Source organism: Acartia tonsa, chromosome 3 (assembly GCF_053477335.1).
Source record: "Acartia tonsa isolate MP-2025a chromosome 3, ASM5347733v1, whole genome shotgun sequence".
NCBI classification, from domain to species: domain Eukaryota; kingdom Metazoa; phylum Arthropoda; class Copepoda; order Calanoida; family Acartiidae; genus Acartia; species Acartia tonsa.
The window spans coordinates 25,776,782-25,848,870 of NC_137262.1; the positions used below are offsets into that span (position 1 = coordinate 25,776,782).

General features: G+C 32.2%; 1 protein-coding gene and 1 long non-coding RNA gene across 3 annotated transcripts; both read right to left on the minus strand.

Moving 5' to 3' along the window:
• Positions 1–10,097: 10,097 nt before the first annotated feature.
• Positions 10,098–16,896, minus strand: LOC145315171 (uncharacterized). The gene is made up of 3 exons (XR_013877970.1): positions 16,838–16,896; positions 11,150–11,274; positions 10,098–10,751 (listed from the first exon to the last, which is right to left on the minus strand). It is a non-coding gene; the product is annotated as an uncharacterized LOC145315171 (long non-coding RNA).
• A 187-nt stretch (positions 16,897–17,083) lies between these two features.
• LOC145313736 (neural cell adhesion molecule 2-like) lies at positions 17,084–58,998 on the minus strand. 2 transcript variants are annotated; one of them, XM_080153300.1, is made up of 10 exons: positions 58,808–58,998; positions 56,230–56,312; positions 55,998–56,039; positions 36,339–36,468; positions 35,687–35,793; positions 33,240–33,334; positions 32,896–32,993; positions 22,869–23,008; positions 18,241–19,356; positions 17,084–17,972 (listed from the first exon to the last, which is right to left on the minus strand). In XM_080153300.1, the coding sequence occupies exons 2-10, from the start codon at positions 56,305–56,307 to the stop codon at positions 17,112–17,114; spliced, it is 2,667 nt and encodes an 888-aa protein (XP_080009426.1). In that variant the 5' UTR covers positions 56,308–56,312; positions 58,808–58,998; the 3' UTR covers positions 17,084–17,111. The 2 variants fall into 2 exon arrangements, with proteins under 2 accessions (XP_080009426.1, XP_080009427.1); XM_080153301.1 differs by lacking the exon at positions 55,998–56,039.
• Between the last annotated feature and the right edge of the window lie 13,091 nt (positions 58,999–72,089).

Sequence of the window (72,089 nt, forward strand, 5' to 3'; positions counted from 1 at the left end):
GAGAGGCCACTAGAAATTTTACCATTGCATTGGTCAATTACAGTGTATACTGAGCTGGATCTTTAAATCATTTTAGTGTTGAGCCAGATCGGGGTGAGCCAACTTTCCACCAATAAGAGCACAGACTTTTTTTGAAATGCCGCGCCGTGATTGGCTGAAATTCGGCTCACCCCGATCTGGCTCACCACTAAAATGATTTAAAGATCCATCTCAGGCCTCTCATTGGCTACTTGTTTTACGTCATGATCAGGGTGAGACACTTTTACTAGGTTCATTATTGGTTAAAAAGTTTTATACAACCAATTAAGCTTTAATAAAAGTACCCAAAGTTAGTAAATAAGAGAATGTGGTATTACAATTTTGGGCATCACAATGAGTCCATTGTTTTATTCCTTAAGATATCTGGTTTTAAAGTAATATTTATTTTGGTGTTCAAAATGTTCTTTTCTATTAATAGAAATACTGAAATCAGAGGATAACGTTATATATTAGCTGCGATACTTACACTTGTACAGCCAAAAGCAAATGTACATGGACAACTAAATAGTAGATTCTTATTTAGTTTATAAATATTTTTAATCTGTAGGAATCTTCAAAAAATTGCAAGTTAAGGAAATCCTAAGTTAAAGCACCATATAAACTAACACACAAACTGAAATCCAAATTTTAAAGGATCTTCGCTGACAAAATCGAAATATTATCACTTGGATGTTGGACTGGATTTTCATGTAGTTTGATAAAGTAATACTCGTAGCTGGCTATAATAACAATACTACTCATCCACCACCTTTACCACATCTCCTCCCCTCCTAATAAATAAACGAACTGACCAATAAATGAGGTCCATATTAGCCAGCTAAATTGACAACAATATATCCACATATATCCTATATCCATTGCTTACAATGACTTAAATATCTTTTGTAAAGGGGCTAGGTTGTTATCGTGCGTGTATCCATTTAGTTTACTTTATTTAGTATTAATAGCTTCTTTACAATTTATAAGAAAAAAAGATAATTGCAACATGCAATAATATTCAGTAGAATGTTTAAGCAAAGCAACTCTAAAATCAAATATAAAAATGCATATTTGTACTTTTATTAAAACATGATTAAGTTATACAAACTATTAATGTCAAAATTCTACCAAAAATTTACAGAAAGGAAACTTATAATTGTCATGCCTATAGTCTCATCACTTGAGATTCCTTATCCCTTGTTAAAAGCGAAGCTTTTCTATAATTAGGGTCGGTCCGTCCGTCCGTCCGTAACGGATAGCTTTTTTCGTTCATTTAGGCATGTTAGAATTGTCCTATCAATTTCAAACTTTGCATGGTGATTCCTGCAGTAGTTAGGTACGATTTAAAAAGCGTAGCAACTCTATAATCATTACCAAAATGTCTGTACGTCCATTTTAAACATGTTGATTTTTTTACTTTTTAACAAAAAAATTTTATATGATCTAATTATCCGATTGATCTGATTTTTTGTACACTGATTCCTGGGGCTACAAAGTACAATATTATAAGCGAAGCAACTCTATAATTAAGTCCTAAAAATGTAAGTATGTCCATAAACATTATTCTGAATCAAGCAGTTTTTCAACAAATTTACTTACAATTTTGCATCGACTCTCATACATTTATATTCAGTTCTGACACTATACAAGTGTAAATGTCCGTTTGTCCTACCGTTTCAGCGCTTCGCTGTTATGGATGTTGTCATCCTTGTTATATCCTGATTTACTGCAATTAAATAGATTTTAAACATGGTTGGTTTATCATTTTCAAAATTTTGATTTTGATTTTTTTGTACTGTACTTTTAATAGGATGAAAGGTAAAATAAGAGTAAATTTAATTTGTGACATATACCAAGAAGTCTGAAAACGTATGCAATTTTAAAAAGTACACGGGCAAATACTTACTTTAAACCTGCTGCTGTAAGTTAAAATAATAATTGTTGGTCAAAGGCAAATTTAAAGTCCGATTTTGATTTGTAAATATTGGTTTTCTTGAATTTTAAGATTTAGATACAAATGTTTATTTACTAAAATATACCAAATAAAGAAATTTAAAAAACAAAACTAAAAGACGCAATATTTTAATGGTAATTGCCCTTGTACTTTTCAAACCTGCGTACATTCTAGAACTGCATTATGGCTATCACCCCAATGTTATAAAGAAAATGCAAAAAAAAGTTTATGTTTCACTCATTCTCCATATACTTGTATAAGCGTATTATTTTCAAGACTCGGCAACAGCTGCAGCTAAACTTACAATTTAGCCTGCGACGGCTAGCTGCCTGAATAGATAATTGAAATTTATTGGCGCCCTCACACAAAGTACCAAGTTATGCGCTGATAACCCCTTCCCCCCATATTTATTAATGAAAGTATAGAGGGTTAGTTGTTTTTTACTCTACTAGCGGCTTCGCCCCTAGCCTCTAGGGGCTTTGCCCCAAGAGGTGATCAAAAAAAGGACCAAGGAAATCTTCAGCAAAAAAAAAAAAAAAATGGGGGGGGATTTTTTTTGGTTTTTGGGGAGGTTAGGGGTGTCCCACCATCCAAGAAAATGGCCTAAAACCACCACAGGACCAGTAGGTATATTCCCTGAAGAGTAGAATCCAATCGGTTCAGTGGTTACCGAGATCTTAAGGGACGGACAGACGGACAGACAGGCGGACAGACAGACGGACAGATAGACGGACAGACAGACGGACAGACAGACGGACAGACAGACGGACAGACAGACGGACAGACATCATTCTACTTTGTATTACAGATTACGAGGCATATAAATAAAAACTACTTCATTTCTCTTACTCTAAATCTATTTAAAAAATAAAGGGAGGGGGGGGGGGTGGTCAATGCTTAACAAGCACTTTATGTGAAAGCATTGATTTAATTTTTTGGTAGCAATTACATAAATTTTCTTGGCCCAATAATATATAATATAATTACGGCTGATATAATTTATAAAGGCAATAGGTAGCCATGCACTTTAATTAGTAGCTGCGGAAGTGGAATCAGATAAAAGGCAGCTAAATGCAACTGCGGCTAGAGAGCCCTGGTTATTTTGACAAGTTAAAGAAATTCTCTCGGGTGTTTAATTGTTTTGGATTCAATTGTGTAACCATAGTTAGACAGAATGTTTTTAATTGTTTATTTCTTTATGTTTGATGTTTTTGTCCAGGTTGTGTAACATTTATTTTTTAGCGGAATCTGTAAAATAAAAATCTTGTGAATATGACATATAAAAAGATATGATTGCAACTATTTCAACGGACTGATGTTTTTTTTTATAGAACAAGTATGACAACATTAATTATAGAAGGAATGACAGAAATTGTAATTGAGCAGAAAAAATATGAACATAATAACTCAGAGCCATCTAACTTAAATAGAAACTCAACCGTTTGTTTGTTTGATTAGCCATAGTTTCTTAGAGTTTGGACCTAAGACTCCTGGAGTATGTTGAGACACTTCTGTATAGCTACCAGGGCCAGTTTAAGCTCTACTTTCATGTATGACTTTAAACGCTGTCTCATGAGAGCTCATCGTTATTACCTTACCCTCGCCGATTTTGAGTATGGCAGGTGTCCCAGATTAAGTCACCGTAATAAATGACACTCTCTTTAGAGGAGCATGGGATTAAGAAATGTGTTGGTATTATACGCTTGAATCCAAACTACCTAACAATCTCCCATCTAACGCAACTGTCTATAGAGTTGCTCTAGACCATTACCTACAGACCGATGGACAAAATAAGTTAAAGAGAAGAATCTTTACAAAAAATTTCAGACATCTAACCGTGACAGCCCGAGTAAAGTAATTGTTTCTTAGAATGAATTGACTCGCATAGGATTAACGATGTACTGACGGACAAATTTAATTATAGACTATATGCTCATTTGGGATATGCTCGCATAGCCGTACGGACGAAAATATAGACAAGTGAGTTATGAGTAGCTGCACTATAAAAAAAACAAAGAGAGGGGACAATTGGCTGTTTATCACACTTGTCCCCAAAGATTTATAATAACGTTTTCTAATTCGTTGACTTTACAACTTGGGGACTTTAGTGAATTTCCCCTGGTTGATTCATTAAGTTCAAACGTTTCAACCACTAATTTTAATCTAAAGAAAAGGTAATTTTATGTATCTTAATTGGGGGTGTAATATATTTGTCTGCCATTATCTTATCCCTTTAGATCCCTGAAAAAAACATTAGTATTTACAAAACAATACTAAAGTGATTATACTGGTTAACTCTTTTTTTCCGTGTATACTCAATACAGGGAGGGAGGGGATATTGAACTGTACATTATGATGGTAACTATAGTTTTAATAAACACGTTCTTTCATTCATTGGTTAATAAACTTTGGGGACTTTTGATAAATCTAGATTGGGTTCTACATGCTAACAGTGTAGAAACTTTTTAACAATGTTATCTGCAGAGGTGGTAATTTTGTTTCTTGTCCATTGTCTTACCCCTGAATATCCCTAAAACATTACACATATACCCAATTTTACTGCATTAATATATAATTAGAGTAGACTAGTGTAGACCAAGTAATCAGAAAGAAACACACAGCATATGTCTATTCTAACATGCTTAAAATTAAACTGTACAAGCTACACTGATGTCTAATGTATTTCATTATAAAAAAAGAAAGAATACTCCTGCGAAGAAAATAATATATATATGTAGCGCTGCTACGCTGTTAGAAGGCTAAATACTCTTTCTTGTTAGAACATGGTCTCTTGTTTACTTGTATATTAGCAGGGATCTTAGGGGATAAGACGATAGAGATTACTCCCTTTGTAGATTGAAATTTGATGAAACGTTTGACACTACTAGTTTTGAACTAAGCAATCAAAATTTTGTAAAAGTACCCAAAGTTTTAGAGTCAACGAATAAAGTAACGAGGTAATTAAACTTTGGGTACTGAAATTTGATGAAACGTTTGATACTACTAGTTTTAAACTAACCAATAAATTTTTTGTAAAAGTACCCAAAGTTTTTGGGCCGACGAATAAAGTAACAAGGTAATTAAACTTTGGGTACTAGTGGAATTTACTCACCCATTAACCCAATGACCCCTTCCACCCTGTGTATTCGCTATTGTGTAAAAGAAAGAGTATTGGTTTCAAATATTTCACATGGTTTTACAAATGGATATAGAAAACGTGGATGTATAAACAGGGGAAAATTTGTCGTCAATTTAGGTTGCTTCATTAGTTCTCATTTATTGGTCAGTTTGTTCATCCCTTAGGAGGGGAGGTATGGGTTATTGTTATCTAAGCAAGCTTTGAGCATCAATTTATTAGAGTACATCCAAGTAATAATACATCGATTGTTTTACCTGTCTAGTCTGTAAATAAAGTTAAAGAATATAGGGGGCAGAAGTTAAATTGCTATAACCCGCTCGAGCATTGACCCTCAAATGCAACTACATTGGTTCTATGATTTGTCAGCTTGCACTTTTTACAGGTTTTTTTAAAACAATGCCCAATATATGAAGTATGTATTTGCTTTTTTCGTGCATAAAAAAAACTTTCATGTATAATTTAACATAGCTCAGGTGTAAATCTATAAGAAAATGGTTACATTAACAGACAGAAAAAAATAATTTTTAAAGATGTGCATAAGGTAAGAACACTTTCCAATGAAATTTTTGGAATTATACTTAGATATCATAAAAATGAGAGTTGTCAATAAAAAACAAATAACGAATTATATATAGTGCAAAATAGAAAATGTAAAATATTATAATCATGTCTGATACCTTATTTATTGCATGCATGAAAGGATTATATTGCACTTAATTTTGATAAAAGTGTATTGCTTATTGTTCTATTGAAATCACTTCATAATCAACTAATACTTAGTCCTTCTCCTCATAGTGTTTAGTCGAGCGAATCTCTTCTCATTTGAATAACCTTTAAAATAAGTGGAAATGATAGTTTTTCATTTGTGTGTTTATTGTTTTTGGTCAGGTGCAGCCCCGTAGGATTAGATAACCCAACACGGCTCCAATATTTTCCATTTTTTTCCTTCAAATTCATGGAAGGGGGTCGATTCGAAGCTAAATATCAATACGGGGCTCCAATATTTTCGATTTTTTATCCAAAATTAAGGGGTGGTGTCGTTTCGAAGCTAGGTAACAATACGAAGCTCCAATATTTTCGATTAAAACAAAATTAAGTTCGTTTCGAAGTGCCTATAAAAATGACGTCATCTCAATACTATCAATGACTTCCGTAGCTGTGTCCGGTGGTATTTTTTTATCAATTCAATCAAGCCGTTATTACAAGATATTCTGATGCAAGCCACATTTACTTAATTTTAAAAATATTCTCTATTTAGTGAACAAGCCAACTCCATTTCGCTAAGCACTCTATAATTTCTTTAAATTTTGCTATTATCGATTGTTTTACTAAAGTCAAAACTACATTAATGTACCATTCGGTGATTTACATAATTTTAATTGTCTAAATTTTCCCACGAATACCTTGATAGAGTAAAGCTTTTTTTGTATATCACGGCTATGGGTTTAAATTATTTTTTAATTCATTATCCTAAAAGAAATATATTATCCTATTACAGATTAAATAGCAATATTTTTTTGTCCCCAGCTTAAGATTTCGATGACTACTGAATCGATTGAGTTCTCTTTTTTTAAGAAGCCTAAAATATATCCTAGAAAGACTTAAGGCTATCACATTTTTTAAGATAAAGTATTCGGAAGGATTTAAGCTCTTTTTCTTAATTAACATATCTGCAATTGCAATGTTCCGTAAATTTAAATGTTTGTTGGGTATTTATTTTTTATTAAAACAACGAGTTTTATGCTATTTTCTGACAACTTTATTATTTATTAATAAACAATGTTAGTAAAACAAACACAAAATATAATAATTATTTATAGAAATATATATGCAAGTTTAGTTTTATATTATGCAAGGTTTAAATAGTTTTTTAGTAAAATTTTAAAAAATAATCTAAAAACTTAAAAGATTAAAATTTTTTTATAACAAATTGACTTTAATAAGAAGCTTGACTGAAGTTTGAGTTTTTTTTAGGGGGGGGGGGGGGTTAGGATGAGGGCAGGTAAACAATTTTAAGTTTTAACTAACCCTTCCACATTTTTTTGTATTTATTTCGAAATAATAATCCATGATCTATGGGGGAAGGTCTAACCAATTATGATACGAAACTCAATAGTTTTTTTTAATTTCTCAATTTGAAAAACTTATTTGGAGGTGGTTGTAAAGCATGAATAAAATCTGAAATTCTCTTGGGAGGACCCACCATAAGCCTACATGTTTAGGCATTCCTGCCAAATCAATTGGTCAATCTTATATTTTCCAAAAGTAGAAGCTCTTTATAGTGTCTAATATTATTAAACAATGAAAAAGGCTAGTTATTTTTAGAATTACAGACCATTATAATATGACATCATTGGGACATTTTCGGACAATTTTTTAAATTTATCCCCTTTTTATAGGCACTAAAAAAAGCTTCCAAAAGTATTCTTGGATTCTCATTTTTAAGACTTCAGAAAAAATATTGTGTGCAAAATTGGATGACGGACTATTTTAGCAATATAGCTTATTCTATATAATTGATACTGCAACGTATGGAGACCTTAATCCTGTGGTAAAAACGTGGAATTTGTTTCAATTAAATTTCTGAGTATACACATTCACACTTTCTTACTGCTCTCAGATATTCAGGGAATTTTAAGGAATAAGACAATTGACAATAAATAATGATGTATTACCTTAATGATAAAGAAAATAGATTAAGATTATTGATTGAATAGTTTGGAAAATCTTAGTTTGGAACTAACCAATCAAAATTTAATAAAATTAATCAAAGTGTTTAAGCCAACGAATAAGATATTGTTGTTATAAAACTGTGGGTACTAGTGTAATTTACAGTCCAATGTCCAATTCTTACGCTATACCACAATTATTTTATAATACAAAATTTTGGGAAGAATGAATAAATTAAAAAAAGAATAAAATCCGGAAAAATTATTTTCATTCTCAAGTACAGAAGTATTTTATGGCTCCCAAGAGACAGCGGGTCATAATGTACTTGAGCGTGGAACTTGAGCTGGCCCTAGTGGCTATACAAAAGTGTCTCGTCCTTCTCCATGACTACTTAGGTCCAAACACTAAGAAATAATGGCTACGCACACACAATAGAGGTATTCGAATTTGATCTTTATATTGTTTTGGGGTAAAGGAAGAACAGCCCCCCAACAGACCCTTAACCCCCCTTTCTACTTTAAAGAAAAACATCTTGTATAACTATCCTCGGCTAATAGCAAAGCAACTTGTTACAGACAAAAAATGTTATAAAGCATCCCTTGCAAAAATATCATATTATACTTCTAGCAAAAAGTGGGTTACTGAACTTTTACATCATAGCTTGACAATAGAGCCAGATAATTTTTCAAATTATATCAATACAAATTCTTTAAAATTTGATATCAACTCTGTAAAAACTTGTATTCTATGTAGGATAATTAATGAATAGCATGGAGGAATAATGAAGAATAAACGACATGTGTTCAGGTTCTCATGATCTAAATTGGTAATATTCTTTTGATATTCAGTACTATTAGATAATTTATTTTTGTAGTAAATTTCCTATTTACTTATTTACTTTAATTTGAGTTGTTCATTCAATGAATAAATGCATTAGTATAGATGTATACTCCAGACAACTACCTTCCCCAAGTGGCAGAGACCATTTTCGTCTGCTATCAACTTGCTTTTTGTTTGATTGTAGGTTCTCATTGATTGTAATAGCGTCAGATATGTATATATATTTGACGCTATTAGCTGATTTTAAATACCCAATACAAAATCGGGACAGGGTCCTTACCATAGAGGGAGAGTTACATATAGTTCATGCCCCTTTTATTCTTTTACTTTAATATCCAAAAACTTTTTGTTTGGATGGTTTCAGTTGAGAAGGTGAAGGTATCTTCCCCTAAAATAGTCATAAACCTTCCTTGGACATATAAAAAGCATCACTGTAAGAGCTTCATTGGTTCAGCGAGATCCTCTGTTACATACAGACCTCATAACACTTTAATATAATGATTACAAGAGGCCGATTTGTTTTGAGAAAAATTAGAAGGATCCTTATTTTTAATATAAAATTCGAGAAAGAACTATCTCTCTTATTTTTTATTTTATGTAATATACATCATGAAATTCTTATTTAAATATTCTATGACAAACAGGAAAAGTTTCATTAGTTTCAGAATAGATTCAATTTTATTCCTTCCAGTGTATGGTGTTTCAAAAATGTAACGTGTTGTTAGAAAAAAAATATAAAAAAATATCTTGTATATCAATATAGTTTTTATTTAAATCTATTGACTTATAGAAAGAAGCCTTTTTTTTAGATAAAACATCGATCATATAAAAGGTTAAGTACCTACTCATAAGGGCAGCTATTATTTCCAAAAAAGCACAACATTTTTTTCGGTTGTTTCCTAAGACAGTTCAGTTGACAAATTTTGGGTTTTCTTGGAAATTTCAAAGTTTCCTTGAAATGATATAACTTAACAATACTAACTCAGATATAAATATTTAATTTTCTTAGAATTCAGATTGAGTTACTAATGGATTTTTCGTGTTAATAATCTTTAAGTAAGAGTAACAAGATGTCTGTTTGTCTCATATAGGATTCAACTTTACAGTAAAGCTTCTTATAGGTCCAGGTAAGGCATACATAATACAAATATTTTGTTGTAATGTGCCTTCACTCTCCAAAGAAAAATCGTGCCTCGAGAAAAATACTACCCCAAAAAAGATTTCTCTTTTTTTGAAAAGTAAAACATAAGTGGATTTTTGGCTTACTAACCTCCCCCCCCCCCACCCCCCCCCCCCATGAAAAGGTATCTCACAAGTGAAAATAACTAATTATAAATAACCTGCATAATATAGAATAAAACTTTTTTAACAGTACATTTACTTATCATATATTTAAAATTTAGTTTATTAAAAAATGACTTTGGAAAAAAAAGAAAACCTAAATTGGAGAAAAATCATAAAAATATCATAACAGAACAAAAGCCCTATCAAAATTTGAAAACATTTTGAAAAGCAGAACATTAAAAAAAACATTCATAAAATTTTGTATACATTGCATTTGTTTTTTTAAATAGAACCATAATATATATTTTCATTACTATAATGAATTTATTTTGGTTCAGTTCTTTTAAAGTAGCAATGTTTTAAATAATTATCACTTTATATAAATTTGTTGATATTTTATTGTCTATATTTTATTTTATACATACAATATATAAATTTGTCACATTTATGTAATTTTGTTGAGTATTTCTTTGAGAGAAAAACAGAAAATGCTTTTATTTGATAAAGCACTTTATTTCTATGAGTTCAGAAATTCACTTTTTATTGTGAAAGAGAAAGTGTTCTTTTTTGCATCACAGTTCAAATATAAGTATGAAATAAAGTTTTTTTTTGAACTGCAAACCATTATAACCCCTTAGGGGCGAGACATATTACACTCTACTCTCCATTTTGTCCTTTTTCCCATCTTTACCGCATTTCTTGTGGATCAGGGGGGTTTTCATGCTCAACTTTCCCTCCTCAAACATGGGAGGGGGTGGCACTACAATTCCCCCATGTTCATCTTGGCCTGCTGAGGTGGAAGGTGGCAGCTGCTGAGACGGCTGCGTAGGTGCTGTCAGCTGACAACTGAAAACAAACATAATTTCTTTATTAGTTAATAAAGATTTCTCTGCTGACATAATTGAAGTAAATTTTTGTAGTTGGTTCTCTATTCTCTATAGAAATAATATTGCATTGCTCAATTGACTGGCACTAACAGGTTGACAGACAAATGATTTGTACAGTATTTATCCTGTGTAATGTAAAAATGAGTTTTTCTCATGTTTTAAAAATTTTCCCTACTAATTTTTAAATGTACAAACTTTGACTATTAGATATTTGTCACCTTTTACACTTATCATTTGATAAAAATTTGTAATTAATACATTTAATAAGAACATGAGAATTGCAATATTCTAATAACCAAAGTATTTTCTCAAGATGTTATTACTATATCAGATTAAATTTCAAATATAATAATGTACCTTGCATCACGTGACCTGCGCATAGTTCCATACAGGTTGCCAACATTGGCCGCTGAATTTTGTTTCTGGGCGTCACAGGTGAACTGGAGCTGGTGTTGGATGATGTGCTCCTCTAGCAGGGTGCCCCTGTTCAGTGCAAATAGGATTTACTTTAGAAATAGGTTTTCAGTTTGAACTTTAAAAATCCGTTATTTGTTTAATAACCTAATTTTACATGAAGGAATGATAGGTGAATATTATTAAAGATATTTCCTAGGAGGAAGGAGATATTGGAATGCAAATTAAAGTTGTGCCCAGAGTTTTAAAAACACATTAACTTATTGACTGAAAATCTTTTCTCACAACTTGAATGGGTAGGTTTCAAAAGTGGTGTTCAAACTTTTTAACCATTTATCTTAATCTACCAAAGGGGTTGTTTTGTTTATAGTCCAAATGGTCAATTTATCTTTCATTGTCTTATCCATTAGGATCTCTAAACTTTCAAAATTAATCTATCATTTGACCTAATTTCTCATATAATATGTAAAATTGAGACCAGGAACTTTACATTCAAGCTTTACGATTTAGACAAAATTATAGGAAATTAAATTAACCCTAATTTTGTACTTAGAAATTTTTCTAATAAAATAATCCACTTTGAATTTCTGTGAAATCTAGTTTTGAAGTGATCTCATGAAAAGTTGGGAGAGTTAAATGTCCATACAAACAAAATTCTGACAATTCAATTTTTTGTCTTTGTGTAATGTGTTTAAAAAATTGAAAAAAGTTCTCATTAAAAAATAGTATAATTAACAAAGCTTTAAAAAAAATTATAGATTATTAATTTCGGATCATGGAAATAAAACGAAGTATCGGATTTCGTCGTAATTCACAGTAGTTTTTATGTTAGATTTAGTTATTTTAGGTTAGGTAAATGTTAGTGATTGCATCCGCAGAGTTAGAAAATTGGCACTGCAGTATTAGAGCCCCTTCCCCCGTAGGAGCTAGAAATAGGAGAAAAGCTACTGTGAAAATACAAATAAACCAGCTTTTTTTCCCATGATCCTTAGTTTTTGCTGTTATATTTTTTTGCAGTTTTATATGTTAACCATGCAGAAGAGTGATTTGCATACATCAGGAGAAGAAAAGTATCTCATTTCTGCAAGTGAGAGAAACCTCACAGATAGACATTATTTTTCATTTTTAAAATCCCTATATATCTATCTATCTATCTATCTATCTATCTATCTATCTATCTATCTATCTATCTATCTATCTATCTATCTATCTATCTATCTATCTATCTATCTATCTATCTATCTATCTATCTATCTATCTATCTATCTATCTACCTATCCATCTATCTACCTATCTATCTATTCATTTATGTATATATCTATCCATCTGCAAGAGAGAAACATGATTTTTAAATTTTTATAAATTATGCTCTTTGTCTCTTTTTGTTTATTTATGTTCATTAAATAAATTCAATTTGAAGTATTAATATGCAGGGATTGACAACCGCTACAATCGTCAAATTTAAACCTGCTCTGATGCTTAAAAAACTTACAATATTTGGGTAAGGTTTAGACTTCTATTTGATTTTTAAAATTGTAAAGATTGATTTACCTTAGGCTTACAATGACTAGCGGCTGCCGAGCCCTGGGAATATGTATGAATACTGGAAGTTTTTTTCATCACATTTATTTGAACTATGATGATATGCATTTTATACAATATCATTCTTTCACACAATTTTTACAAAAAAAAAAGAAATTGTGTGCTTGATATATTTGGTGTAAAAACCTTTTTGATAAAAAAGAACAGTATAGCAAAAAAAAATTAGCAGAACACTATTTAACCTTTATTATTCCTCAATAAGTTCTTTTAAATTCACTTATTAAAAGAAATGAGAGACGTACATACCTTAGTTATAGAGAAGCTACGCTTTAAAAAGATTTTTTTTTGTATGAAAAATATTCTTTTGTTGGTTTTAATAGTTATATTTTTCCGCCATAAATCAAATGCAATACTTTTTCTGAAGTTTTATATAGAATTTTATCCATCTACATATATTACATATTTATCGATCTTCCCATTTATTTAATAATCCATTTATCTGTTAATAAATATTAATGATTAAACCTTTTATATCTCCATCAATATATTTAACTACATACCTACTGACCTATCAATCGATTTATATATATAACTAACTATCTATCTATATTAGATCTTTTCATGAAAATACCCTTTCTCGAATTTCATTCTTCTGCTAACCTAAAAAGTTACTTTAGGGGCCTAGAAATACATGTACAAAATTTCAGCTCTCTATCTCTACTGGCGACCTAGCGCCAGGCATGTAAAATATCAACAGATAACGGCAGCACGGCGGTTTTAATAATATCTCAGTAATGTGCAGGTTTTAAGCTCTTCTGCATATTTCAATTTAAACACATAGGGCCAAAGATATTATATCCAAAAAATCTTTTGTCAAAGTCTACTCTACACCTAGCGCCAGTCAGTTTTCTAAAATCATGCATTTTATACCTGTGAAAAATGAAATCGCCAGCGCTAGGTGTAGAGTAGACTTTGACAAAAGATTTTTGGGATATCATATCTTAGGCCTTATGTGTTTAAGTTGAAATATGCAGAACACCTAAATTCACCTTCCAAGCCATTCTCTAAGCATTTTAAATTTTTTTATGAAATAACGGGATTTCAAAACTGCCTTTTGAAAAGGCATAAAAAATATCTTTTTTTGTTCCTTTTTTCACTGTTTATAGTTACAACTTATTAAGATATTATTCTCAGTTAAAAAAAAATTGGTGCTTCCAGCACCAAAACCTGCAAAAACAGGCAGTTAAACTTCTGTACCCCTACTTAACCCCCTAACAGACCCCCCCTCTATCTCGGCTCCTGTTACAGATAGAGACGTAAAACTTTTTTCTGGTGGTTCATATAATTAGAGAAAATTACTTTTTCTAGTCATAGCAGTCAGACCGCTCCTTATCCGCTTTTTTTCGGCCAAAAAACAGGCAGTTAAACTTCTGTACCCCTACTTAACCCCCTAACAGATCACCCCCCCCCCCTCTATCTCGGCTCCTGTTATAGATAGAGACGTAGAACTTGTTCATGTGTATTTTTAGAGAAAATTACTTTTACTAGTCATAGCGGTCAGATCCGCTTTTTAGAGCAGCCAATTTTAAAGCTAAGAAAACCAAATTTTACGACGAACTATTTTTTTTATAACAAAAAAAAATACCTTTTCTGACCATCGCTGAAAAAATGACAAATAATGGAATCCGCCAATTTTGATGGTAAAACTGCGGTTGGCGGCGCTAATTAATATTTTTATCTGTTTATGATCACAATAAAAGACTTCATACAAAAATTGGCTGATTAAGGTCTGGAAAGGAGCCACACAGTTAATTGTTGAAACTAATGTAACAGATTTTTATTTTAGTCAGATGCCAGACGCAGACAATTAAAAAAATTAACATTTAGAAATATTATCAATTTGTCTACAAAGGGTTAAAAACAAAATCAAAATATACAAATCTAATTATTAAAAACATCAAGATGATCTTTTCCATCCTATTACATATTATCTTTCTTATTTTCCTTTTCAAATGCAAGATGTATTTTAAAAATTTAGCTGTTGATAGAAAGATTCTGGATCATGGAAAGAAAACAAAGTTGCCGGTGATTCTTATGTGCTAGTATGCATAAAATGACTTTAGAAATGTCTTCTGATTTTTGTTGAAAGGTGGATACAATAAGTGAAGGACCTATTTTTATAGTATCTAACAAAAAAAGTTTATAATCAGTGATAGTGAGAAAAATTGTGTCTATGGTTGTCTTTATATAAACTTTTGTAAAATATTTAATATTGATATAGTGTAAAAAATAATTGTAGTAATATTACCATTCTCTTTTTCAAGGGCGTCCAATGTGTTTATTAGGCGGGGGGGGGGAGGATATTTTCATTTAGGGGGGGTAACAGGATGTCTGTTTTTGTGTCTCTCTGTTTGTACTGAAGGATCTCACTAACTGCTGAACTGATATGGTTCCCCATAACAGGGTAGCTTCTCTTAGCACTGCCATCCATTTACCCGGCAAAATTGGTGGTTTCCGTTATTTGTCGTTTTTTGGCGATGGTCAGAAAAAGTATTTTTTTTGTTATGAAAAATAATAGCTCCTCATAAAATTTGGTTTTCCTAGCTTTAAAATTGTCCGCTCTACAGCTTTTTTAATATTTAGTGGCTGGCTGCTAAAAAGTGGATAAGGAGCAGTCTGACCAGCTATGACTAGAAAAAGTAATTTTCTCTAAAAATACACATGAACCAACAGAAAAAAGTTTTACGTCTCTATCTGTAACAGGAGTCGAGATAGAGGGAGGTCTGTTAGGGGGTTAAGTAGGGGTACAGAAGTTTAACTGCCTGTTTTTGCCGGTTTTGGTGCTTGAAGCGCCAATTTTTTTTTAACTGAGAATAATATCTTAATAAGTTGTAACTATAAACAGATAAAAATATTATTTAGCGCCGCCAACCGCGATTTTACCGCCAAAATTGGCGGTTTCCGTTATTTTTCGTTTTTCGGCGATGGTCAGAAAAGGTATTTTTTTGTTATAAAAAATAATACTTCATCATAAAATTTGGTTTTCTTATCTTTAAAATTGGCTGTTCTACACCAGTTTTAATATTTAGCAACTGGCCGAAAAAAAAGCCGATAAGGAGCGGTCTGACTGCTATGACTAGAAAAAGTAATTTTCTCTAATTATATGAACCACCAGAAAAAAGTTTTACGTCTCTATCTGTAACAGGAGCTGAGATAGAGGGGGGGGTCTGTTAGAGGGTTAAGTAGGGGTACAGAAGTTTAACTGCCTGTTTTTGCCGGTTTTGGTGCTGGAGGCGCCGATTTTTTTTTAACTGAGAATAATATCTTAATAAGTTGTAACTATAAACAGGGGAAAAAGGAACAAAAAAAGATATTTTTTAGGCCTTTTCAAAAGGCAGTTTTGAAATCCCGTTATTTCATAAAAAAAAATTTAAAATGCTTAGAGAATGGCTTGGAAGGTGAATTTAGGTGTTCTGCATATTTCAACTTAAACACATAAGGCCTAAGATATGATATCCCAAAAATCTTTTGTCAAAGTCTACTCTACACCTAGCGCTGGCGATTTCATTTTTCACAGGTATAAAATGCATGATTTTAGAAAACTGACTGGCGCTAGGTGTAGAGTAGACTTTGACAAAAGATTTTTTGGATATAATATCTTTGGCCTTATGTGTTTAAATTGAAATATGCAGAAGAGCTTAAAACCTGCACATTACTGAGATATTATTAAAACCGCCGTGCTGCCGTTATCTGTTGATATTTTACATGCCTGGCGCTAGGTCGCCAGTAGAGATAGAGAGCTGAAACTTTGTACATGTATTTCTAGGCCCCTAAAGTAACTTTTTAGGTTAGCAGAAGAATGAAATTCGAGAAAGGGTATTTTCATGAAAAGATCTAATCTATATATAAGTGTCTAAGTAAGTTCTATCCTAGATTAATTCAAGTATCATTATGCAGTCTATCTAAATCTCTATTTATCCATCTATCTATCTCTAAAGTAAATCTTTTCCTAAACCATCTATCTATCTATCTATAGCTTTTTAAATATCTATCTATCTATCTATATTGTATAACTAAAGTAAATCCTTTCCTAGACCCAATATCCGAGGCACTACAGTCTATCAGCTCCGCCGTAGATGAACTCAGGTTCCTAGCGTACAGATACTTGTTAATTTTATATTTTACAAAGAAAAAGGATAATTTTGTTTATAATCAGTGCAGTGGTAACAAGCTAACAATATATAAAATGAATAGAACTTATAATAAAGAGATGGAAAAAGCAAGAGTGAAAAAAGAAAAACAGAACAGAGGGGAAAAAAGAAAAAAATAGTACAAATACATATGAAAGAGAGAGAAAAAACTATTAAGTATCTTTCCTAGAGCCTCCAATTAGATGGGGCAGGGGATTATGTTTCCGCATAGTGCAGTACTGATACTGTGAGGGATGGTGGGGCGGTGGACCACCCCCAACCCCCTCCATCCCAGGGGGATATACACACGATATGTTACTGTTATCAAACCCACCCCCACCGGGTGACCCAACCCCCAATCCGCTGCCCGACATGCTCATCTGCTGGGATCCATGCCTGCCACCTCGTGGCCGCTCAAGTGATGGCAGGTTTGATCCGTTTGGGCCATCGAAAGTATCATCCAGGTAAGTGTTGGCGGATTTTCCGCTCATAAAAGATGTGTCAGGATCCATGTCGGCATGAAGCTTATTATGACTGTTGTCCATGGCCAGTGGCATTCGATCCGAGGGTCCGTGATGATCGTCATGAAATTCAACATCTGTAATCGTTGTCACCGCCATTTTACCGTTGTCATGGCTGATCTGCGGCGGCTTTTGGGAGCAACGGATTTTTAGCGCCAACAGAATGCTTATTATAACCAACAGTATGCCGGATGCACCACCAAAAATCATTATAAGCAAGGGGTCAATATTTTCGCGGTTTTCAGGACTTTTCTCGGGATTTTCAATAACCGGTTTTGCCTCGGCATACGTCCGCACCGTGGTTCCCTGCTGGCTTTGCGGCTGTCCCAAACCTTTCATGTTGACAGGTGTAATATACACCCTATACTCGGTGGATTCATTGAGGTTGTGAACTGTAAAAACCGGTTTGTCACTGGTTTCTTTATGTACTGGCGCGTCTATGGACTCGTTGTTGACTACTTGCACTGTGAAGTTCTGTGGCAGCCCGCCATTGAAGCCAGGTACACAGGATACCTGTAAAAATAGGGCATAAATAACAAAAAATATAATTGTAGATATACTTCAAGGGTATGAAAACTTTTTAAAAATATTTTGCTAACAAATTGTCCATAATTTAAAAGTGATATCCAACATTTTTTTTGCTAGTTATCTTAATCTACAGCAGTACATTAATTTATAATTTATTAAATTCAAGATTTTTTAGTAGCCAAGCTACTCTATAAATTGACTTTCATTTGTGCTACTTGGACATAATTGTCCATGTTAACAACTTTCAATTTACCTGGAACGAACTGGAAGTGACATTTGATATTGAGCAATTTTTAACCGGATCCGGTTTGCCGGCAGCTATAATGTGAAACACACACGGCTTCGACTGCTCGCCCACAGAATTGCGTGACCAGCACATCAACGTCCCATAGTCCAGCTCTCGTTCAGGCTTATAGTGGAAGAAGCTGACCGTTCCGTTGGATGTGAACTTGTCATGGGAAACATGTTTGATTTCAGCCGAGTTGTTGAAGGTCCATCGGAAGCTTATGTTGGCGGGGTTGGCTGCAACCTGACATTGGATTCGTACATTTTCCTCTTTGGCGACCCCGTAGACTTTAACCCCTTCGGGAACACAAACCGGGTGATACTTAACATCCAGGTGAAATGGTTCACTACGAACCACATGGCCAACGGTGGGTACGCCATTGGTAGCACTACAGGTATAATTGCCATTAGCCTCTTTTTTCACATCTTGTAACACCAAATTTTCACCGTTGGAAGTCATTAAAATTCCAGCATTTTTATTTTGTTTTAGTAGTTTATCATTATGGTACCATTCAACCATACGTGTGATTGCCGGGTTCGACCGAATATTGCAGACAAAAATGACTCCACTACCTTCTGAAACTTCTCCTTGTTCCAACATTGATGACAATTTCAGGGATAGTCTTGGGGGGTATAAAATATCCAACACCCAAGATTCTTTTAGAATTCCTTGTTTTATCATTTTATTTTCAGCCCGGCAAGTTAAGGTTCTATTTGAATGCGCTTCTGTCGGTCGAATAGTGTAGATACTTGTACTTGTTGTGCCATCAACAGGCGCTGGTGAATATATATCACCATCCAGCTTCTGATTATCCAGCCACCAGGTAATCTCAGCCGGCGGTCTCGAACCATACGCTTCACATTTAAACGACCGTTTCTCCCCAACTCTTAGCTCAGTTTCCTTATTAAGAACTTCTATCTTTAGGGGCAGAAAATTCATGTCTAAACTTATGGTTTTAGTTTGTATAGAGTTGTTATAGTTAGTTGCCTCGCAGGTTATGTTGGAGTGGAGGTCAGCTCTTGATACTGAGTGTAGGGTTAGGTTGTTGTAGGTTATCAGCTGCCCGCTGTTCTCATCTCGATCCTGAAATTGAAATATATAATAATAGCATGTTTTTAATTGGTTGTTTAAAATGATTTCACCCTAGCAGCTAGTTTATTCCTGTTATGTTCCAGTAACCTTGTATTTGGTTTCCCCAAAAACCATATAATACCTCCCCCTATATCTTAAAATTATTTGAAAACAATTGGATAACTTCTTTTATTTTTGATTAGATTAGGTTAGATTATATTGGGTACTGGGAAGCCTGACTGGATTAAGGCCACCGGCAGGACATAGCCATGCCCTCCCTCCTCTTATTTTCAATTTATTTTAAAATAAGTGGGATTTTTCAGTGCACATTAGGCCTTTTTAATGAAAGCACCAGTTATATCATTTTGTGTTATGCATTACCTAGGGTTGACAAAAGTTAACAAAATTAACAGAAAAGCTGAGCTTTTCTATGTCGAAAATATAGGTCACACTAAATTAAGTTGACTGTATAAACTATTGAAAACGACAACTTTGATTTAATGAAAATGGCTAGATTGTTGTTCTTATAGAACCGAGGAATCAAGAATAAAAAGATTTACAATTACCAAAAATATTTATCTCATACAATTTTAACATTTATCAAATTTAAGTTTGTCGAAACAGATTTAATGGTATCGGGGAAGCTTCATATTAAATATCAATAAATTACAAATAAATATGCAAAAAGCTCTATTTAATATATTAATAATAACTACGAAATCCTCAATAATATACAATAACATAATATGTATATTTGTTGAATCATAGATCAATTGAAAATATTTTTTTTTAAATGAGTAAATTTTTAAACTTTTTTTCTGTTATGAGAAGTCTTTTAATTCTTGAATCTAATGCATTTTCTGATTTATTTTGGTTGTGTTTGTGCAGATGACAGACAAATTTAGGGACCGATTTTGTACAGCATGCTTATTTTCTGTACATGTAGGGTTTTCTCGAGTTTTATAAATATTTTTTTAAATAGGTTTTAAAAACTATTTGCATTATAACCTTAAGAAAAAGTATTTTAATTATAATTTGATTTTGTACTATTTTAAAAATGTATACATTCTCAGACATGTAGGTATCTGCCACCGTTTTTGCATCAACAAATAAATAAAGCAACACAATATTTTTATCAGGATATGTAAACAAAAATATTTTATAACAATAAAGAGAAATATGGGGCTGTAGCGCAGTAATAGTAACCCAACTGTGGTAGTTTTTATATATCATCGAAATCAGACTATATTTATTAATATTTGTAGCAGCAGCTACCCGATTTATTATTTTAGATTTAAAATTTTTCTTGGTGTGATTTCTCTAGGGAGGATGGTGGTACTCTCCCACAAAATAGTTATAAGCATTCAAAGGACTTATGAAAAGCTACCCTGTAAAGGATACCTATATCGGTTCAGTGGTTACCGAGATCTTAAGCTTCAGACGTACGGACGGACGGATGAACATACATACAGACATTGTTCTAGTTTGTATTATAGATTAATAGTGAATTATAGTGAATAGTTTATATAGCTATAATGTTAATAGTTTAAATTTATTAATCCTTATATAAAAAAGGGAGGCAAGTTTGTTTTTCTGTCTGTACTGAAATTTTCTTAAGGGTCCCAAGGCTGTTTTTTAATGGGCAGGGTTCTTTTAACATCCCAAAAACAATATCACACTTTACACACTTTTTCTTTTCAATACTTATATTGTTTTTAATTTCTATTAGTTCTAATATCGTTATAAGGGCTCTTTCATTTACAACTGTGAATAAACCAAAATCCCATTCTCACATATTTTTGATAAAAGACATCAATTTTACTAAATTTTGTTTTTGATCATTATGTGATATCAGCTTTGAGTATGTCATCGAAACCTTAAGTTAAGTTAAGGTAATTAAATGTTCTTTTGAATCCATTCTGTTTTTCAAAGAAAAAATCTTTAAACCAAAAAACGTTATGCAATCTATTTTGAAAATAGATTTTAATCTTATAGGGCTGACAGTATAAATTCTTTAAAATGTTAAAATAAAATGTTTAAATCCTGTTGAATCTAGTATAGAAGTCCTTATATCATTAATCTCAACATATCACCCAATAATTTTAAACTTTTCACAAATCTTTTCAAAACTTGGGGAAAATTCCTATTTATGTACTGTGCGCGCCTAGGATAGGGGTAGTTACTATACAATAGATAAAATATTCGTTTAAAAAATACAGAGCCAAAACTGTTTTTTTGCTCACAAAAAAAGTTAATTAGCGTATTTCTTTATTTAAAAGAAACATAATGTTAGTGTGTTTGTCTTCTGTCTGTCTGTGTGTGTGTGTAGCGAAGGATATGGCTAAACACATCTGATATGGTTCTTCTTTGCATTTAAATTTCTCATAGGTTTTGCAAAATGTTTTTTTGGGAGGGTACCACAAACCTCCACAGATAAGTCTCTCCTAAAATTTCCCTCCCAAAACTAAAATTGAATTTGGAGTTTGACTTCTCTTTCATCCCTTCCCTAATGTTCCTATGAGGCCTACAATAGCTGCCAGTTTGTCATTAAAGCAGCAAAAAATAATAATGACTTCTTGGCAAAAGTCGTAATATTTTTTATTCTCTGTGTAATTAAACATAATTGATTCAATATAGGCCTCTTCACTTTTTTGTTTTAAAGGAAGAAAAATAATTCTTTCTACTTTGTCTATAATCTCAAAAATAAGTGATACTTTTTTTTGTATAGTAGGCTTTTTTTTATTACAAATTTGTATGTGTCCCTAGCTATGTGCACTAAGTATTGACAGAAACACTTAATGCAAAATTCTTTTACTTTTATTTCGCAGAATATTTTTGGTGTGTGCTTTAAAGCAGTTGCGTTTCTGACATCAAGGGGCATTGTATTCGACAAAATAGCCTTAAACCATACTTAAATCTTAAAATTGTATCAGCAAAAATCTTCATGGGACCTATCTGAAGATTGCTTAAAACTAAGAACTCAATCGGTTCAGTAGTTGTTAAGATCTTAAGATTCAGACAAAAATCATTACTACTTTATGAATGAATAAATTTTAATATAACAGTAATATTTTACTAAAAATTTCTTATAACTTATTTATAAAAAAAGGATTGGCAACTTATTATGTTTTTTTTTTTTTAAATCCGCTATTCACTGAGGAAAAATCTACAAAAAGTAAGAAATGTATTTCTGACCAAAATATACTGTGTATATATATGGTCAAAGGACAACCACAAATTAGATTGATATTGAAGATATTAAATGAATTAAGATCGCTCTCCCCCCCCCCCCCCTGACTCAAAGTTGCTCACAGGGTCAAAAAGAACATAAGTCTAGATCTCCATTCCTTGAATTGTACCAATAGGAATAAGTTAATAAACAATCAGGCCATATTATTGGTTAGAAAAGTACACTATTTGCTTCAATATTTTTTAAATTTCATTCACATGATAAGTCAGCTATAAAAAGTTGATTAGATCATTGTGTCTGATGGACCATCTAGGATAACAAATCTATTGTTTACCTGTATAAATTGTTCACTAATAATCTGATGATTCTTGTACCAGACAACTCTTGGCGGTGGTTTCCCGCCAACAACACGACAAGACAGATGAACGTTGTTGCCCTCCAGGTAAGGTCCAGCAAATATGTCTCTCACAGTACCTAAAATTTTAACAAATATAACAAGGATGACAACATCCATAAGAAGCGAAGCCAAAAACATGGATGGAAATACGTACACATACGTCTAAAGAGCAGAAGTTTAGCGGTCATAAATCAAAATTAAAATAGAAAAAATTATGAAAGTTCTGACTGACCTCATAGACTGGATGCTCATTGGTATAGGAAATGTTTACAAGAATTAGGCTGTATATCTTATATATCGTCCGAGAAAATAATAGTTCCCCAAATGCGTTACAGACTGACGGACGAACGGTCAAACAAAGTAAAATATAATTCATAATATTTTTTATATTGTTGTACAAAATAGCCTTATATATTGCTCTGTATGTATGGAGGTAAATAAAGCAAAATAACGCAATAATTCTTAGTCTACAAAGTTATTTTCTACAATTATTGTTACCTTGATCTTAGTGCAACATGCGATACATTTACAAGAATTAATTTTTCCCGTATCGCTTCGAAACCGACTAATATCCAGTGGATTAGCACCGGTTCTCAGCCATACGGAAAAATTATGTCTAGTATCGTATTTTTTTTACGGACTAAAAAATGTATAATCATAAGATTAAAACCAGTTTTTTAGCCCGTGCCTTCGGCATCTAGGGGCTAAATAACTTTAATCTTATAATTGTAGATTTTATATTCGCAGAAAGCTGTTTATAATACGAGACGGGAAATATCTATTATCATCCTTTTATAAAAAAAGTAATAAGATGTCTTTATGTGTGTATGTGTAGCAAATAATCTTGCTAACTGATATGATTCTCCTTTACAGAGCTTCTTAGAGGTCCTGATAAGGTTAATCACTTTTTTGAGGGAGGGTACTACCACCCATCCAAGTAAAATCCGGGAAAAAATGACTTACCCCTCAACAGTTTTCTTTTTAAAACTTAAATTAAAAGTAGTGGGCCAATTTCTAGCCCCCCTTTCCTCTAAATTGAAGTGCCAAATGTTGCCTCTTGGGGTGAAGCCGCTATTATAATTTTAAATCTAGGTTCTTACCAATGAAAGAAGAAACTATATGTTATTTTTCATTGTATATTTTGAAGAACTTATATAAGAAAGAATAAAGTTTAATTAAAATTTAGTGCAATATTAAGTACAACGTTAATTAATAGTTTTAACAACAACGCAATAATGTTCCTTTATTAAATTATGCTTCAATCAATTTTGCTTTAGGTTTCATTTAGATAAAATATTTAGTTTTTTAATAACTTTTTTTCTATTTCTTTATAATGTAATACTATGCAATAAGTGTAATTGTGGTATTCGGCAACCGTGAGCCATGCCTATGGCAACCCTGACCTGGGTTCGGGGAAGGGCCGAGGGCCCTCCCCCGAGTCCTGGGGAAGGGGTCTGCCGACCCCCTCCCTATGCCTAAAATTAATGATAGATTCTGACAGCCTTATTATGGTTAAGCTGTATTGTTAATTCCCCCCACCCTTTCCAGGGATGGGGGATCATTATTGCCCAAACTGACTATTGTATATGTATTATATTGATCTTGTTTATGATTATTTATTCCTATCTGTGTATTTATTGTTTGTTGTATAAAACGTTAGTAACCCTTAGACCCTGAATAAAGAAACAACTGAATAGACTCTGTTTATTATTTAGTGATTGCTAGAGAAGCGTAGCTTCTCTATAGTATAGGTGTCCACGTCTGTTCACACTGCCGTAGTCATTTGAACTCTGGTGTCTGCCATTTATCCTAGGCGGATACCACAACTTTTGGTGACAGCTGTGTGAGATTATGGCAAACCACAAGTGTAGAGCAGACGCGCAGCTGAGGCTAAGGTACTCCCAGCAGTGAAACTGGCAAAACTGACACAAGCAACCTGAATTACCCACCCTGGATAGCAAGGTCTAACTCTGCATCCGGCAGTTGTGGAAGCGAAACCTAGCGAAAGACCACTAAGTGTGGCGGAACCCGAGCTGCGGAGAGTAGCGAAATCGGACGAGAGACTGCGGAGAGCAGCGAAACTTGACGGAGAACCGCGAGAAGCGCCGACATCTAACGGAGAATTGAGCGCTCAAGGGCTGAAACAGGCCTGCGGACGGGCTGAAACAGGCCAACTAAGTGTAAACGGCTGAAAATAGGCCAACATTTACTGCAAGAGATAGCAGGATTCGAACCAGCGGCGCTGCAGGAAGGGACATTCCCTGCCGCCACCAGCCGGATTAGGATACACGGCGCTGCAGGACGGGACATTCCCTGCCGCCGACAAGCTGAAACAAGCCAAATAGCTGCGAGCTGCGAGCGAACATACGAGTGTAGTGTACCAAGCAGAAGAAAACTACGTTAACTCCAAGTATCCTGAGAGGCTACAGTGCAGCCACCCATCTAGAAAAACAGATATTATATCACATTGTAGGGATTACCACCCTAGTGTGAAGGCTGAACAATAGATTTATGAGCAAGGCTTGGTAAACAAATTTGTTGTGTATTGTGATAAAACTAAAAATAGAACAGGCTTGGTAAGCAAATCTGTTGTGTATTGTGATAAAGCCAAAAATAGAACCTAGATGTAATATAACAATGCATTGATAAACAATCTAACCCCCCAAGCCTTCAGCACAACAAATACACCCCTTATCCCAACGGAAGGGGAGGGGCCCACCATCCATTGAAGAAAATACAATCAAGGTGACATAACAATAAGCTCAGGATTAAGGAAAGGGCACAATTACCTCACCACACAGTTACTTCAAACCTACAGCACCCCCCCCCTCCCCATAGGGGGGAACGGACGGTTTTACCCCGTCCCCTCACGCGCTCCCCCTTCCTACCCACACTTGAATAAGTCCGCCCACGGTGTGGAGATAGCGACCGGGAGAACAGAGCGCCATTTACGGGTCGCGCAGCAGAGCTCGGGACGCATAACAAAAATTCAACGGACGAATAAGACAAAGCGGACCAATGAGAGAGCGGGTTGAGGGATAGGTGCGCGTTTTACCTGTGTGCGCGAATCTGCCGGTGCGTAAGCGCGTTGCAAGGAAAGGATATTTCACGCACACACACACACACACAGGAGCGGAGCTACTCCATAGCATCCAACAGAGATATTTTTAGAAAAAGACTTGCAAGCTTCTCCCTCCTATCTATAGTGTGATAAGGAAAACCCAATCAGTTCCTGACAGCAGTTCAGACCCTCAACAGCTATCTACCCCTACCAGCCTACTCTACAACTCAGAAAACTAGTGACAAGTACTTTAGGTACACCTAATTTAAATCTTTGTAGTTAAACTACCAACCTAGTGATAAACAGTGTTGGCTGCTAGGCTAGAAAGCCTCAAGTGTAAACCATTTATAGTATTGACTTAAAACTTCGTGTCCCGCCGCTGAACCTTTGACCCGATGGAGCAGCAGCAAGCGCCAGGAGGCGACCAACTCCAAGGATGGCTCCAGGATGATCCCCAGCCGGCTCCAGCCGAGTACCGCAAGCTGATGCTGAGTAACCTGCCGGAGTATCGAGGACCGCCCAAGCAATCCTGGAATTCCCACATCCGGAGACTCGAGATGTCATGGGCGGCTTACCGTGTGCCTCCCCATGACACACTAAACCGCCGCAACGCCCTTTTACTATCCCTGGCGGGGCAAGCGGCGGAGATGGCCTCTCATCTGTTTGGCGAGGCAGGCCAAGCCTTGACATACGAACAAGTCAAGGCCAAGTGTGAAATGTTATTTCGTCCATCCTTTGAATCCCAGACTTTGAAGCAAGCCTTCAGGGATTATAGGCAACACTCGACAGAACCTATACAAGCATACATATCCACAAAGTGTGCCTTGTATAGGGAGGCCTATAGCCATGAGGACCTTGAATTGTTGATAGACGAATTAAATCGTAGCATTCGTAACGCTAATGTGAAACGTGAAATGATGGGTCATGAGATCGCCTCGGTACCTGAGTACACGAGGCGAGCCATGTTTACCGTCACAATGATCACCAAGCAGCTGAAGGAGGGTGTGTGCCTAGTGGACGCCACCGACGGGCTCACGGGATCAGCCAGCCTCCAGTTGCCCCAATATGATGAGTCGGAGCCAATGGAGATTGGCGCCTTGGCTCCGGGTCTCCACCAGATGGGGAAGGTCGCCCCAGATGACAAGATTCCAGGTCGCTGCTACCGCTGCCATGGGAAAGGCCACCGAGTCCGAGACTGTCCAGACTATGGAGGTCAGCCTAGAAGAGAGACGCACCCAGCCACGTCGTGACCGTCCTGCCAAATGCGACCGTTGCCACTATGCCGGCCATACGGCGGCCGAGTGCAAAGCCAACTGGGATTAGGTAGCCGGCTGGAGGCGCGCCGCTGACAAGGGCGCTCCCTCAGGAAAGCCCAGCAGAGTAGCCAACATGGAAGGGAGCGCGCCCCCAGCAACACTCCAGCAAGCAGCTGCCCCCAATGCAGCGGGCCGAGCCGACGGAATGCCACAGTTTGGAACCGTTCTAGCTAGGATCAACGTGCTGGGAGGAGCGGCCGAACCCAACCGGGTTGGTCTGGGCTTCAGCCTCAATCACCTGGGGCCGGAGTTCGTGCAGCCCACCAACATTGCAGAGCCAGAAGTCCTGAGGCCTCAACCCTTCAGCCTCAACATGATGGGGCCTGCCAGACCGAGTCTACCCAGCAAAGGTGGAGGGGCGCTACCCAGCGCCACTGAGATGGCGGCCGCTGAGCGAGAGAGGCAGGAGGCGCTAGCCAGCGCATCGGAGTCGATGTATGGGGCGCCATCCGGCGCCGCCACCTGGGAAGGACGAGAGGTGCGCCCCCGCACCCCCAAGCTGATGTCTGGGGTGGCAACCGCCGCCGCCACCTGCGATGACTGGGGGGTGCTATCCAGCGCCCCCACCCTGGTGCCTGGGGCGACAACCGTCGCCGCCACCGAGATACCTGGATCCTGGAACGAGCCAGCAGCCCCAGAGGGAGGGGTGACATCCGTCACCCCCAGTCAGCCAGCGCCACCAGCCCGTAGGGAGAGCCCAGCCATACACCATCCAGCTGCCCACCATTCCCAACCGAGCCAGGATAAGTTAAATTTGACAAATGTATTGTATCCAAAGTATTGTAACCCTCCAGCCTTGCCTGTGCCTCCCGCACCAGAGGCTGGGGAGATTGAAATTTGGGGATATAAGGACTTGCCTGTGCCACATGCACCTGAGTTCCTAGGGCAGGGGAGGGACGTAATCCAGGGCGAGCCTGTGCCACACGCACTCCAGCCCCATGCCACTGGGCATGCCATGGACAAGGGAAGGGACCCCTTGGGGCTAGGGGAGCCGACACCAAGGCAGGCGCCAGTCGCCTGTCAGTCTGTCATTGGGGAGGGTATCGGGATGCCCCGGGCACCCAAAGATAACGCTCAATGGAAATTTGTATCTAGCCAGGAGCAGCCCAGCAGTGTCCAGCCCCAAGAAGCAGCCGTGGCCCGAGCCGAGGATCCCCAGCCGCGTGCGCGAGGTCGATGGCTGTCTGGTAGATTCTCACACTGGTGGATGGTTCTGTGGGGACTACTGCTCGCAGCCGTGTGGCCTACAACTAGCTACATCCTGGTAGGGTGGGACTGTGCCAACCCCACCCATGTCACAGCCTACAACAAGGAGAAGATGTGTAGCACGGAGCCGCTACACCAGGAGGTGCCCTTGGGCCATGAGGTACATGTCCTGCAGCAAGTCAAGATTAGGGAAACAACGGGATATAGCTGTCAACTCACCGTGTCCCAGTGGACATTTAGGTGTGGAGTATGGGGTCACCTCAAGGTGACCTCGGTCCCCACCCTCATGAGGCCAACCAAGATTGATCCAGAAACGTGCCGAGACCTGGCCAGGAACCGAGTCTACACGCTGCCAGGCAAGACCCAGCCACTGACGTTTCAGCTGAACCATCCCCTGTTCTTCACCCTCGATATGGTGGGCGCCTTGGTCAACAGCCCCGAGGGGGTGGGTTGTGAAGGGGAGGACGTCCATTTCGAGGGCCAGCTGTACCGCAATGAATTAGTGCTCCAGGAACGACGGCTGCTGGTCAAGGAAGAGACCTATGTAGTCGAGAATGGACGGGTGGAGTCCCAGTCTGACCACCTGACCCTAGAGTGTCCCCATTCTGAGCTGTCCTGCATCACTGGGGAGGCCACCTACGTGTGGGACCACCTGGGGAGAGATTGCCCCTTGAGGCTGATCCGCAGCCTCCAGCCTAGCCTAGTGATGGATGCGTTCCTGGTTGACCATCAAGCCCAATTCTTCATCAACATGACTACCCCCACCTCAATAGTGAACTGCGACTTTGAGGCCCATGCCACCAACCACCCAGCATTGTTCGTTGCAGCTGACCCGGCCGCGGCAGCGCTGCCCAGAGTATCGGCCAGGGACGTGGATGTCCCCCTGCAGGCCCAGATACATGCAGGTTACATCGGATTTACCCTGGAGACTCGAATGAGAAGCACCGCAGCAGAAGAAGTAGCGGCCAATTGCTGGAAGCTCCAGCAACTAGACCCGGCCCATCCGGTGCGTGTCCAGGGGAGCACGTTCTCTGTGCTGAGGGGAGATGTACTGCTCCAGCTTACCTGCCAACGCAACAAACATGTTTTCCGTGAGAGCAATGAATGTTGGGACAAGGTGCCGGTGGAACCCACAGGATTCGTAGACGCCGTGACAAAGGTGTATAGCGGCCACGCCACCAAGATTCCCTGCTCCTCCACCTACCCACTAACTGTGCACGCTGAGGAAGGCTGGATAGAGCTAACCCCCGCACCTAAGAAGAGTCCACCCCTGCTGGATACGCCCAAGCAGCTGCTGACAGAACCCTTGGATGACTTTAGTTCGGGAGGCTTGTATTCGCAGGCTGAGCTGAACGACTGGCAGCAGCTGCTAGCGTTCCCAGCATATAAGGCCGCCATGCTGACCGGCCTGTCGTATGGCTCATGCGTTCAGCAAGGTAGCTGTTCAGCCACCGGAGACCATGGGATCGTGTCCTACGATATCGACCGACTGGCGGAGGAAGGAGAAGCAGCCCTGGATGTCTGGGCTGGGTTCAGACAGGCTATTCACGAGTGGGGAGATGGCGCAGCCATACTGTGTTTGCTGTTGTTGATTCTCAAGCTGCTGGGAGACTTAACCATCATTTCCCTGGCAGCCGCACAAGGAGGTGTACAGGCCGCCATGAACGCGATGTCACAAGTGTTCCTGTACCACCCAACCTTGTATCGTAAGGCCTTGGCCAGAGCCAGACTCACCCATGCCAAGTCCCGGGACTTTTCAGTAGACTGGGATGCCATTCCTATCGGCCGGGAAGCAGCCGAGGAAATGGTGTCCATGCAATCAGCCGATAGTGGGAATGACCGCCCAGGCAGGCCTGGACCACACTCTGGAAAGCCCCGTGGCCCCTCGGGAGGCCAGGCTGTCGCTCAGACGGTCAACCTGGTAGCCAGTGCCCCAGCCGCTGCCAACAACAACCAGAATGCCCCGTTACTGACCGGCCCCGCAGCGGCTGTGCCCCACGCCAACCTGACACCTGCTGGCGCCGAGCTACGTGTCCAACAAAAGCCAGCCTCTACCTTCTATCCCACGTTGGGAGCCCATCAGCCCTGAAAATCACCACTAGGATTCCATTGAATCATTATCGCTTGTATATAAATTAGCCTTAAGGAGCGGGCCGAAGGCCTCAACCACTGTCGGAAGTCTGGCAGGGAGACCCCCCTCCCAGCCTTCCGAGGGGAGAGTTGTGGTATTCGGCAACCGTGAGCCATGCCTATGGCAACCCTGACCTGGGTTCGGGGAAGGGCCGAGGGCCCTCCCCCGAGTCCTGGGGAAGGGGTCTGCTGACCCCCTCCCTATGCCTAAAATTAATGATAGATTCTGACAGCCTTATTATGGTTAAGCTGTATTGTTAATTCCCCCCACCCTTTCCAGGGATGGGGGATCATTATTGCCCAAACTGACTATTGTATATGTATTATATTGATCTTGTTTATGATTATTTATTCCTATCTGTGTATTTATTGTTTGTTGTATATAACGTTAGTAACCCTTAGACCCTGAATAAAGAAACAACTGAATAGACTCTGTTTATTATTTAGTGATTGCTAGAGAAGCGTAGCTTCTCTATAGTATAGGTGTCCACGTCTGTTCACACTGCCGTAGTCATTTGAACTCTGGTGTCTGCCATTTATCCTAGGCGGATACCACATAATCACAAAGAAAAAGGAAAGAATGAGCAACAACATTCAAGAATAATGTTTTTTGTTAGAAATATAAGAAAATAAGGTTTTTGTACAATAAAATACTTAAGAAATTTGTAATTAAAAATTTTGTTTGTTTTAAAGAAACTCTTTTTTTATTGATATTAAGATAAATATTTTATCTATTGTTCTTTAATTAATTAGGGAGTTTGTAGGGAGTTTTGGGACATCCGTCTTAGACAATATACAGATGAGTTTTAGAATAGATATTTTAGATTAGAGAATTTGCAACGGCGTAATTGTTAAGCGCGAGTAAATGGATGTACGGACATTCTGGTAATGAGTTGCTACGCTTTCTAAAGTAATCACTATGCAAAGTTTGAAATCGATAAGACATCTCTAACATGCCTAAATTAACGAAGAAAGCTATCTCTTTGTGACTGACTTACTCTAATTATAAAAAAAGCTTCGCTTTTAATAATTATAGAAAAGCTTCTCTTTCAAAAAGATATAGATTCAATTCAAAGTAAGGTATGTAACTACTGTACATATTTGCACACTATCTTTATATTACACTATAAAACCAAATTTTTATTATCTAAATTTTCTGTAATATAAAATTGTTCAGGGGTTTTGGAATTTGAAAAACACTACTTTGTAAAAAAAAAATGTTTTTATTTGATTTGAACTCTCAAAGCTAATGCAGAAAATAAGATTTGCTTAATATATTTGAAAACCTTCTTACTTGCATATCCCATACATCTCTGAAAATTTCAGCTGCAATTTTATTTGTCTACTGGACATAATTCTAGAGTTTGTATTCGTTTAACTAATATTAAAACAAGCACAATGTTAGACACAACTAGCCTAGAAATATCAAGCTATTAAATGTTTAGTGCTGAACTTGTTTGTCTGTACTCTAGTCTCTCGGTAAAGACAGCTGAAAGACTGCTGATTTATTTTGTAATGTAAATATTATTCTTACAAAAGTTTTTGCTCACGTTACAAATTACTTTTATAAATTGATATTTGAAGTTTCTTTGATTTTCTAATATTATCTTTTTTCCTTCTATTATTAATTATGACCACTGAACATTTGCCTAAAAACTACATGACATACATACGGACCTACAAACTCTAATTATACTTCAGCTGATCAAATATAAATTTTTAGCAAGTCAGAAATTCATGAAGAATTGTTTAATGTAAAGTTTAATTAAAAAGAGTATTAAATAGTTTAATAAGAAATTCCAATGAAAATTCCAAAATTCATTTAAACAAGGTTCATTTGATCCAAAAACAGTACTAAATTTTGAAATACCGCATGCTGTCATCGTTAAAATCAAATAATAAAGTAAGTGTATAGCGATGCGATAACAATAATACACTTTTTTGATAAAATATGAATTATCAAAGTAAATGCCCTAATGAACATACAAGGTAACGATTAACTTGACATCTAATAAAACTGGGATGACAACACGAAGTGAAGCTCTAAAACCAGACGGAAGGACAAACGAACATTAACAATTTCTTTGCAGTATATCAATTAATAAGTCTTAAGAAAAACATATTGAAATTGGTTGAAAATTTGTTTAAATACTGTCAAAAGAAAACAAAATTTTTGGGGATTTGATTATAGAGAAGATTCGCATATAACATTATACCCAATAGTTCTAGGAATCCATATCCCAAAATGTACCTGTGTCATCAAAAATATGAGGTCTGCCAGGCCGTGTGATAACTTTCAACAATATTCTTTTAGTTCTTGTCTGGGAGGTTGTAAAATCTACTCGACATCTAAATAATTGGATATATAGATATATAAGAAAATGCAGGATTATTAAGGGATAAGACAACGGCTGATACAAAAAAAAATGTTTGCACACAAAATTTCCCTTCCGTAGAAAAAAATCATCGGATGTTGTTTGGAATTAACCAATCAAAATTCAATAAAAGGGTTTGAGCCAAGACTTTTGGTACCAGTGTAATTTACAGCCCAATCTCTCTTCGCTTCCTGGCTATTAAGGAAGGAGTAATAATTACCTGTATAGACCGGCATCTTCCTCACTAACATTTCTAATTTTCAGGGAAGCAGGACTCAGTTGGGTATCAAAGCTCACTCGATTTCTACCCATTACCTAAAATTGTTAAATATATAATAATTTTAATCCTTTTTTGTATTTTTTCGTTTTTAAAAGCGAAGCTTTTTCTATAATTAGGGTCGGTCCGTCCGTCCGTTCGTCCGTACGTCTGTACGTCCGTCCGTCCGTCACAGAGAGTTAGCTCTTTTCGTTAATTTTAACAGGTTAGAATTGTCCTATCGCTTCCAAACTTTGCATGATGATTCCTATAGTAGTTAGGTACAATTAAGAAAGCGTAGCAACTCTATAAACAATACCAAAATGTCCGTACGTCCATTTTAAACATGTAGATTTTTAACTTTTTTGACAACAAATTTTTGTATGTTAAAATTATCCGATTCTTCTGATTTTTTGTAAACTAATTTCTATTACAACAAGGTACAATGGCATAAGCGAAGCATCTCTATAAACAAGTCCCAAACATGTAAGTATGTCCTTAAACAGTATCATCTATTTATGCAGTTTTGCAACAAAGTTTTGGAAAATATTGTTCGTACTGATGCATTAATATTCTGCTAATTCAGTTCTGACAATCTACAAGTGTTAATGTTTGTTTGTCCTTCCATTTCAGAGCTTCGCTTTTATTGATGTTGTCATCCTTGTTTTTATAATAATAATAGGTGTTTTACATTGACGTCCAAGAATGGGGGTAAAGAGTGTTTACTCCCCTCAAACTTTAAAACCCCTCATTTACCCCCCTCAAAAAAAATACAATATATTACCCCCTTAAACCTTTGAAACCCCTCATTTTAGCCCCCTCAAAAAAGCTTGAACGTCCACTTTCAAAAACCAAGAATTTATATTCTCTAATTCTATCATAAATGTAAATTTGTTGAACAATGTTAATGTTGTGCTTCATTTTTCTTTCTTTAAAGTTCAGACATTTTATAATTAATTTAAATATAATTACAATAAGTTTACTTAAGGATTTATAATTATTATAATTTATATTATTATTACTTATGGCTTTAATAACAAGAGCAAATAATAGGTTTAAATATATAAAAGGGTGAATACTATACACTGCACTTTAAAAGAATTTAAATCTATCAAAAGTATACATTATAGGCAAATTTCTTCTTTAAAATTTGGAAGACAAAACAATTCTTTAATATATTTATTTTAGATTTAACAGTACCAATTACCCAGAAATGGTAAGGTCTGAAAACTAAATTTTAAAAAATTAAAAGATAAAAAGATTAAAAAAATACATAAAGAATCAGGAATCCTTAGGGACAAGCCAATAAATATTACTTTGATGTACAACCTAAAATATTATAAACAAAATTACAATAAGTTAGAATTGTTGGTGGAAAGGTTTAGACACTGGTAGAATGTAAAATCAAATTCAATAATAATTTCGAAGTTTTAAGTTAATAATATTATGCAACTTTGATGGTAAGTGTAATTTTTAGTTATATCCCCTCCCTCCGGAGTAGAATATAATAAGAAAATTATAGAGCTATTAAAGTGGAAACTGACATTTACGTCAAGAATTAACAAAGTTTCCACATAATAATAATTATTTTAAGTAATTTTTTTTTTCTCAAAATTAATTTATTCAATGGAATCAAATAAAAAATAACAAGGATGAATCCCTAAAGCGAAATTCAAGCATTTTAAGACTTGATTATAGAGATGCTTCGCTTAGAATATTGTGCTTTGTTGTCCTTTAATCAGTATTTCAAAAATCTGATGTATAGAATAGTTATATCATACAAAAAATCAACAAATTTTAAATTAATATACTGACTTTTTTTTGTAACGATTATATACAGCGTTGCTAGGCTGTATAAATCTTTATAAAGCATGAATTGCAGATTTTTTTAACAGTGCATTAAAAAGTTAATTACTTTACCAATAAAATTTATTGATTATTTTGATGGCCTGGGAAACGTAATATAAAATTGACCAAAATCATTTATTTTTTTAGCGCAGCTACTCTACAACTAAGGTATGCCTGCCCGTACTTCTTTTTGTTTGTTAAGTAAAATATTTAAAAATTCATTTAATTATTGAAATAAACAGTCATATTGTTAATTTATTGATATTTATTGTTTAAGATTATTGGTCTAATGTTCGTTTGTGCAACCATTTCATAGCTTCGCTTTTAGGGATATTGTCATTCATCCTTGTTAAAGATGAAAGTACCTCAAGTTTTGACCAACGAATAAGATATAATGGTTATAAATCTATTGTCCAATATCCTATCCACCTCCCACCCCTATTCTAAGCTTGTAATATACTGGCTACTTTTAAAGATATTTACCAATGACTATCAACCCCTACCTTCCCTCTCCCTTTCCTTTCTAAGCTTACAATATTATGACTAATTGTCAAGGTATTCACCTCTTCATTGACCCAATCAAGGATCTGAACACGTCCTGACTTCTGGCTGCCAATAACAAGATCCTTGTTGGTTCGAGCATCTATTCTGTAGATGGGTGATCCCTTCCCTGAAAATTAGAGTTGAATCATTCATCATTATATTAGAGAAACAGGCGGATGTCTAGCTGTCTTTGGATAGTTTTAGGCTATTTATATCTATCTATCCCGCGATCGTGGCTCAATACGTAGCGCATCCGCTCGCCGTTGGGGACGTGAAAGGTTCGAATCTCGACCCGACACCGCGTCATAAATAAGACGTTAAAAATGGTTCCTACTACGGCTATGTCAGGTGCGCGACATAAATAGTAAGAGTAGGAGGAATACCTTGGCCCATAAACAAGTGCAAATCACTACCATGCACAGTTAGAACTTCTCAGACAAAGGTCGTGCAATCAAAGGGTTGATTGTCTGATGGATTTTACATAACCTAATATCCGTGGGTGTTAGAGTATCGCATTCCATTACACGTGGATGATGCTCTGGATTCTCTAGATGATCACTTAAATCGAAGGAGAATCCCGCCCTTACGAGGTAATGGTAATTTATATCTATCTATATTAGCATCTATCTGTTAATCTATCTGTCTGTCTTTTTTTTTATCTATCTATCTCACCTGCACCCAGGTTGCCAACACTATCCTCTTTATACCACAACAAGAGGGTGACCCTATCCCCTGGATTCTGATTACTAATGTCACAAGGAAGCAGGGCTGTATCTCCATTCTGGTAGGTCAACTCGTCAACCTGAAAACATAACATCGTTAAGATCACGCACAGGACAAGACTAAAGTTTTCTCCATTGGTTTAAAGACTTCATTTTAGTTTAACACAAACCATGAATCTTAATGGATAAGGCAATGGTGATTTTTATACATCCCCAATGATGATAAACAAATCTATCTCTATATACACAGATATTACGCTGCTAGTTAAAAATCCAACCAATGATAATTCAATAAAAAGAACCAAAAGTTCTCAACTCCTACGAATTAGAAAGCTTGTTTATTAAGCTTTGGGTACTAGTGTAATTAACAGTGTCATACTACAGGTAAATTATATTAAAATTTCTGAAAATGCAGTAAAGCTTAAAGTATTAATTGATTAAGTAAATTGAAAAAATAATATACTTTTGTTATTCCAAAAGTATGTTGAAAGAAAAGTACGGATAGTTAAGGTTAGATTTAGTCAGGGATCTGAAGGGATAAGACAGTAGATAAATTAATTCAAATCCCTTATAATGATTCACAAAATTAACCTTGTGAAGACTACAATTTAGACATTTTACTTAATAAGCCAACCAATCAAAATTCAATACAAGTCCCCAAAGTTATGAAGCTAATTAAAAGTAAAATGATATTAGATAACGTTGGGGACAGGTTTAATAAACAGCCCAATGCCCCCTCCCTCCCTGGGTTTAGTGGTGGAGTCAAGGGTAACTTCATTACTTCTTATAACAACATTTTCTTATTTATTTTATCATTTTCCCCATCGATATCTTATTTATTGGATGTTGCACCAGATTTTCATGTACTCTGATAAAGTTATACTCACAGCTGGCTAAAATAACAACACCCTCTATCCATCCCCTTTACCCCATCCCCTTCCCTCCTAATGGATGAACGAACTAATAAATAAATGACAATATTGGCAAGCTAAATTGACAACAAATTTTCCTCTGTCAATATATCCACGTAATATCCTATATACAATCATTTAACCTACAAAAAGAGAAAAGAAAAATATGATAAAAATGACAGCACATCTTGTGAAATATCTATTTCCAACAAAATTTCAACAAAATTACATTCTTAAAACATATTTTATTTATTAAAAGCGCAGCTACTCTACAATTTTATATGCAATAGATGTTAGTCAAGAGTATTTGATCCGTTTGAATTCATGTTTATTGATTCCTGAAGCATTTTATCCCAGGAATCATATTCCCATGCATGGCTACGCTAATCAAAAACACACTTGTCCTATTGACCAAAATTTTACCCAAATTAGTTTTTTATGAAAGTAGATGCTTTTTAGTAATGCAAAAAAAGGTTACTGTCCTTTCATGAACAGGCAGAAATAAACTTGAATAAAAAGTCTATAAAATAATTTTTCTAGTTGGCTTCGAAACCGACTAATATCCGGTGGATTAGATCCGGTTCTTGGTCACACTAAAAGTCATGTATTGCATCGAATTACAGAAATTTTTTCATTAATATTTAAATAAAATGATAATATTGACTTTAAAAATGGAAAGCATTTTTTAAAATATGAGTTGGTGGAAAAAGTAAAAACTATATGCCTTTATTTAAAAAAAGGCCCCAAAATTGTAAGATAATCTATTGAAAAGTAAAATATTCAGACAAAATGTGAATTTATTTTTTTTTTGTAAATAAATTGGATGAAAATATGTTTGAATGTTGAAGTATGTGTTATTTTATACAAATTTTGTTTTATCTCAAATTCTTCAAATTTATTATGACTTCAAATTGATATTTTTTTCACAGAAATCTAGTGGCTCTGTATTCGAAAGAGTAGAGATGGACAAAAATAGCCTTACACCATCCCAATCTCAATCTCTAATTAGAATAGCTTTAAGACATCTTGGGACCTAATTAAAGCTTCCTTAATATGGGAAAATGCCATGTTATTAAAGTCTTAACCTGCAGAATAAAAACTTTCTAATTGGACTAGTTGCTTCGGCCCTAACCTCTAGAGAGAGCAACCGAGGTGAGGAAAGTAGTTTAAAACCACCTAAAGAAAATTTTAAAGCTCTCCTGAAAAGTTAATCTAAACGGCTAAGCAATTTTCGAGATTTTAGCTCCAGACAAAAAAAACTTTATTACTTTTTGTTTTAGGATATATGAATCGATATAATTATATAGTTAGCTGTATATCAAGATTTAATCTTATCGCCGAAAATATGTAATCCTATGAATTGAAGAACGAGCTAATATAATTTAAGAGCACTATCATTTATAGTCCATTGTCCCCTCCCTCCCTGTTAATGAATACATCAATAACAAGATAGATATGTTTACCAGAAATAAAGTTTCTCTTTAAAAATGTATTTTGAGTCAGGGATCTAAAGGTATAAGATATTGGCCGAAAAAATTCCCAATGATGATACACAAAACTATCCCTTCTGTAGATTACAATATTTCACTCAAGTTAATGTACTAACCAATCAAAATTCAATAAAAGTCATTAATTGTTGTTACGTCAACGGAGAAGAAATTAGAATACGTTATTAAACGTTTGGGCCTAGTGTCCCCTCCTTCCTATCTTTTAATATGTTTTGAGTGAAGTGAACTATGACACTATACCATCGTTTTTACTTTTGAATAAAATATGAGAATAACACGAGGAGAATTTATGTTCAAAACAATAACATATTTTTATGTGAATACAGGATAATGGACGAGGAATTAAGTGTAATTTTCGCCATTCGGTAGCTTAATTGTTAAGAATATGGAGATAAATTGATATACATATCAAATGTTAATAAACAGGATTATCAAATTTGTAGATTAAAATAATTGGTTCAAACATTTGAACACTACTAGTTTTATAATAACCAATCAATTCAGTAAAAATAACAAAAGTTTTTGAGCCAATGAAAAAGATTACGTATTTTGGTACAAGTGTAATTTATAACCCAATACCCAATACCTCCCTGTAAAAATATAGATTATTTTAGGTATCATCACTTAAAAAGCGGCCTTTATTTATTAATTTTGAATATTTTAGAATGCAACTTTTAAAAAAAAAGCTTCCTATAGAAAAAAAATATTTATTACTTACGTCTACATATTTACCTATCTATGATATTTTGGTGATGGGTTAGAAAATGCCGTTTCTTAAAGTTGTACGCGGCCATACGCAAAATTCAGATATAAGTTTTCATGGTTTGAAAAAAATGCATCTTTATATCCTAACGAATCAAATAATCTTGCATGCATTGCTTTTTTCTGATAGAGAAATAAGTAAATCAAATAATATTTTTCCGCGAAAATTGAGTTATGAAATTTGCGCCACCCTTCAAATTTTGCGTATGACCGCATACGACTTTGAGAAAAGACATTTTATTACCCATTATCAATATTTTTCCTATTCCTTGAAAATATTTTGCCTTTGAGAAAATATGTTAATTCTCTTATTTGTTATAATATAAATAATTAAATCTAATTAGTATATTTAGTATTTTTTGTTAAGAACCTAATAATTGAAAATTATTTGATTTCTTTAAATAAAAAAAGGGAAGCATTAGAAATATTTTATTAAACAGTAAATAAAGAAGAAAAATATACATATTGTGATTATAAAAGGATACTTAAAAAAAATATATATTTTTGATTGCCTCCATAAAAGTATTCGATAAACTATGCAAAACATCTACCTTACTCATTTAACAAAAGTAAATATCCAAATAAATTACTGGTTACATAAAAAAGTTCTCCATTTCTCTTTTCCCCAAAGAAGACAAAGTGTAAATAAACAGTTGTGTAACCGTCTAGGAGATTAGTCATTTGTTTCAACAATATTGAGGTTTCTAACAATTTTAATCCTTATTTAAAAGTAACAGGATCTCTGTGTGACAGTGTGTATCTTTCTGTGCTTACCGAGGGATCTTTGTAACCGTTGAACCGATATGGTTCTCCTTCTTTACAATCTAGCATCTCTTTGGTCCTGGGAAGGTTTATAACTATTTTGAAGGAGGCTACCATTACCCTCCAAGGAAAAATCGCCTCCAAAAAAGTTTTTTCTTTTCAAAGCTGAAATTGAAAATAAAGGGGAGGGTAAATACCCCCCCCCCCTGTCTAAGTCAGGTACCACTAGAGGACTCTAGGGGTGTAGCTGTTAGTTCTATTACATAAAGTATTTTAAGATATTGCTAACCATTGAGCAGATTGGGTTTTCATTTTCAGGAAAGCTATACATTGCTTGCATTGTGGTCTTGGGCCATTTTATTTATAAATTTAAGTCTTGGAATGATTTTGAAATTTTAAGTATATTTTGTTTTATAAAAGCTATCATTATGATATTTTTAATTTTTGAGACTTTTATAATATTTTGTAAAAGCTAATAAAGACAAAATAAAGTTATACAGACTTTAAATATACTTCTTTTATAATTTGAATATTCATAAAAAAAACATCGTCGCCCCCCTCTTTCCTATTCTTTATGAAATGAAATAAGGGTGGTTTGGCATAGTGTTTTTGCTACTTTAGGTCAGGTTAAGTAAGGTTAAGTTAGGACCACTCTTAGTGGTTAGAAATAGAAAAAAAACTCTTTCCCTCAAATATGTAATTTATTTTTAAAAAATAGGGCGAGAAAGGAGGTTTTCAGTGCTTAACATTATATTTTGAGAAAGTACCAAACACAATTAAACAGTTTAGACCAAATATAAAGCTTTACATTGTGCTATATATATTTCCAAGATCTTAAGTAGTAAGTTGTATGGTTATGATTAGTTTACAATACCTACGTCTATTGTACTTTTAAATTACGTGTAATTGCACAATTGTATGATCAGTCTATAATATTTGCGTCTATTGTGTTTTCTAATTACGGGTAATTGCGCAATTATAGACAAAGCCAAAAACAAAGTGACAAGGCTTTAGGAGGATGTTTATACATTCTTGTCAATACACCTTAAATACAACCAACCATTTGATTGCATGATTTGTATCTTTAGGGTGTAAATATTTCTTAGAATTTTAGTTTTTATAGTGCAGTGTGTGTCTGTCTGTATAAAACTTAAGATCTTATGCCTTATCTCCAAAGTAGAAATACGGGTGAGGGGAAACAAAATATCTCGCAAGGCAATTTTGTGCATTTTAGATAAACTTTATATGTGTTTTTGGGAGGTTTTAGGCCATTTTACATTTATAAAATAACATACATTTTTTTTTGTTTAGAACAAAACAGCAAAAAATTATGTTACTTTGTGTGATACAACATTAAAAGACAAAAGAAAGGGATTTACAGGTCTGGTTTACCAAGGTTTATTATACCTACACAGATAGAGATAGGTTTACCAAGGTTTATTATACCTACACAGGTAAAGATAGGTTTACCAAGGTTTATTATACCTACACAGATAGAGATAGGTTTACCAAGGTTTATTATACCTACACAGGTAAAGATAGGTTTACCAAGGTTTATTATACCTACACAGATAGAGATAGGTTTACTAAGGTTTATTATACCTACACAGATAGAGATAGGTTTACCAAGGTTTATTATACCTACACAGATAGAGATAGGTTTACCAAGGTTTATTATACCTACACAGATAGAGATAGGTTTACTAAGGTTTATTATACCTACACAGATAGAGATAGGTTTACCAAGGTTTATTATACCTACACAGATAGAGATAGGTTTACTAAGGTTTATTATACCTACACAGATAGAGATAGGTTTACAAGGTTTATTATACCTACACAGATAGAGATAGCTTTTCATAAAGAAAAGACAATGGATGATAAATTGATGGCCATCACCAATTATGATAAATAAATTACCCACCCATCCATACAATTTACAATCCATTGTCCTCTCCATCCATTAATATAACTTAAAGAAACTCAATTATAGAGAAGCTGTGATCTAAAGAACATAACTTTAAACTTAAGTTTATAAAATTTTAGGTGTTATTTTATAGTTTTGATAATATTAGTCTATTTCTGATTGCTATAAATAGAAAAATAGAAAGATGTAAACATCGTAGTACCAGAATTGATTGGGATTAAATGAAAAAAAGAAATTATTTATTTTTATACATTAATGAGTATTTCATAATATGTTTTATTAGGTATTTACTAGTGGCAACACCACTATGGGACTAGCCTAAAAGGTGCCTAAAACAAATCATAAGGACTTTAGTGAGTTTCACTGAAAAGCATACTTTAATCCAACCAGTAAATTCAGAGAGCTTTTGCTTCAAGTTAAAATCCTTACTACTTTTTTAACATGTGATTATTATTCCTCTGCTGTTTATAAACATAATTGCCGCTTTTTTGGAAGATTTACTGGTTCCCATATTTTTCATTTTGTACAGAATGGAAAAAGCTAAGATGTAAAGATAGATGGATAAACGGAAATAAAGGTAATTACAAAGAAAAGATAAAGCAGGATATTTGTAGACTCATAAAAAATCCTCATATAAAAGTAAATGGAGGTCTCTCTGTCTGTCTATATGAAGCTTGAGATCCCGCTAACTGCTAAACCAAAATGGGTTTCCTTTAAAAAGGTGCTGTATATATTCAGGAAAGGTTTAAAGATATTTAAGGCGAGGGTTTTTGCACACTCCCAAAACAAATCGCCCCTGGGCAAAAATATCCCTCCCTCGTCAATTTTTTTAAGACTAGATTTTTAGGGGGAAGGGGGGGGGGCTTCACTTACGTCTTTAAAAAAATGAAAGGAAAACGGAATAGATTGAAAAACTACACAAGTGGTAAAAACTGTGTTGATTTAAAAGGTAATGGATAATGTCTAGTAAAAAACACGACAAAAACATTCCACAAATTAAAAGCTTCTTGGGAAAAGATAAGAAGATAAAAAAACAACAAGGATGACAACATCCATAAAAGCGACTATTTAAAAAAATAAAGTAACAACATTTTTCATTCAATACCCTATATGTATAAAAAAAAACTACTAAATTTATCTTTACATATTTGTTCGAATATAGAGATACTTTGCCCAAACTTATGTAAAAAATAATAACTAAAATTCAACAATCTTAAAATGAAAATAAGAAACTTTTTAACGGCTAGAGAGTTGTTACGCCTTACAATAATACCTTATAGTTAAAGGAATCATCATGAAATTATAGCCGCGCTAAATTAAAGATGAATAATCGATTAAAGACGGATAGGCCTAAGCTTTTAACAACGTAAAATGATAGACTGATAAACATTAACAAATCTGTTAAAAAACCTAAAATCTTAGTTTACGTAAAAATTAAACTTTTTCAGCTGTAAACATTTTCGGGTAAATAACATGTTTCATAAAATTTCAACACGGGGTAGATTTGTGCAAATCTGTAACTTATTTTCGTAATGCTAAATTTGGACATACTTACAAATTAAGAATTGATTATATGATAAACTGGAAATCGATAAGTTAACTCTATTATGCTGAAATTTATTATTATTACTATATATGTTACGGACGAACCGTACATATATGAAGCTTCGCTTTATTTATTAGCTGTAATTGGTTAGCTTTAAAAATCTACTTCTTTTGGGTGCAATTGTCCCAGTCTTTAAAAAAAATAATAATCTTGTAAAACGAATGTTTATGTTTTTTAACCCTTACAGATCGGGCCCCTATTCCCACCTTAATAGATCGGGGGGGGGGGGGGGTCATATTGACCCCCCCCCTCTATCTCGGCTTCTGTTACAGATAAAGACATAAATTTTTTTTTCTGGTGGTTCATGTGTATTTTTAGAGAAAATTACTTTTTCTAGTCATAGCGATCAGGCCGCTTCTTAGCCGCTTTTTAGCGGCCAGCCGCTAAATTTTAAAACAGCTGGAGAGCGGCCAATTTTGCAGCTAGGATGACCAAATTTTAGGACGAACTTTTATTTTTTATAACAAAAAAATTACTTTTTCTGATCATCGCCGAAAAACGGCAAATAACGGAAACCGCCATTTTCGGCGGTTACGGCGGTAAAACGGCGGTTGGCGGCGCCAATTAATATTTTTATCTGTTAATTATTGCTCAAGGATTTACCAAAAAATTTTTTAGGTCTCTAGCTGTAATAGAAGCCACGATATTCATGATATATGTCTGTAGTAAAAGCCGAACAAAAATTGGTCATAAAGTCGGTCAGGGTGCGGTCAAACGGTCATAACACCACTTTTCTCATTCACCAAAAAAAATTTTAGGTTTCTACCTTATATACAAAGTCATAATGTAGAAATTAAGATTTATTTAGAATTTTTTTAAATTTTGGTGCTACCCAACCGACTTTGACCGGACACCACGACCGACACAGACCAGATATCCTAATAAAATCAACTCTTGCCGACGTATAATTACTAAACTTAAAAAGTCATGAAGTCACAACTCTCTATCTTACCTACAAAAAAAATGACATTGAAAAAATAGAGGGGGGGGGGGGTCAATATGACCCCCCCCCCCCGATCTGTAAGGGTTAATGGAAAATTATAGAGCAAAAATTACAACATTTATCTAAATGTAAATTGTAAAATGTAAACACTATTTAGAAAAACATGTTTATTTGGAACTAGAAAGTTTCTTCTTTATATCCAACCAACTGTTTTCATTAAACATGAATAAAATTGAATTAATTTGTTTTAATTATACAAACCGAAAATTCAAATGATTTATAGGTTTAGGTTTTTCTAAGACTTATTTATCTTGTATAACTTTTTAGGCCAGGTTAGGTTGGGTTATATTAAGTACAGGGTAGCTCCGTTAAAGCAAAGCAGAATAAGGCCTTTGCAAGGGTTAGGCAACGATACAAATCTACTCCCTATTTTTTTTTTAATTTAGGGGGAGAACAGTTTCTGTGTATACTAGATACTTTGAGTGAAAGCACAAAAAGTTTTTTTTTATCCTATTATATAAAGCATTATCTTTTTGTCTGAAGTTTAGGATCTCAATAACTACTGAACTAATTAGGTTCCCTTTTTTATGTAAGCTTTCCATTACAGTTTAAGGCTATTTTCATTTTCCGATTTAAGTCTTAGGATGGTTTCAAGCTACTTTTTACCGCCTTTTGAATACAAAGCCCTTAGTTGTTAAAATCGCTGCCGCTAGTATTTTAAAAAATAAACCTGAATTTTATCCATTTAGCCTGGCAAACCTATGAAGGAAAAGTATTTTTAGCATCTATTAAAAAGTTAGTTCTCAATTGGTCTAGCACTGTTACCAACTTTCCAATAAAATTAGAAAACAAATATACATCACATATCTTATAGATGGATAGATAGATAGAAAAAAGTTTGGCTACTAACTTTCCAATACAATTATGTCTATGTCTTTTCATGTGTCCTAAAAAGTTATTTTATTGTTTGGTTGACAACACTCATTTTTGATGTTTTTTTATTTGTATCACTTGTTAAGGGAAAATCATTCATAATAATTATTATTTTGAGTGGAAAATTTTTGGTTTGGGGGAAATGTTAAATTATTAGTACATGCATATTGAAATTTTAAGAAAATATTATGTATCAATATTGATTTTACACTAAAAAATTTAATACATCATTTTGTAATACTTGTTTGTTTAGTAATTATATAGTTTTAGGAATATATGATAAGCCACATTAAAATAATAAAATTTTCATATTCTTTCAATGAAGATGATCTTTTACATAATAGTTTTTTTTGTCTTAATAAAAATCAAGTTTTACTGCAAATTAATTAAAATTGACCATGGATTAAAATATAATTTACTATATTTTGAAATTGGATCTTATTTTTCCTTAGCTGGTTTTTTTGGCATCCCCTCACTACTTGGTTACTTGATGAATATCAATTATCCCCAATCTCTTCCACAATTTTCTCCTAATGTCTAGGAAATGTTCACAAAAATCAACCAATTTAACATTTTATCCATTAATTTTAGGGCATTGTGGTTCTTACAAGTGTTAGATAAAAGAAAGAAAAATACTTAATTTATGTAAAAACTAAGAGGTGGGGGGGGGGGGGGAGTTGGCTTTCCATTTTTGATTGAAGGAAAGTACCAATTTGTAACAAACTACTGACAAATACTTTATCAAAACTGGAAAATTAAACAAAATTGTAAACATAGAAAAGAATAGAACCATAACAATAAATTAAATTAGAAAAAAGGAAATATAACTGTTTTTAGTGATACCAAATGAAAAGATAATTTATTGGTTTAAGTAGTTACATTGTAAGATCACTGTCTAGATTCATCAGTAACAAACTTACAAACCCTCAAAGACAGACATTTACTTTTTGGTTATTTATAGCTTTCAGCTAATCTTTTCCAAAAACTATTTAAAGAATTTAACAAATGCAATTTGACCAACAAGAGCATCTCAGTAACATAAAAACCTCAAACAAAGGACAACAGAGTCATATGATAGGTTGTTTGTAAGATGTAGTTTTTTAGGCCAGTTTTACCACTTATGCATGTACGAAATTTTGCAAGATCAAACAAAAATGTTACACTTTTAGATATATCTGTAAATATTTGAAAGTTTTACTTTTACTAAATTATCTTTTTATTTGTCATATATTCGTACATTTAAATAAATGCTTGAGTTGAAACTTAACACAAACTCATTATATTTGCACACATAATGAAAATCATAAAAAATTTAGAAAATTTTTTGTAACAATTGAGAAGCACCAATTCCACATTAGGTTTTCTTACAGATGCCAAGTATTTCAACTTTTTTACCTACACTGCTAAACTAATGAAACTCTTAATAATGGAAAGGAAAATAGTTTGAAAATTAGATATTTCCTCTATAGCTTAGAGGTAGAGAAAATTAGAATATAAATAATTCAAAAAGAGAAAGATAATAAATATGAAACTCAAAATTTAATATCTAATAAAAAAACTGTATTTTCAAAAAAAACTTTCCCTTTCTGATAATGATTTTCAATCTAATGTTAATTTTCATTTTTATAAAATTCGTTAATCAGGTTTAATTTGATATGCTAATTTTTACATGCTTCATGTTAAAATTTTTTTGAAAAATCCTTATTTTAAATGCTAAAGCACTCTAACAACTCTATTATAAGAAAACAGACTGGGAAAATGAGATAAAAATAAGATTTTCTTTTAGATTGATGCATTCTTTAACCTTTTTCTCCAACCCTTTATTTTCTATATTGCACTAATTCTTTACATTTGCCTATCTATCATACTTTATCTCATATTATTTAATCTATTTCAATTCTAATTATAAAACTAATGTTACTTTTTAAAAGCAAAGCTTTTCTATAATTAGGATAGGTCCGTCCGTCCGTACGTCCGTCCGGAACGGATAGCTTTTTTCGCTAATTTAGGCATGTTAGAATTGTCCTATTGATTTCAAACTTTGCATAGTGATTCCTGTAGTAATTAGGTACGATTTAGATAGCGTAGCAACTCTATAATCATTACCAAAATGCCCGTACGTTCATTTTAAACATGTTGATTTTTTTTACTTTTTTAACAACAAATTTTTATGTGATCTAATAATCCGATAATCTGATTTTTGGTATACTGATTCCTGGGACAACAAAGTTCAATATTATAAGCGAAGCAACTCTATAATTAAGTCCTAAAAATGTAAGTATGTCCATAAACATTTTTCTGTATCAAGCAGTTTTTCAACAATTTTACTTACAATTTTGCTTCGACATTTATACATTTATATTCTGATTATTCAGTTCTGACACTATACAAGTGTTAGTGTCCGTTTGTCCTACCGTTTCAGTGCTTCGCTTTTATGGATGTTGTCATCCTTGTTAATCTATATTTCCATCTCTATATAATAGTTATAACTTTCCTGTACCTCTCTATCTCTATAAATCTAGTTATTAATCTGTTTGTCTTTCAATTTGTTATAAGTATATAAATCTGTATTATTTTCTATTATCTGTCTATCTATCCATATCTACAAACATAGAACCACTTTCTTCTTATCCTGTCTCAATACTTTGCATTGTTTAGTTTTTTCTTCTTCTAATATTGACCTAATTTCTAAGTCTAGTTATTGTTTTACATACACAATGCAAATACTGTATAGAAAATATAAAGGTAGCCTTTAATCTATCTCTCATATATTATTGTAGCTAATCTTTTCTGTAATCAAAAGATCCAAGTAGCTGAAACTATCAACGTTATCACTAATTTGATGTTCAGTGAATTTTGTATTATGAAATACCATAATACAAAATTAATGGTGAATTATTAGAATAATTGTTAAATGAAATATATGGATGCCATATTGGATCAATTTTCACTTCTTTAACAAAAACCTACATAAAAGAAGTTGCAAATTGGTTATTTATCATCATTTCTTGATTTAAATTGTTTTGACTTTTGACAATCTATTAAGACATAAACATATTGGAATAAATTTGTACTTAAAAGTATAGCTAGCAATCAAATGGTATTCAGTTATCCTATCAAAATATCAATGTTCAATTTTGAAGGTTACAAAAATTTGCATATTTATTTTGCATTATTCATTCTGTAAATCTGTGCTGAACTAGCTTTAAAAGCAATGTCAAATTCAGATATATACACACACAACATTCACAGAGAATGATTTGATGAACAATTCAACTACATACAGCAGCAGCACAAGCAGTACCAGTGTGTGCATATTTACTACATGCTTCTCAACAATTATATATCCATATATTGTGCTTCCCATTATATGAAACATTCATATCAACATTGCATTTAAATTGTCAAAGAATTTCATTAAAAAGTTTGCAGCAATTCTTTAATCTTGCATTCCAATGTACATATTTTCCTGCATCTGTTTGTTGTATCTCTTTAGAAACATAAATATGTCTTGGTTTTCCTTTTTTCTTCTAATTAGGATTAGTACAAAAGTACAGGGGACACATTTTTTTCGTTTCTTTTTAAAAAAAAGTTATGTTTATGAATTTGGAAAATATACGATTATCTAAGAATATTTTCTAACAATTAATATTTACTTCAGAACTGTTATTGATAAAAAATATTATTTTATTAAGTAAAATACTTATTGCCCGTTGCTAACTTAATAAAACTAGAGTTTTTACCTACACATCATTAGTTGTACTAGCTAAGTTTAACAAAGTGTAATAATAATAAAGAAGAATTGTCTATAACTTGCTTTCTATTTGGATTTAAAACTTTCATTTATGTAAAAAGAAAACAAAAAATCAAATTGTTCAAATATGCTCTGATAACCTCCAATGATATGTATTTTGCAGAAGATGCTGACAAAATCTTTTGTTTTTCTCATTCTTTTCAGATAAAATTGTATCCTTGTGTTCTTTCAAAATAATGAGAATAAATACATTGAATAAAGTTAATAGTTTTATCAATTTGCAATTATAACTATATTTAGCTACAATATTTAGAAAGAATGTTAATATTTCTCAACCCCTACACATCTTAGCATGTAGCAGATAATAAAGATAACAAAATTGACCCAGATATGTCTTTAAATAATCCAACATCTTAATTTTACAAGAAGGGGAAAGGGCTGTAGAAAGAGTAAAAAGAAAGAAGATTTAATAGAGCATTATCTTAAAGATGTCTCTTTACTTAATTGAGTTAATGGTTTCTTAAATACACATTAGATAGCAGATATGTACTCAGTTTCCATATCAACTTCATATGGACCATTTTTTAAAAAATGCATTTTTAAAATTCATACAATAAAATATGCTAAAGTACAATCATATTTTTTGATTTTTTGAAAACATTGGCTTTTACATCTCTTTTACACCCCCCCCCCCCTAAAAAATATTGTCTATATCAAATGAATCACTGCCATATGTGTTCACATTCTGTATTTATATAAAGACAAAAAGAAGTCTAGAATCCCCAAAGGAGACAGGAAATATATATATTGTTAAAACTCAAACAAAAAGTAAAACCAGAGTTTTATAATAGCTTAACATGAAATACAGCATGTTATAACATTTTAATGCTACATTTATGTTAGTAACATGATTTATAGGTTCCATGACACAAAAGAAAAATGCAATAGCACTTTAAACCCATGTATATATCATGATATAAACTTGACTTACATTTTAACATTTATATTTTGAAAAAAAATATTAATCTAAAGAATTATAATGTTAATATTTAAAAATAATGATTATGTAATCCATAGTTTTTTATCATCCCAAAAATAAAAACAATTTATCTAATATAAAATTAAGTTCAAGATATCTAGATAGCAAGAAAGATATCCAGATAGAAACTATCTTACTGGAAGCCTGGATACCAAAGCTGACTGCAGTAAATTGATTACTTGTATTATGTTCAATAATCCTCATCAAATTCAATTATAGTTCTACATTTCAAATGCACCTAGAAATTTTAAACTTTCTGCTTTTAAAACTGCTCAATAAATAAAATAGCAAATATTTGATAATTATGTTAATTGTTAAAATCTGATTTTCAGATAATGAAAACTAAATTATCAATCTGAAATTAATAGGGGTACTGCCATTTACACATCAACCAAATTTAGAGTGAATGTATTTTCGCCAGTGCTATTCAAAAGTATGGATGTATTTCCGGCAAAATGAATTTTGACTGAATAAATTACAATAAAATCGATTCTCCTAGCATTTCATCTAAACATTTTGCCAAAATTACATCCACTGTAAATTTGCTGGGTGTGTATGTGCCATTGACCAAATTTTTTCTTTATCTTAATTATTTGTTACCCTGCTGGAACACTTTTTGGAATTGGTTTGCTGGTTGATAGAGTTGCTGCACTTTCTCAACGTTTCATTGCACAAAATGAAAGCTATATATTTTACAAGATAAAGATACAAAAAAAAACTTTTGGGTCAATAGTGATTGTAAACAGTTTAGTGAGAAAAAATATGTTATAAATTAATCAGGAATAATGACAAAGAGCGAAGATACTGGTAGCAAAAGCTTAAAACTTAAGATGATTAATTCAAAAAATGATTTCTTGGTTCCAACTAATGGTGTCAATATTTTCAACTATTAAACTTTTACTTACAAAGGGGTAATTTTGTTTTTCATCATTTATTGTACATATTCTTAAGATTATAATTATGCTGTGCATAAAAGTACACAAAGTTTCAAAATTTAAAATAGAAAATGTACTACACAGATCTATTCAAAATAAAAGAATAGAAGCAATGAATTGTAAAAATAAAATGTCTCTTTCTGTTTAAACACAGTTTAAATTTGTTGGATCAATTGTTGAAGGCCGTTAACCCCAGGAGTTTAAGGACTGTTTGTTTTATCAAAAATAAGATATATAAAATTGCTTGTAAAAACAAGAGATGTTTGCAAATCCAAAAATGCATGATACTTTCTTAGTTATCTAGCCTTCAAAAATCTTAAACAAAATAATAATCACCTAATTCTATTTTTTTTTCGGCTTTTAAGTAACTCTTTAACATTTCACATTGTATAGTCTATTCTTACCTTTACGTAAAAGGCGATTTAGAACAACGTATGAATGTGACCATCCCTCCATTCCTGAACTTACCCTTTCTTTCGGTTGACTAAGCATTATAGACATTTGAAATGGTATTTAAAGATGGATAGATAAATATCGGTTTCTCTACTTCCTGCTTCTAACCTTTTTTTCCATTGAAAAAAAGTATTACATAATCTTACATATTTTTTATTCAAATTATATGGCCGTCCTATTATATAAGTAGTAAGGTTTTTTGTCTTAAGCTTAAGATCTCTATTACTACTGAAATGATTAGGTTCTCTATCTTTAATAAGCTTCACATAGGTCATTTGAATGTTCTTAGCTATTTCATTTTCAGCTTTCAATACAGAGTCGCAGCCGAGGGTGTTTAATAATATATATTGTTATAGAGTCTATAGATTTTTTAAAAAAAGTAACACCTCCAGTGTCCCTGAGTTTTATAGACAGTTCAAGTGTTTAGATCCTAATAGTCCTCCACAATAAAAGTATCTAAACTATTCCATTTTAGATTTACTCGCAATTCAATTCCATTTATATTTATTTACTTTTTGGGAATAAATCGGAAAACATAAACGAATTATTTTGTATTTACTATTTCAATAAAAATAATAGTTATAATAAGATATGGCTAAACTAAAACCAATTCACCATAAAACAAAGACATAAAGATAAAAATTTTAATACGTACATATCAAACGTTATTATTTAGTCAAACTGCCCTAAAAACAGGTGATACACACACTTCAATAAACTTAAGCGAGCACAAAACCCTCAACCCAATCTTTGAGAAATAGATTGAAACTAAGGGGTATGCGGAATTATTTTCTTGATAATATAAACCTTTTAGAGGATCCTAACCATACGGTGCCTATATCTGTAGTGCCTTAACCTTGCAATGCTTCTCTTTACATAATATGAAATAACCTAACCTAAGCTTATGTTAAGTAAAAACACACGATAAACTTTTTACCCTTTTATTTTTAATGAATTTCTAAATAAGATAGGTTTTTTTTCGTACTCGAAAGGTCATGTTAAGGGATATTACCAAAATTTTTTTTATGCAATTAAACTGGTAAAAATAAGCGACTGCCGAGCCCTGCTAAATATAATGAAATAATAATGTTATATCAATACAGAGTAATGAGATGTGATTACCCAGTAATTACTAGTAATTGATAAAGTAATATAAACTTTGTAATACAATATGAACAACTCAATATATATGTTATGTTTTTGTTTTTCACGGAAAAAGAAAACCAAAAATGTGTTATCAAAGATTGTTAAGTGTAGTGGGATTGCATTGTTCCAAAAAAGCCAGTCATACATTTTAGTTTAGTCAATCGAAGGATTGGTTGTTTCTGATTTTACTCAATTTGAATCGTCAATGGACCATCTATAATCTAGTAGCCAAGAATGTTAGTGTATTAGTAAACCATGCGGGACACTAGCCTAGCCGGGCACTTCTAACATTCTGACTTTATCCAACCTAACATAATTGAAGAACCAAATAAGTTCTTCTGTGGTCCAGATGCAATATTAGGATAACCACCAATATGCTTTTTTTCTATTTTAGTCCATTTCCTTTCTTCGTGTTTTGTTTCAGATGGTGAGTAATATATACTCAATATTGTATATTGAAAAAAATGTTATAATAACAAGGATGACAACATCCAAAGAAACAGAGCATAAAATCATGGAGAGTCAAATGAATACATGCATATATGTCTTAATGACCGACAGACCAAGTAAATTATATTCTAGATGATTATTGGCCTAGGAATCTTTGCTACAACAAAAACTCCGTTATCTAAGATGGAAGTCGAAAGAAAAAGTTTTCGACATACATACGGATGTATATTTCAAATCATTGAGTAGCTTCGCTACGAAAAGTAAAGAAATATATATATATATATAGTTTTTTTTTCTGAAGGAAATATTGACACATCTGCCACTCTAGGAGTATTTCTTCATAACAGCTTATAAACATATTAATTATTACATATTTTTTCTTAATTTTTATCTATTTTTTGTCATTTCATATTTAGCCCTTAAACAATTGCAAAACTAATGTACAGCCTTTTCAGTTAACCTAATATTTGCTTTTAAAAAAGGTGTCATTCTTGTTTCCTATGGATACCATGCTGTTTCACACATAGAAAACAATAAGGAAAAATGTTAGAATATTTGAATAAACTAAACTTTTTGTCTCTTCGTTTTTATTGAAATTTTATAACATCCTATTATGCATATAAAATAATAAGAGTATTTTGTCTGTAGCTTAAGATTTTGATAACTACAATGTTAATGGAGTTCTCCCATTTAGGAGAGCTTCTTAATGGTCCTAGGATAGTTTAAGGCTATTTCATTTTTAGATTTGTTCTTGAGATGCGTTTTTTCAGCAATTACCTCCCTTTCCAATACAGATCATCTAGATTCTAGGGGCGTAACCACTAGTTTTATAACATAGTGTTAAGTCTACGAATCATCATTTTCGGTTTAGCGGATTTACTTGAAAATAATTGAAAGATTTTCCTTAAGTCTGTCTAGTAGTTTTAAAGTACGTGCTATATATTTATATTAGAATTATACTAGATAGATATTCAGCAGGTTTTATGATTGGAACAGATGAAGTTTTTTGTCTGTAACGAAGGATCTCGCTAACCACTGAACATATATGGGTGTTTACAGTGAAGCTACTTAAGTCCAGGATAGGGTTTTAACCTGTTTTGGGGAGGGTACCTCCACCCTCAAAAGAGAAATCTCACTCTAAAAAAAAAATAAATAATTTACATTCTAAAATAACTAAAGTAAAATCTGGAGGGTTAATTTAAAACCCCTCCACCGTAAGTGCCCCTAAAGCCTCTAGGGGCGAAACCACTAGCTGCTAATATTGAATAAATGACTAATCTAATACACAAGGTGTAAGATGCATTACTATAAAGACCTTTCACTATGAAAAGATCAATAATTATGTTATATGCTTTATATGTCAATTGCAGAGGGAAAACTAATCATAATTCTTTAGAGCAAGGTGTATTGTAAAGTACGAACTTTTTATAAAAACGAGGAAAAGTTATTATTAATAAAAAAAATATGTTTTTTTTTATTGAGACAAACATTCTATAGAAAAGAAAATTCAAGTAAAAAAAATTAAATTTAAACCAGTTTGTAGTAGAACAAAACTGGTTATGATAATTATTTTAATATTTGTGAATTATTGTCTGTAATACGTTGCAATGCATGATTTTTCAGTATGGTTGAGAACTGGTTCTAATCCAGCGGATGTCAATCGGTTTCAAAGCCCTACTGGAAAAAAAATACCGATTCCAATGATGTTTAAAATCGCTAATTTCTCTAAAAGATTGTCATACATGGTTATTTAAACAAAAAAGTTAATTTTGGGTACACATTTCTTTATTCCAATAAAATTCACTTTTATGGAATCTGTTATTCCTGTTTTTTTTTATTTTCTCAGTAAATTTATACAAACAGATTTCAATTATGAAAAACAAAGTTAGTGATAACACACAACCCAAAATTAGTGGTATTCAAATAGTTATTGACTAAAATTAAATAATACACAAGCACAATTTTGTTAAAAACATTTAGTAAAACCAAAACTATCAAGAATTGTGAAAAGTTGTCATATATTTTGGATACTCATAAAGGGAGAGGTAGGTTTCTGGTAAAATCCGTAAAGGATATGTGTTATAAGTTAAAAACAGTAGTAGAACGGTAAAAATTTATGTTAACTTAAAAAAAAAATTTCTATAGTTCTTTTCAATACACACACCTTTACGGATTTTACCCAAAACCTTCCTCTCCCTTTATTAAAAAACTTTCCTCATTCAAAATAATAATAGAATTAATATGGGCAGGAAAAAATTTGTCGTCAATTTAGGTTGCTAATTTGGTCAGTTCGTTCATCCAGTAGGAAGTAAGGGGATGGGGTAAAAGGAGTGAAAGGGGGGTTATTTTAGCTTGCTGCGAGTATCACTTTATTAGAGTAGAGAAAAATATGGTGCAACATCCAAGTAATAATACATCAATTGAAGATTTAATTAGTGATTTGAAAACGGTTAGTGAAATAAAACTAATATAAAACCTACTTTATTTCCTGTCACCCCATAATTGAATACCATTGGAAGGTTCTAGATATACATATTATAAACATTCTAAGCTTTTTTCTATCTTTTTTAAGTAACAATTTTAATTATCTGGTTCTAATTTACTCCCAAAAACTAAATGACGATATAATGACGTTTTTGTTTTGTTCTATCAAACCCCACAAAATATTAAGTACCCCTGCGGGTGGGAGGGATGGGTTGCAAGTGGTCTAACCTGGTCTGGAAGATCTGGCACGGCTTCACACCAAACACAGAACAGAAAGAGAGTGTGCAGCAGGTATCTTCTCATCATAATATCTAGATACATTGAATAATACAGAAAGAGAGTGTGCAGCAGGTATCTTCTCATCATTATATCTAGATACATAAAATAATACAGAAAGAGAGTGTGTAGCAGGTATCTTCTCATCATTATACCTTGATACATAGAAAAATACAGAAAGAGAGTTTGAAGCAGGTATCTTCTCATCATTATCTTCTCATCATACAGAAAAAGACTTTGCAGCAAGTTTCTTTGTAACATTATATATATATATACAAAGATAAATACATAGATTTATAAATTGATTTAAACACAGAATAAAAGTAGATTTTGTAGTAAATATATTCTCATCATTATTACTAGATACATAGAATCAACTACGCGGTAAGATCAAAAAAACTCTTTGATGCTAGGATCGCAACCGCTAGTCTATATAAATAGAATAATAAATAGATAGATTAATTCAGCAATATAGACACAGAGTAATAATGTTAATGTTAGAATACATAGCAGGTTTCTTAGTTACAGAGGATTAAAACATTAATTAAATTTTAGAATGAAGATAGAAAGATAGATATTTATATGTCTAGCCCCAAAATCCTTGGCATAGAAGATTACATCCAATTATAGTATTTTCCTCCCCAACTCTCAGGATTTTATGTTCAGACAATAATACTAATTTTGTAGAATAGCGAATCTATAAATATATACGTTCGTTTTTAACAGTACTACATATATACATACGTCTGGAATTACAATATGTATAATCATAAAAAATATGATTTTTTGTATAATTGCTAGATTTCATGTCTTATGACATAAATTGCACAAAAAATGGGCACATGAATTGTCATATTATGTGATTTATTGACATTGCTTGACAAAACTGTCATCTGTGCCCTTTCTGTACTAGAATTTTTCTTTTTTTCAAATATCACTTGTATGGATTGTGAAAAGTAGTAATGGATGAAGTAGGATATTTTACGTCTCAACTAGTTTACTAATGGCTCAATGGTTATTTCTGGTGTTTTAACGATGTAAATTGAAATTTTAGCATGTTGTTTTGAATTAATGTTTATTTGACTTCAGAAGAGCATTTAATTCCTTATTTTTAAATCAATTTTCAAGCAAATATAATTCTTAAATTTAGTACTAAAATACAAGTTTAAGATAATAATTTTTTTTCTTAATCTTTAGACGGATTTTAAATTATAAGATATTGGTACAAGAAGTTCACAAAATGGTACTAAAAGTCTATTTCGTTGTATAAATTGTCGATATTTCGTTGTCGTTATTTCGTTGTATAAATTATGATTATTATGTAATATCAAGTGTTTTTTAACTTAAGAAAAACATATCAGTATATGTCTAATTAAATTTAAAGCTATAAAAATTTTACAATTCAATAACAAAATATAAGTTTAACACCATCTTTTTTAAAAATCTCTATATTGTTTCATAATTATGAAATATTAGCTTAAAAATCAATTGAGAAAACATCAAATTTCTTTTTTTTTGTAAAAATGCGGGAAGAAAATTGTTGGTTGTATAATAAACTGAAAGTTATGAGCCTGTAAACTCGATTGTGGTATTGCCTGGATGTTTATATGATACCACTTGTATCATATGTATGCAAAATAGATATTAACCCTACTTTGAGATTAAAATATTTTATAAATTGTTTTTGACTTAATTAATAAAAATAGTTTTTTTGTATTATTAAAAGTTGTTTAAAACTATTAAATATAGAATAGAATATAAGATTACATATAGCTATTATACATATGTAATGAATAATAGATAGATATAACTAGATAAATAATTAAACTATGAGGCCAAATACTTTAGAGGCAATGTGCGAAGCTTCAAGTAATGATAAATAAATAATAATTTACCCTATCTGATAGAGTAGTTTTAAGGTAGTATGCTAAAAATTTATATTTTGGGATTTTTTTTTCGCAATTTATTTGCGTAGATTATAAATAAAGCAGATCGAAAAATATCAAAATATATTAAATTTTGCAGCACTTTATGAAGCTCAGACAAAAACATGTGACAGAAACGTTTAATACACTATTCAAGGATGTGTTAACCAACTTACTAAATGAAAGGACGGACAGGAAATGCCTGATTATAGAGTAGCTGCGCTACTTTTTAACGTCTTATTGTAAAAGTAATTGAGTGGAGATTGTAAAATGATAGATAATAGCAGAGCAATCAATACGGCTGTAACAAAATATAGAAAAAAGGATAGATAGATGGAAAATATTGAGATAGAGAGACATATTTGCATGGATATGTAGATCGATTTATATCAAGACTAGCGGCTGCGCTCATAAAATCTTGGGACTATGTATTCAAAGCTGTAGATAGGGGACAGAAAAAGAACTAAAATTCAACTCAAGGATCAAACCTAAAATTTAAATTTCTGGCCCTCACTGGTTTAATCGATATGATTTTTAATTTTAATATCTTCGGAAAGCTATCTATAATACAATGCATGAATAACTATTATAAAAGTAAATCTTACCCTTTTTTTCTAGAACTATGTAACAAAAAATTTCGTTCAAAACTCTTCTTTTTCCATAATTCAAAAAATATAGACTCTTTGAATGTATAGAATATATTTACATTACAAATAACTAGAACTTTCAATTTTCCTTGATTTTTCTGTTCACAAAAAGTTCACATAACCATTTTGGAGACCATTTTATTATTTAAATATCTGAAAATAGAAATAAAATTGAATAAACATTAAAATCTTAACATCAAGAAGAATACAATAAATTCAAATACAGTAGTACAATTAAAAAGCATGTTTTTTTTGTGTGTTTATACTCAAAAAGGACAGCGGACATTGGACTGTAAATTACACAGGTACCCAAAGTTTTATAACTACGTTAACTTATACGATGGGTTAAAAACTTGGGCACTATTATTAGATTGTGATTGGTTGCCTCCAAACTAGTGATTTCCAATAACTTTAATCTACAGAAGAGGTTATATGTTTATCATAATTAGGAATGTACATCAATTTATTGTCCATTGTCATATCCCATAATAGCCCTGGTTTATTTCAGTCTTAGCCTAGTTATAGAGAATTTTCACTTCTTACAAAACTACACACGTATATGGAGGGATTTTCGGCGTAAATGAGCGTTTACTTTAATTACTAAATAATTACTTAATTAATAGTGGTGTGTAATTATCTGGAACCTTTCATACCAATTTTTTATGTTAAACATTCAGTAGAATAGTTTTAATTAAAAGTCAAGAATCATATAAACGGGTATATAAATATTTTATCCACCAAAAATGTTGATATAGACAAATTAACCGACATGAGACAGGCCTACTATAACTATACAATAGATGCACTATTTATTTTTAAAAGTTATTTGATGAATTCTAACATCCTTGTTACAATAAAATTTGTACAACGCCATAAGTTGAAATTTCCTTTTTAACATTATAAGCTGAATTTCCTTTTAAATAAAACACTTTAAATTTTCTTTTTGACAGATTATTTTTTTTCTAGGAGCCATATATCTAAGGTGAGTGGAGGTACTCTTCTCCAAATAGTTTAAACCCAGCCGGTACCTTATCTATGTTTACTTTAAAAAAAATATCTAACACAATTTAAAAGTATTTTCTCCAATCTAAAAAGTTTATAATACTTTGCTTTTAGTTCAGTATAAATATGAAAGCAAAGTATTTTTGTTTATGTTTAAAATTAGAATCATGTCTAAAGTTAATCTAACCAACAAAACGTATTTCAGCGGAAATATATTTATGTCCTGAAGAAGAAAGAAACATTGAAAAATGTAAAATTAAATTTAAACAATTGTGATTTAAAAATTTATGTATTACTGTCTGTCTTTCCGCTTACAACCTCTTGTTACCGCTTAAATATTTTAGTTGTTCACAGAAGGTATCACCTTCCGATGAGAAAAGGTTTCTGGAAAATTACCCTCGTGACAGCCAAGCACTGCCTTACCCCTTAATTTTTAAATGAAAATAGAAAAGAGAGGGTTCTATACATAACCCTTGCGGGGATGGGGGACTTTTTTATGATAATTATCTGTGTTTATGCGCATATTGTATGTGGAATGATAAATAATTGATTGTCAACACGATGACATGAAATTATCACAAGCCCATACAATCACTACTAAAGTGCAGGGAGGGAGGGGACAATGGGTTGTAAATTATACTCGTCCCCAAAGATTTATAAATAAAATATCTAATTTATGGGGGTTAAAAAGTTTGGGTATGCTTAATCTTTATTGGGTGCTACAGACAAGCTGTATCCAATTTTTTCCACCCATAATCAGAATAATTTTTTCATAAGAAGATATGTGCACCAAATTATCATCCATTGTCTTATTAAGATCCCTGTTTAAAGATTGGATAGGATATATCTTTTATTGTCTCATCCCTGTTATAATGAAATATTATTGTGGTAGGGTAATTATCACCTTGTATAGGGTCATGTCTCATAAAAAAAAGAAAATGATAAATGATGAACTGAAAAGTGTTTTCGCCTAAAAAACTATTCTCATTGTAAATAAAAATAAAAAGCTACACTATTAGATTAGATATGCAAAAATTGTTTTAGATTTAAGACATGAGTTCTAAAAGTGAAACTAAATACATATATCTTTTATTGTTTAAATACAGAATTCTTTCATAAAAAAGTTAAAAAGAACTTTTTTTTGTTTGTTATGCATGAATACCAGAAGTGAGGTTTGAAAAGCTGCTGGGCCTTCAATTTATCCTATGTCTAAGTGTTCTAATTTTACAGCAAAACTATAAATATATAAATAGCACAACATTCTGTTCTAAAACCTATTAGATATAGGTAGGTGTAAATTAAAAATATCATGTATTCATATAAAAAGTAAATTTTATAATTGGAATTATTCTCCATATTATTCTATAGAAAACTAGTGGTTACACTCTTAGCCTCTAGGGGCTCTGTATTTGAAGAGGCAGAGAGGGGCTAGAAATTAGCTTAAAACCATTTTTAAGAGCACAAGACTTAAATCTAAAAATATAATGGCTTAAAACCATCACAGTAGCTATGTTAGGCTTACCTTAAAATGAGGGATCAATCGGTTCATTAGTTACTAAGATCCTAAGCTTCAGACAAAAAAAAACTTACTAATTCATATAAAAATTCATATTTAATTTAATTAGATTTGGAACATTTATAATACTAATTTAATTTTGCTATTAAAGAATATGTTTTGCTTTTTCTAAGAGTAGCCATGTTTTCACGTCAGCAGCTTATTTGTTCGACTTATAAATATATTTTGTAAATTTATCAACCTTTTTTCTCAATGTTTATTTTTAACCAACACATCATATGTTTAGATTTACTTTCGTGCTAATCATGTTCATTTATTTTTAGTAGCAAAGCTACTCTTAAAATAATGTCGATTTCCAGAAGACAGGTAGATTATGTACAGAGATATTTCCTCGAGTTTTTGCTTATAATTATACAAAGGTTTGTTTTCTAAAAGGTACAAAACAACGAGTTTTTATATGAAGTATTATAGTTCAGGTGTTTTGCCGTGTCGTACTACTGGCTATATGAAAAGAAAAAAAAATGAAGAAAGGTTATATTTCTAAGCGGTGTCCTATCTAAGATATCGAACAAAAGGTCTTACTTAGGTCTTTGTCAGGTTTCAATCTATTTTTAATCTGAATTTGCTTATAAAGGCAGGGAACGCTGCCGCTTGTAATTTAAAAATGAAACTGTTTTGTTTGAAGAACTTTAGTTTAAATTCAAATTTACATAAAATAAAAAATATACTTTTAAGGTGTTTAAATTTAAAATTGAAATTCTAAGAGTTGTTAAATGATATGATATTCATTAATATAAACATAATTTAGATTTGTTTATAACTGGATCATTTTCTGTTTATATGATCATTTCATTCCTAACCTCAGATGTTCATAAATAATATTTATATATGTTTACATTATAAAAATCTTTGAAAGTAGCGCAACTCTTAATAATTTACTTTGTTTGTTTGTGTACTAGCATAGATTAAGGGGGAAAAGGGCAATAGACAGGCTGTAGCAAAGAATTTCGCCAACCGCTGAACGGTGATGGTTATCTTTTACAGTGAAGCTTTTTTAGGGGTAGGTTACTTCAACCCTCCCAAGATTAATCCAACGCTGAAAAAACCATTAAAATTGTTTTACCTCAAGTGCTCTAGAAGCCTTTTGGGGCAAAGCTGCAAGTAAGTAATAACCTATCTTTATGTCTTACTGTATTATATAAAGCAGGAAGCAATTCTAAATTATTTTGTAATAATATTTGTCACTCTGCAGACATAAACAAGTTTTATCACCATTTTGTATGTCTATAAAAAGTGACATTAACCGTAGGTGTAAAATAAATAAATACTATATTGGAATATTTAATAACTATATTTTTGTGGATATTTTGGTCAAAGCTTGGTAGTTGAATTTTTTTATGAATGGATTAGATTTAATAAAGAGCAGGTGGTGCTTTCCCCCAAATATGCATATTGATCACTGAAACCCTCTTTCCTTATATACTTTAAAAATAAATTGAAAATAACCAAACCTAACTTGAACTAAAGTAAAAACATACAAAAGAAAACTACACTTTCCTCTTTTCCATTTTTTAAAAAAATGAGAGGGGGTATCTTGCTCAACATTGTAGCTAAAGATTGATGACTTTTTGAAAGGCTACAGCTAATAAAAATTTAAAAAATGAAAGCATTTAATTGAATGAGGTTATACCTTTAAAAATCCGTGTTTTCTTGTTATAGTAATTCTACTTTAACGTTCACTTTTCTGTCCGTCGGACCAAAACAGTTTAGAATTATATCAACGATCATCCAGTATGCAATAAAATTGGTCTGTCGGTCTGTCAGTCATGATACAAACATATATTATCTACACACATGTAAAGATTTTTCTATTCTTGATTCATTTATTGTTCACCCTATGGAGTGAACATGAATCAAGTCTGATTATTTTTCCAATAACGGCTAGTAGGGTAAATATTAATACATGCTACAACAAAAAATATTATTTACTTACAGGTAATGAAACTATTAACTAAAAGCAAAGAACTAAAATGTAAAAGTTATTATTACAACTAGCGCATAGGCCTAAGGGATAAGCAAATGAACAATAAAATAAATCGTCATAAGTCAATCAAGAAAAATTTAAAAAGGGAATTAATTGGTTTTCTAAAACAACAACAAAAAATAAGATTATGACCTTTGTAAGGTACAAATAAAGCAAAAGTAAAAACAATGCGCTAAACATAATTTATTATTTTGAACCTTTAAGTTTCATATCCTTGTAAAGCACACACACCTATATCCTTTAGGAATATTCATTAAGAGACAAATAAATACTAGACTAAAATCTCTATACCAACTTATTCTTGAAATATAGAGTAGTTTTACTTCGAGCCATAACCATGATGGGCCTATATTTTCAGTTCCAAAAGGCTGCAAAAACTAAACCCTAAACGAAAAACTACCCCCCTCCCCCTACCTCATCTAATAATATAATAACGAAGGGCAATTTATGTTCTTGACTATTTACTTGAGGAAAAATACCGTTTTTATGGTATGTTATAATTGTGTATCTTATACTTAATCATATAAAAAAGTTTATTACTTTAATCACTTTAATCATTTTAACTCTACTACTAAACCAGCAAGACACAGCATGTGTTGTATTGTGGTCTAGTAATGGAGGTCAAATGATATCAATTGTTATACTAAAGTCAAACTTACACATTGATTCCTATATTTTTGGAAAGCGGGTACGACTGTAGATGACTCTAGGAGCACTTAAAGGAGGAATGGGTCTTGGGGGAGGGGAAGGGGGGGGGGGTATAAGATGACCCTTAACCTTCCAAATTAGTTTAAAACAAACAATTTTTGAAGTAGTATTGTTTCCCAGGAACTTTTAATGCTTAATTAGATGTCTTCAGCTACCGATACACAGACAGACAAACATCTTGTTAATATATGAGAAATTAAATTACACCAATTGTAAAACTAAAGTGAAATAATCATTAAGGACTTACAATTAGAATTATAATGAACCCAGTAATAGTGTCGGACTGATTATGACGTAAAAAAAAATTAGCCAATGAGAGGCCATTATTGACCAATGGTAAAATTTATAGTGGCCTCTCATTGGCTAATTATTTTTTTTACGTCATAATCAGTCCGACACTTTTACTGTGTTCAATTATAATGCTCTCTAAATTGTACCGAACAATTACAGGAATCATCGTGATTTAGTTGGATTCTCTAAGACAAACTCCCAACACTCAAATGTAAAAAAGATTAATTTTTCAAAATAAAGTTAATTATATAAGTATAATTATCATTAAATAAAACCACTCGACAGTATATTAATCCTACTTCAACAGTGTAAAGAGGGTAAAAAATATATCAATTATTAAAATATTTTAGGAAATAAAAAAAAAAAATATTAACCATTATAGCTAAGCTAAAAACCCATTAAACTATAATACAAAATAAGATAGAAAATCTTATGACAGATTCAATAAATGTATAAACTGAAAACCGTAGGTGTTTTAAAGCTTCCTTAACAGTCAGTTATAAAGTAGCTTTGCTAATAAAAAGGTAAAAATAATATTTGATATTCTTATCGCGCCTGGCAAAATAGGTTCTTATTGTTATTGTTATTAAACCCTTAGGGTATTTATTCCATATTGCATATTACATTTACTCAATATAATAATAAACTTTATATAATATTTTTATATTAAAAGATTTTTATTCATCAATTCACGTAACATGGTTTGATTTTTTTAAAAAGCGATGTTTTTCTTCAATAAGAAACGTCCGACTGAATAAATAGCTATTCTATAGGTCTTTTAAAATCATCCAATTGGTTTTAAACTCTGCCCTACATGTTGATTTTATGACATAAACTATCAACATAAAATCATTATTTTATGTTGATTCCTAGGACGAATAAGCACAAGCATGACACTACTAATATCGTCCTACTATATGATTTGTTCAGCTTCGTTTTTATGAAGGATATTTATTTCTATTTGCTTCAGTTTAATAATGAATTTACGAAAGCTGAGTATTTCATAGGAATTCAGAGGAAAGTTTAATTTATTCTCTATGGTCCCATCCCTGAATGTCTTAAATTACATAATAAAGTGAGAAAAAGGAATAAATTGCAGTGTAACCTACAACAATGTGAAGTAATGGTAAATACTAGTACAATAAATTAATATTAATGATTACTTCTTGCAAGGTATATAATATTGCCAGGAATGGAACAATAGATAATATTTTCTATCTCAAATCTTATTTGTAAAAATATGTCTTGGTTAGCTAATATTACTAGAGTTGTAGTAAAAAAAATTTAGCGACATTGACCTCTCCCTTCCCTGAAATTATGCTATTAAATACATTAAATCAGCTATGTCAACTATGTATTTAATTCAGGGACCGAGCTTATTGGGGGAAAACAATGATATGTTTAATTAAATATTGTCAAATTTGCACAAGTAGCACAGCAATCATGTTTAAAAGGAAAAAATATGAATTTACATTAAAATCAATTAGAAATCAATTCTAACAACACATAATTTATTTTTCTTTAGTTGACTAAAAAGTGAAATTTATTATTTTCATGGAAATATAAAAAAGTTTAATTGTAATTTAATGTTAGCTTATAAATTATATAGGTGAAACAATTTTCGGTTTTGAATTACTAACTTATGTGTTGGTTTTTTCTCATTTAATTTATAGTTTTTTGCAGTTGCATAGCTTTTTTCCGAAAGAAATTTTCCATTAGCATTTTATAAGAAACAAATTTTACATTGGACAAAACGTGTAATTTTTTGTATCAAGCAAAACATAGAAATGCAGAAAGTTTGAAAAATAATGAAATATTTATATGGTTGTTTATCTAGAGTTTTTTTTAAAGATTGTTCCATTTTTAATTTTTATGTAAAGCAAATTTAATGTGAAAGTATTTTCTAACCTTCAAAGGAACAATTTGTAACTTGTTGTTGTGAATTCATTAGAATAATGTTGGCAGCTCAGGGTAAAAGTAAAATAAGTTTATGTAAGTTTTGTTGGAAAAAGTAAATTATTCTAATTTATGCTTTGCTCTAATAAATAAGTGGAGGGGAAAGTTGAAAAGCTCAAGTTGAGGCCATAATAATAATATATTCATAATCCAGGGTGTTCAAACCATTAATAGATCATTTTAAGAATTCTTGAAAATACTTGTATTTTTTAAAATAACAATATTTTACCGTTATAAATAAATTTTAATTAAAACAATTATTTTATCAATATATAAATTTTTATTCCAGCAGGTTTATTAATTTATATCTGAAGGATTGAGAAATTATAATACAACCTAAACCAATTTAATTTTTGCAACCTATTTTTAAAAATATTTAAAGCCTTGAATTCAATATTAAATTTATATTCTACTGAATTACATGCACATCTTAATCCTAGCGTCTCATAATAAAAATTGCTGAAGTGCTGGAAAATCAGGTAAGTTCTGACAATTTTTGAAAATCAGGGTACTGTGTAATATTTTAGATTTTTATTTTACTTCCATTACAGTATACATAGAAGACAATCCCAGGGTAAAAAATTTAAAAAAGCCTAGGTATTTATTACCTAACTATATTTCAAACAAATGCTTTGAAGAAAAATAAACTAAAATTATAATTATGAAAAAAAATGTTTTCAATATTATAATTTCATATTACAATTTTGCATTTTTGGTTATGTATTTGACATTTCATACATCCAAAACATCATTTTCTAAGAAATTTAATTTGGATTATTTCTCATGATATTTTCATTTTACTAAAAGCTTTTTAAGTTTTGCAAAATATCATTAAATTAATTTGCTTCTTACTTTGATTCTGCACATGGTATATTTAAGATTGTAAATAACTTTAAAAGTGTCAGAAATTAATTTGATTGCTATTTCTTCAAATTTATACCAAAAATTTTAAATTGTTTACTTAATATTTCAATAAATTATACCATTTTACACAGAAAATGATTTGCATTAATTTTTCAGCAAATGTTAATACTTAATGACTTTGGAATTTAAATTGATATATTTTTGTATTTTCATGGAATTTTATATGTATTTTAAATTCTAGATTTCACATATTACAATATAGTGCAACTTTTAGTTGAAAAATTAATTTGACTGAGGAGTCTGATGTTTGCAAATTAATATTGTAATATATGAATAGATTGTATTTCAGATTAGGAAGATCCCATTGATAGTCTATAGCAAAAACATGTCTGGTTTTAACAAAAGGGTTAGATATATGAAAAATGTTTTTTTCAGTAAGCAATAAATCATTATTTTAGAAAATTTTGTATATTATTTTGTATTTTTAAAACCAAAATAAATAAAACATTTCTTAATTTCTTTAATTATAATATTACATTTTTCTGGAAAAAATTCCATTATCATACATATTTAATCATATTCTTTATTGTTATGCATATGAATAATAGAAAGAGAATGTGAAAGATATTTTTGTATGGTAATGATGATTGTAATAGATAGATGTACAGATATCATTAATGATGTGAACAACAATGTACAAGAAGAATAAAAGATAATTACTTTAGGATTCCTGATGTATTGTATTGAGAATAAATTATTCAGAGTGGCTACCATATGTTTGTTGTATATTTTTAAGTTTAAAAAAAGTAAACATTTTAGAACTAAAATCTTTTAAAGTTATTCATAGTTGATTTATTTTTATTAATGTTAAAAGTCAATTACTAAGTGTTAAAAGACCTGGTTTAAGTTTCTTTGAGACAGAAACCAATGCAAGACATGGACATTTAAATAAAATTTTATCCCAACATACATACATCATACATAAAATGTCTCAGGTGTAGATTAAATTTATTATATACCATATTTTTTATGATAATTGTAAATTTAGTTTGTTTCCTCTTATGAAATAATTGCAACATGTTATGAACATTCAATTAAAAAATAATTGAGATTTCTTCAACAGAAACAAAATACTTAGAATATTTGTTAAGTACACACTTCTATTATTATGTTTAATTTTCTTTTGCTTCAATAAAAAATTGATCTGGACACCAAGCATAATATAATAGAATAATAATCCCATTTGAATATGTTGTCTGTCATAGAAGGAATATGTATTCTACATATTACATAGAGAGATATCTTGTTCTTTGGATAAGAAATATGATTATTCTTCATAAATTGCAATCTGGGACAAGACAAATGTTGGAATATTAAGAAGGTTATACATATGTACTTAACCCAGAGATATATATATGTATTCCACTTATGATATTAGGTGGCTAAATACAAATGATAAAGTTTCTTTCTCTATTGTTATTGTTATATTTTTATATGTAATAAAATAGTGTTTAAGTTTTACTTAATCTTTAACTGGAATAAAAAAATTTATGAAAATTAATGCATTTTATCTTTCTAGGTTGGCTGGTCCTTACAACATCTGACAGACATTTCTAAATCCGATTATCAACTCCCTTTATTCAGATTTAGAATCACAGATGTACATGTAAAGCCTGTGCGTAGATTTGGACATTTCATTTATATAAGCTAACATCATTCATTTTATATTTGGATAGCAAGTTTTCCTAGGAAGTTGAAAGTTTGTTTATATGAAGATAAACAAAACTATGATCAGATCATTCAGATTTCAGATAGTTGGTGCATTATTTTTCAATTATGTAAATCATTAAATTGTTATAGAATATTTATATATACAGTTTTACACTAAATTCTAATGAAAATTTTACTTTTTAAAAAAAAGATAAGAATAAGGAAAATGATACCATTCTTGAGAGAAATGGTGTGCTTGTAGGATTGGTTTGTTTACTCACATATAAATTCTCATCTTCAGGATACACATTGCATTCTATGAATGTCCACATATACTGTGTATGTATTACAATCATGCACACTGTATACTAAAATGTAGATATAAATTCCATTTGTAAAGATTCAAATATAAATTTCAAATATTTTGATACCATTATTTTTTTAAGATTTATTTTAAACTTTCAATTCAAGTAACCCACTTCATATTGAATAGTTTCATGAATAGAAATTCTTTTACAATTTTTTATTGATTACATTTGAACCATGTATCAAAAATGTTAATGTTACTTTAGGTTGATGTAATAACTTAAAAATAATAAGAAAAGTACCTTACCTCTTTAAAAACATAATAAATAAAAAAAAATTTTTAATAACAAAAAATTCACCCTGTATTTTGTATAAATGTAAACCTATGAGCATATATGAATGCAGCTGCACCTTCTAGAGCCTCAGAATCATCTCTCTTGATTGACTATTTACAAACTTTTAGCTCAAGTATCCTGAAAATCTGGAGAATTTGGAAATTTAAAGGGAAACTCATAATGATAAACATTTTTAACTTACAAATAAAAAAGAATATTTCAGGTAAAATACTGACAAATCTTACACTAGTGTGTAAAAAGTTGCTTCATAACTTACAAGATCACATGATAAGTGAGCATTACTCTTTTCATAAATGTTTAATCCAATAAGCTTCCTTTTAAGAACCCAGAATGGCAAATGGGAAGGGGTAAAGCTAAGCTAGAATTGGTAGAAATGGTGCCATAAATGGAAATATTTTATTTAAATATGAACTTTGATCCCATATTGAGAAATATTTCAATATAGGTTGAAATATGTGTATGTGTATTATATATATATATTAAAATGTGTACAAATGTGTGTAATTAATTTAAAAGAATTTTAGCTTTGTCAGATATATTTTTTACTTCAAAAATTGATATGAACTTATGATTCCCCTAAAGATGTATTTCTTGATTGATTGTTTTGTTTAGTTTATAAATCTTTGTAAATAAATGTATCATATTAAAAACATTTTTATGATTAGACCATTTAACAATAATTCTGAGTAATCATTAAACAATGTCCTAGATTTGCACTTTTACTAATATGTACTTGAAAATTTTATCTATTGTTCATCTCTGACATTGAAAGAGAATGTACAATGGTCATTTTTCATAGAAAAATAGTTAAGTGTAGATAGATAGATCTAACCTTGATTTTGTAGTAGTGGGTATAATGACTAGTTAGCCATCACAGAGATGTAATTATCATTTACCTTTCATGTGTACAACACAATATATTCAATTCACAATATTCAGGGGTGAATACAAAACATTATTATAGAAAAAATTTGATTTTTTTCTTAATTATCATAGTATATACAATTTGTAGTTTTACTACCATAAATAATTTAAATAACTAAAGATTTTGTTATTTATCCATCTTATTTGAATACTTGACTATGTACTGTTCAACAATAAATTCAAGGCCATTGTATTGTCCTCTGATCTTCAACTAAATATTTACCATTACTAACCTTTTGTAGACATGAAAAAAGGCATTTTTATTATCTAAATTTTTGTAAGAAATAATTTTTGTCAAATTACTGATATAGATTTAGTTAGATTGCCTTCATAATAAAGAACATTAACTTCTAATATTTTTGCAATGATAATTATCACCAGAAATTATTGTTTTATATTATCTTAGTTGTATTAATGAGCATGGAAATTGTATTCTGAAGAAAATAATTGTTTTATATAACTATTATTGTAAATTGTCAGTTTTTATCTTGTAATAAAGGTATTTTCTTCACAAATACAACCAATAATATCTGGTTTTTGCAGATTATTTTAGTGTAATGGAAAAAATACTCTGGAAATTCTTATAGTACAAAGAACAAAATAAATCAATATTTGATAATCCTACTTCAATCTGGAATTATTGAGAATTTAATTTATTGTCAGATTTCATATCAAATTAAGATATCAGAATATCAATTACTACTTTTCAATGTAAAGATTATTTTATTTATAGCAATTTACTTATTTACTTTTCAAGATATTTATCTGATGAAATGATTATTTTCATTTTCAAATTTTCAACCAAATTAAATGGTTAGGTAGTGTTTCTAAGGAAAATAAACTAGAAGTAAATTTAATCAGCTATGCTGTTTTCACTATGGCTCCCAAAATACAGTGAGGGAGGAGACAGTGGGCTGTTTAATACACTAATCCCCAAAGTTTTATAATAACGTTGTCTTATTCGTTGGGTCAAACTTTGGGGACATTTATTGAATTTTGATTTGTTGTTTCACTAAGTATAGTGTCCAAACATTACAACAACTAATTGTAATCTACAGAAGGAGTAATGTGTATCATCATATTAGGGATATACATAAATTTATCGGATAATGTCTTATTCCTTTAGATCCCTGCCTAGGTGAAAAATAGAATAAAACCTGGCCATGAAAAGTAGCTTTTAACATTATTCAATGTCTTAATCCAAAACATTTAGCTTTCTGATTTCTAGAGGGATTTTCGTTATTTGTCTATAGTATAATATGACAAATGTAGAAACAAACAATGTATTTAGTTGCAGAAAGAACATACGTTGGAAAATTGTAGAGGGGGGTGGGGGTGGGTACAATATTCCCCCTCCCTTCTTGTAAAATAACCTCCCTGGTAAATAACATACATTCTTCTTTACACCCTTACACTCATATTTTACCAGTGCAGTGGTTTAGGGGAATATTTGTTCAATCAAAACAGCAATTGGATCAACATAGCAACATTCAAAGAAATAAACAAAAGTGGTTCTAATCATAAAATACATAGCTTAATAAGGAAGAATAGTAAATAAAGGTT

Bases quoted from the DNA above. Each gene is read 5' to 3' on its own strand.
- LOC145313736 (XM_080153300.1), bottom strand. From the start codon at position 56,307: ATGATGAGAAGATACCTGCTGCACACTCTCTTTCTGTTCTGTGTTTGG. The intron at 35,794-36,338 runs GTGAGATAGATA...TCTAATTTTCAG, and splicing joins TGTTGGCAACCTGGGTGCAG to GGAAGGGATCACCCATCTAC. The intron at 33,335-35,686 runs GTGAATACCTTG...TAACAATTTTAG, and splicing joins TTGATTGGGTCAATGAAGAG to GTAATGGGTAGAAATCGAGT.